This window comes from Arvicanthis niloticus, chromosome 4 (genome assembly GCF_011762505.2).
Source record: "Arvicanthis niloticus isolate mArvNil1 chromosome 4, mArvNil1.pat.X, whole genome shotgun sequence".
NCBI lineage: Eukaryota > Metazoa > Chordata > Mammalia > Rodentia > Muridae > Arvicanthis > Arvicanthis niloticus.
In genome coordinates this window covers 80,643,125-80,714,664 of record NC_047661.1, presented here as the reverse complement: position 1 = coordinate 80,714,664, position 71,540 = coordinate 80,643,125, and the positions used below count along the sequence as shown (strand labels likewise).

The 71,540-nt window shown below is 45.4% G+C and overlaps 1 protein-coding gene across 1 annotated transcript; it reads left to right on the top strand.

Annotated features, from left to right (window-relative positions):
- The first annotated feature begins 36,973 nt into the window (after positions 1 to 36,973).
- Atp1a1 (ATPase Na+/K+ transporting subunit alpha 1) lies at positions 36,974 to 66,117 on the top strand. The gene is made up of 23 exons (XM_034501132.1): positions 36,974 to 37,768; positions 47,232 to 47,342; positions 48,076 to 48,135; positions 49,857 to 50,060; positions 50,550 to 50,663; positions 50,976 to 51,110; positions 51,219 to 51,336; positions 51,739 to 52,007; positions 52,486 to 52,684; positions 53,340 to 53,449; positions 55,280 to 55,414; positions 55,727 to 55,919; positions 57,157 to 57,332; positions 58,337 to 58,473; positions 59,586 to 59,736; positions 60,250 to 60,418; positions 60,529 to 60,683; positions 61,212 to 61,335; positions 62,523 to 62,668; positions 62,790 to 62,920; positions 63,270 to 63,371; positions 65,343 to 65,434; positions 65,762 to 66,117. Exons 1-23 carry the CDS (start codon positions 37,757 to 37,759, stop codon positions 65,788 to 65,790), a joined length of 3,072 nt encoding a protein of 1,023 aa, XP_034357023.1. The 5' UTR covers positions 36,974 to 37,756; the 3' UTR covers positions 65,791 to 66,117.
- Positions 66,118 to 71,540: the final 5,423 nt, after the last annotated feature.

The following is a 71,540-nucleotide window of genomic DNA, read 5'->3' as shown; positions in this document are numbered from 1 at the left end:
GGGTCTGTGAGGCTCCTCTGAGCAGGAAGGTAAAGAAGAGGGCTCCAAGCTGAGGCACATACTGGAGAGAAGCCAGTAAAGGATCTATATGGGCACACCTACCATGGCACAACCAGATGCTCCTCCAGTGGCTAGCCGTGTTGCCTGCAGAGTCTCCATTGTCACCTTGGACAAGAAGTGTGTTGGCTCCAGGTATCACATGTTCAAGTTCCCATCACTTTCCTGGGCAGCCTGTGACCAGCTCTTGGAGTTGGTTGATAAAGGCCTGGCCTTCTTCACCTAGACTCTAGGCAACTCTAGAATAATGTTTCTGCTTCAGAGAGAGACCACACCATGACCAAGCTCCCTCCTCTCCAGTATCCGTTGAAGCATGTCTCACTGTTTCACAAGCTCTTCTCAGCACAAGCCTGCTTGCTAATCACCATCTCAGGCATCGGCTTCCCAGGTGGCATCAGGCTATCCTGCAAATAGATGAAAAATGCAAAAGGTCTGCCCCATTTCAGAACCTGCAGCTGATTCATAAGGACTGTAGAGTTCCAGGCCCCAACCAAGTGACAAGCAGATGAGGAAGGCTTCTGCAGGCATGATCAATACCCAAAGAGTACCCTGACCCCACCTTTTCCTGTCTGGTGGGAATAAATTGCACTTAACTAACTTACTAATAGGAGTTTTGAAGAGATTATCTTGCCACAGAATCAGCACAAGCAAAGAGGCTGAAACCAAAGAGAGCAAGGGGCTGGTCGGGGGAGTTTGGTGGGGATGGGGTGAGGGTGGGACTGGTGATGGGAGTTGGGTGGGGATGGGGTGCTGAACTTCTGCAGTGAGCAATGGGGAAGAGGATATGAAATGCATCCAGGAAGAGATGAAGAGTCTCCCTGGATATATGCTCAGTGGGCTTTGAACTCAGGCAGTGATTTTGGGTCTTCTCTGGGTGACAGTAGGAGCCTAATCTAAGAAACCTTCCTCAAAGCTGGGTACACATATTCGATGAGCAAGATGCCCTCACACCTGAGAAAACTCCATTTGCCTAGTCACATCCATCTAAAGGTTTCTCAGAAGGAGAAACATTTTAACCTAAGACAGCATGGCAGGAGCTTATGATAGGGTACATGCTTATTTTAAGGATTTGTACATCAAACATCTAAAAACAGCTTTGCCAGGCAAAGGCCATGTCCTGGTGGAGCTGGCTCCTGTTGGAAGCTCTCAGGAGAATCTGTCTCCTTGTCTTGCCCAGTCTCTAGGGATACCCCCCCACTTCTCCATCTTATGAACTCTCTTCCTCCATGTTCAAAACCAGCAATATAACATCCCCTTGACCCTCACGGTGTCGCATCCCTTTCTACCCACAGCCAAGGGTATTTTCGATAGTTTTAACTGTTTGAGGTGTGCTGGTGTGATAGCTCTGTGGTAAAGGCGCTTGCCACAGAAGCCGGACAACCCGAGTTCAGTGTCTGGATCCAGAGTGGAAGGAGAGAAATGGCCTCCACAAATTGTCCTCTGACCTCCACACAAGTGCTGGGGCCCACATGGGTGCCTACATGTGTACACACACACACACACACACACACACTCACTCACAGAGAGAAAGACAGACACACAGACACTGAGTAAATAAACAAAATGTGAGTTAAAAATCAGCACATAAACAACCCTAATTCCCTCTACAACCTTAATTCAAGATGATTCGTTAGGTAAAGGGTTAGCTTTGAAGGCCTGGTGACCTGAGTTAGATCCCCAGTGCCTCCATAAAGATGGAAGGAAGGGAGGGAGGGAGAGAGGGAGGGAGAGAGGGAAGAAGGAAGGAAGGAAGGAAGGAAGGAAGGAAGGAAGGAAGGAAGGAAGGAAGGAAGGGAAGAAGGAAGGAAGGCAGGCAGGCTACAAAGCAGTCCTCTGACCATCACAAGCGCCATCACATCACAATGAAAATAAAGTATTTTTTAAAGCCGTCAACATTTGTGAAGGATGCTTTGTATTAGTTTCATCCTTGAGTCTGTGCAGAACTATGATGTCTCAGCTCACTTGAGCTGCCGTGGGAATGCAAAGAAGATTCAGGTTCTGTAACTTATGATAAAGACCTTAAAGCTTGTATACACTATTCCAAGAAGGAAGGGTGGGGAGATGGACAGTCTCAACAGAGAGACAGAGATTATAAAGACGATCCAAATGTGAGTTTTGGAGCCAAAAATAGAACTGAAATCATACAACTCCCCAAGTAGACCAATAAAAAGTGCCCAGCGTAAATGAGATGAAAAGGTAGAGAAAAAAGATCCTTTTGGGTCAGAGAGATAATGCCAGCGTCTCTAGTGTCTGTCACTGGAGTCCCAGCAAAGGAAGGAAATGAATAATAAGAAATGACTGGGAAATAATAACCAAAAATGTCTCAGATTTGACAAGAGATATGAAGTCGCAAATTCTAGAAACATAATGACTTCAAACAATATAAACCCATAAAACCATCCAGATGCACCATGGTTAACTCAAAACTATTCTTATAAAAACTTGTTAAAACATCCAAAAAGATGGCTTTTTACTTAGGGAATAACAATCCAGATGAAGAGGGTTTCTTATCCATCATGAATATGCTGATGGAGGCAAGTTACATGTTCATCCCACAAATAATAATAACAACAACAACGGGCCCAGAATAGCACTGATGTGGCGTTAGGGTGTGAGAAGGTTGGTAGAAAAAGAAGTAAACCAACATTGGTAAAGGGCAATTACACATCAACTATCAACCCTTTTAATAGACACGCCTCTTTATCCTCAATTTCACATCTAGAAATCTATCCCCCAGAAGTGTCTGTAGGGGTCTCCTAAAATGTTTATTGTGGCATCATGTGCAATAACAAAAACACACTAACTAGTAACTAACTAGTTATCTAGGAGTACCTCATTATCTAGTTTATCTAGTAGTAAACTAGATAGATAAACACACTAAGTAGTAAGACGCTATAGACTGATGCAGATGAAGTCATTCTCAGATAGATCACAGAGCCCCACACTGGGATACAATGTACCTTTTAGAGCAATTACCCTGGAGCCAGGTCTGTTGGCATGGGAAGGAAGCTATGATGTATTGCGAAATAGCAAAATAAAATTTGCCAAAGAGTACATGCATAAATCAGGACTTGTAATTGTGCCTGTGTGGCTATAATTGCTGAGAAAAAGAACTGAAATAAAACCCGATGTGACATCAGCCGTTGCTGCTGGGAGGGGAACAGGAGAGTAAAATGAGAACATTCATTCTTTATTATATCCCTGTATGGATTTTATGAAGAGCCGTCTCCTGCAAGGCTTTAGTCTGGGAAATTCATCAGTCTTCCACTGTTTTCTGGAAACAGCTCTTATCCACTTCTCTTATAGAAATCCAATCATTTAGCTGTCATCTCTGGGTAAGGAAGCTATTGAGTGATGCGTAACTAATTACACCAAAATTTACCAGCTCAAAACATCCACCATTGTTGTCTCATGAATCCTTTAAGGATTGGGAACCCTTGAGTAGTTAGGTGCTGTGATCACAGGGTCTCTGCTGAGGTTTTGATAAATATATCATCTGGAGCTAGAGCCATCTGAAAGCTTGCCCAGGATTAGAAGGTCCGTGTCCAGAACCCCTGAGATAGCTTGTCAAAGTTTCTCATTGGTCTTAATTCCTCACCATGGAGGCGTGTCTACGGACTGCTTCTAGGCCAGCTCCCTTGTCCTGATATGACTGTTCAGAGTCAATCAACAACCAAGACAGAACCACAGTGACATTTGTATCTTCTTCAAAATGGGACACTGAGACTTCTTTCTGGAGTGTGTGCAGACTTGGGGCTTTATTCAGGGGTGTACATGTGGGTAGGTGCAAGTGTGCGTGTGTGCCAGAGTTGATACTGGTGGTGTTCCTCAATGGCACCCCACTTTAATTTTTCAGATTGAGTCTGGAGCTCATCAGTTCAGCTAGACAGGCCAGCTACCGAGCTCTAGGGTCTCCCTGTGTCTGTCTTGACAACAGTGGGCTTACAGACACATGCACTTGTGCCTGGCTTCTTACATGGGTGCTGGGGATCTGAACTCAGGTCCACATGCTTAGGTAGCAAAAACTTTACCCACTGACCCACTTCCCCAACCCCTCCTGTGACTTCTGTTACAGTCTCCGGGTCAAGAAACTGGTTGTTGTGTTTGGAGAGAATACAGAGAGACATGGGGCATTGTCCCCCGCCCACCCTTTGAAGACACCAAAGAGAAAACATTTCTCACTCTTTTTCTTTTTATTTAAGTTCACAGACCTAGGAACCTACAAAGTACAGATCTGTTCTCCTGTTGTGACAGGTTAAGGGATTTGGGGACTTCCAATCTCCCATAAGAGGAAAACGGTAGGAGCTAACTAGCAACACCAATTCATAGAGTCCACAATCTTTTATCGACAAGGAAACTTCAGTTTACCCAAAGTGTAATGGATCAGGAAAGCTGGGGAAACTTGAAGTGTAAACAACTGATGGAGAAGACCCAGGCACCTCAGCAACGGTCCCTTCAACCCAGAGCCTGTCATTCGCTTTTGCTCTGCAGTCCAGACATCTAGAAGTGGGAAGTATTTGCCAGTTACAGACCAATGGGAGAGTCAGTTTAGATTTTAATTACTCAGATAATATTAGAGGGAGATCAATAAAATCTGAGGATTTTCCTGACATACGTAAAGACCTGATTACAACAGATTTGCATCTCATACGCTGGAGTTTGACTGAATGGCTTTGTGCTAACTTGCTTCTGTCCAGACAAGCATTTCCCTTAGTCTTTCATAATGTGTTTAGAGAAATAATGGTGAGGGCCACTTCATCACAAGTTAAGCAATCCTTATTTGAAAAATGCTGTTTAAACTGTTGTCTTCAACGTGAAAGAAGTTGCACACCTTAGGGCTTTTTGAAATTGACCCTGCCTCGTGCAACATTTTTAATGAACTAATTGGAGAAAAAAAAATGTCCATTATATTTGCAAGGATTTTCTAGTTAGATGAGAGAGTTTAAACGTGGAGTCCATGCTTCTACAGGTTTCTGACAAGCTGAAACAAAAGATGGGCCCTCCTGAAAATGGTAAGTGACACAAAGTCCTGCTGAAGCCTAAAACAAGAGAGGTGCGTGGCAACATTGATGAGTTAATTAAGAACCTCTTATGGGATCCACAAATACACTGAGTCAGCCTTTTGTCAAGTCTGCCCACCAGGTAATGAAAAAATTATTCTGCATGGTGAAGAAGGCACAGAGATTGAGCTTGATGAACAACCGTGTGGATTCCCGCTGTGATCGAGAGATTGTTCCAGGCTCGTTTGTACATTTAGCTCCAAGATCATACTGTGCTCTGCTAATAACAATACTCTTCTTCACCAGTCTGGTAATTGTATCCAAAAAGAAAGGAAGAGAATGATCTTGTGTTCTCCTTTTTTTATGAACATATTCAAGCATAATAGAAAGATATATTTACCAGGAATTCTGCTGGAATCTGGATACACAGATGTCTGGGTCACAGAACCCAAGGGATAGAATTAGAATCTAGGGAAGATTGGGGAACTGATCATTCATACCCTCCCAAGACTCATATGTTGAAACCAAATCGCTACTGTGACATTATTAGGATGTGGGGCCTTTGGGAGGCAACTGGGTGATAAGCCTGCCTGACGTATGAGGTAGAGAGTGGGGCCTACCACACTGAATGCTGCCACCTGGATCTCAGAATCCTCCAGAGCTATGCCGATCAGTTGCTTACCAGTTACTCTAGAGAGGTGTTTTCTTACAGTGGCTTAAATAGATCAGCATGAGGATGTGAAAGGGGGTCTGTAGGGTATCTGCCTGCCAAGATTCTTCACCCTCCTTCTACTTATTCCAGAATGGATGCTGGTCCTTCTCTAAAAGATTCTACCTGTGTCATTAAGGTTCCCAATAAATGGACTTCACAAAAGATTACCTGATAGTCAGGTCCTAAGCACATGGACTCTTTACAGAGAGTTTCCTCTGCTGGTGCCAGAAGAAGCATGAGGTGCCAGAAGAAGCAATTTAACATTGCTTGCTTGAAGACAGAAGGAACCATGAGGTGAACAATATGGCTAGCTCTTGGAGCTGAGAGTACCAGGAACGCCAAACTAGCTGATTAGCCTGTAAGGAAACAGACACCTCAGCCCCATAGCCACAAGGAAATGAATCCTGCTAGTAACATACGGGCTCTAAGGGGACCCTGAGTCCCACGCAGAAACTGAAGCTTCAGCTTGATAAGATCTTGAGCAAGGCCTGAAGCCATGCTGTTGGCACTAATTAATCACCCTTGGTATACCCCTCTTGTAAAATGGTTTCTTATAGCCAAAGGAGTTTAAGTAACTTGTCCAAAGTCTCACTATTCACTGAAGAATCCAGATTCTACTAAACTCTCTGTTCACTACTCCCCATAGCGCCACAAAGTCTCAATTTCTTGCACTACCTTTTCTACCAAGCTGGAAAGTCCTTAGAAAAGGAGTTCATGAGTCTGAGCTCTTCTAGAACCCTCCCCTGTTCAACAACGTGTAGTGTTGCAAATAGCTGTTGATGTCTACAGAGTACTGACTGTGCATGCTGCATTATACTGCATTTAATCTTCGAAATAGCCCCAACAGGTAAGTACCGTTATTAGCCCCCATTTCCTAGAAGAAAACACCACAAAGACTGAAAGTCTAAAGGCTGTGTCTGTGGTCCCACAGCGAAGTGGCAGAGCTGAGTTGAGGACACAGGCAATCTGGAACCCGAGCCCACGCTCTTCCCACTCTGCCTCTGAGCCGCTTCTATATTCCTGGTACCAGATGCGGTCCTTTGCATACATTTTCTCAGATATTCACACCATTCCTATAAAAGATTTATGTCCTCAATTTTACATCCAAGAAACTGGAGTGTCAGAGGGATTAAATAAACTTGCCCATAATCCTGGTTTTGAATGGAAAGGTTGGGTTTCCACCAGATCTATGCTGTCCTGAAGTTGTCTTTCTGTGCCCTAACCAGCGTCTCTATTGTCCACCCAGGATCTGTCTGAGAACTGGAGTCTAGATCTTAGTTCTGGGCAAAGGGGAAAGGGGAGAGGGACAGAGGAAGATGATGTCTGCCAGGGGCTGCCGAAAACAAAATGCTCCTACATTTACAAAGACCCTGAAGCTGGTTGCCTAGCAACATCATTCTACCTCCCCAGTCTGCTTCATCCACCCTGACCCACCACCACACATCCACCTAGCTTGGTACGCAAGGCCCTTGAGAGCTTGCTCGCTTCGAGACTGCATTTATGTGTCTTTGCCCAATTCACTGGGAAAATGCTTACAGCTTACAACTTGTAGGAAGTTCAGGTAGCATAGCATCATGTGTCATTCATGACCCTGGGACAAGGCAAAATAGAGCTGTCCTCCCTGCATAGCTCCTCCTTCAGCCTTTACAAGATAGCTAATGCTTTGAGAAGGAAAAGTCTCATTTTGGACTTTTTGTCATGTCCCTGCAGGTTTAAAAAAAAAAAAAAAGAGTTTTGTGTTTCTCATGCACCAGGTACTTTAAATAGTCCTTTGAAATAAACACTTGATTGGGATGGAATTGGAGCCTGGAGCCGGCTGTCTGCTTTCTTTTTTCATTTTATCTTCCATGTTTGAAGTCAGAGCCTCTTAAATTTAAACTTGTCTTCAGTTCAACCAGCCTGAACAGCCTCAGGGCTCCTCTTGTCTCAGAGTCAAATGAGACAGGACAAGACAGACAATGCAAAGTTTTCTGAACTCTTTAAGCATGAACTAAAAGGCTATTCAGAGCCTCCTGCTTCACCAACAGTGAAAAGCTCCACTGAGACCCAGCTATGCTAGCACTTTCATGAGTCCTAGCCTCTTCTGCTTTCCTTGCCTCTTCTTTCATAAAAAACAAAGACAATATTAAAAGACTGTAACTTGTGACTGGACTGCTAAAGACCAAAGAGATGCATCCACTGTAGTAAACAATGTTCATTTTCCCCTTAATTCTAAAAGGGAGTAGAGTGTTCTCACGGGCTTCTGAGAGGACTGCAGGTTTGCGCCATGGAACCGCTGTGCCTATGATACCAGTAGATAAGTGCCCTTACTGAGAGGGAATCAGCACACAGCAAGTGCTCCTGAGACACGGATGCCCAGCTCCATCTGTGGAGCCGGGACAAGAAGATGCAAGTTGTGGCAGCTGCCTTTATAGGACCAAAAACCCACCTAGAGGGAAAAAGTAAGCTTGCTGGCTGCCATACTGTAGTGTGAAAAGTCAAGTGTGGCCTCTAGGGCAGTCACCAGAACCCTTCTCTTACTCTGCTGTATTCTCATTTAAATAGCCAATACATTTTCCCCTAAGTATGGTCTTTATTTTTAATGCTCTCCTTAAAAGTCATTAAATCTTCCAATTCACAAAATTTCAAAGACAAACTGAAGACATCTTTAACAAAAGCAACCAGAGAATTAGGCCACGAAAACAGACGTTCATCAAAGAACTGAACAGAATCTTGAAATCATAAATTACAGGGAAACATCTGGAGAGATGAGAGGTGACACTGGTATGTGTGAAGACGGATTGGATACAGAATTATAGCAAAGTCTAGATTGGGCTTTGGTGAACATCAGGAAGAGAGATGCAGAGACAATGTGTCCACTGCTGTGCTGACTACTTGAGATACTTCTGGAGAGGAAAGGGCTTCTTGGAAGTCAGAGCCTGACTTTCTATTTAGATTAAGTAAAAACACTTGTGGAATCGAGTGGATACAGTTGGATAAGCCTAGTGACAAACTGTCTTTATAGTTCAGGGCCCAGAGCAGAGGCCTGAACTAAAGCTACTGCCACATTATACTAGTTATTTTTATTGTTGCTGTGGTCATATACCCAACAGGAAGTAACTTAAGAACTGACTTGCCTTGTGCTGGGACCTCTGGCCGCTGTGTTGAGGTCGGTGACAAGGAGGTCATCAACAGTATCCCAGGGCTATGCTGATGGCAATGGAGGTTAAAAGTAAAGTCTGGAACATCCAGAGACCTGCCTCCACAGGGGGCAGGGTGGACCACAGACACACAAAGGGCCTCCCTCCACACAGGAGGGGGAGGACACCCGCCACCACTCGACTATAGACACCTAGAGGCCTGCTTACCTCCATTCCATGCAGCATGGACAGAAGAGGTCATCCAGAGGCCTCCCAGCCGCATGGCCCACCTTCAGGGAAAGCCACTACAATGTGCAGTCTGGTGGACAGATGGGAGAGAGAAGTGGAACAGCTTGAGCATTGTGAAGGGAATGGAACTGGAGACAGGAGGGAGTAGAGGAATAGCCTGTTGTGAGTAGTCAGCCCTGCCACCTGAGGCCATGATAAAGACTTGTACCGTGCCGCCACTGAGGGTCATAGTTGGGTCTATGAGCATGCAGCAGCAGAGGAATGTGTTGATATCTGTGGCTCATATTACCACTAGAGACAGTAGGGACATACCTGATCTTGGCAGCCACTTGGGACCACATGGATGTCCAAGGGCTGTGCAGAACTGGCCCCACCTCCCACCAGAGAGGAGGGAGAGGCAGCCCATGCACCTCTCCTGGGCAGCAGAGTGGAACTGGCCCTGGTGGAAGGAGCATAGGTGAGGAAGCCTTGAGGGCAAGAGTGAGGCTGAGCTAGCCCTACCACCCTACCATTCGTCTGCCATGGTGGCATGGTTCCAGGGGTGATGCCCTCCCCACCCCCTCGCACCTCACTGTCTACAGTAGTTGAGAAAGTTGGCCCCTGGGTCATGAGAGAAGGTGAACTTCCACGCTTGTCACTGTTTGTAGTAGGAGGGAGAGCAGGTTCTGCTCCACAGTGGAGCAGGCCCTGGTGGTGAAGACAGGTGAGCTTGCCCAGAGGGCTTGAGAGCAGAAGAGCTAGCCCACCCTTTGCCAGCTGTAGCTCTTGGGCCCCATACTTCAGCTGGGCAGCACATTGGAGCTGGCTCTAGAGGCATAGGTGTGAGTGAGTCAGCTCCAAAGGCATGAGAGCAGGAGAGCTGACCCTGCCTTTTATCTACTGTGGCTCTGGGTAGCCTAGCCACAGCAGTGCAGGAGAGCTTGCCCTGGTGATGCAGATAAGAGAACTCATGGGCTGACCAGCTCAGCTATCACCCATGCCCATATCCAGGATTTTGAGTTGGCTCATCTCAAAATCTGTATCATCTATTCCTGGAGCATGTATAAAGGCCGGTCCTGCTGATCCAAAGCTGCAGGATCTCCATGACACCAGGTAACAAGGTAACTGGAAGGAGTCCGAGTGAGGACTCCATGTTGATGGTGTCACAGAAGCCGGAGACCTCAAATCAGACCAAAGAAAATTTGCAAATGAAGATGTGTGGACAGAGGGATACATGGTGGGACACACCTGCAATCACAAAGAGATGTTTTCTATGCTTTGGGGTGTGTGTGTGTGTGTGTGTGTGTTATTTGGGGGGGATTGCAAGGGCGGAAGGTGGATGTGAGGAGACAAGGAGATGAGTGGGACTGGGATGTATGATGTGAAATTCATAAAGAATCAACAAAAAGGTTTTTTTTTTTTTTAAGTAATTATGAAAGGGCAGGTTTCGCCTGGGCAGTGGTGGCACACGCCTTTAATCCCAGTACTTGGGAGGCAGAGGCAGGCGAATTTCTGAGTTCGAGGCCAGCCTGGTCTACAGAGTGAGTTCCAGGACAGCCAGGACTACACAGAGAAACCCTGTCTCAAAAAACAAACAAGCAAACAAACAAACGGGCAGGTTTATTTGGGTTTACAGTTTGATGGCAGCAGGAGTTTGAGGCAGCAGAGGCAGCACAGCTGGGCACACTCCTTTCACAGATAGCTACCAATCTTACATATGAGTAGATTTTAGGTATTTCATCACAGTAATAAAAGAAGTGATAACAGACCACTGGCACTGATTTGAAAGCAAGACAAGCACATGCGCATGAAATCTGTAGACCAATGTCCTCATTAAACACAATGCTTTATTTCCCACTAAAGGACTAGTAATTGTACTTACCAGCATACACACACTGACCAAATGAGATTGTTTATGGAATACAAGGATGTTTCAACCTATAAAAATCAATATACATACCACATTAATAGATGGGGAAAAGAGATATCTAGTGATTTCAAGGAAGAAAAATATAAACAAAATGAATCTAATGATTAAAACATTCAACAAACTAGGATTTGGAGGAGACTATGTCAATGTAAGAGAAACCTTATATAGAAAGAGAACTCAGAGCAAGCCCCACATTCAGGAATCAAAGGCTGGACTTTTTCCTTCAGGAACAAGATCAAAAGGTTCATTGTTTGCCATTTCTTTTGAATATAGTTCATGAAATCCAAGAAATGAAATGAAAGGCATCCAAATTTAGAAGGAATAAATAGAAGTATCTCCTTTCACAGAGTATATAATCTATGGGGAAAACCATAAAGACTCAACCATGATCATCCCTAACCAATGAATTCAACTAACTAGCAGGACACAAAGTCAACATACAAACAAAACAAAAACAGTTGTATGTCTGTACTGATAGTGAAATTACATGGCCTGCCACAACAGCTCAGTGGGTAAAAGTGCTTGCTGCAAAGCCTGAGCTCAATACCTGGGACCCACATTTTAGAAGGAGACAACCAGTTTTCCTACGATGTGGTCAACCTCCACATGTGTGTCATTGAACATACCTGAAACCCACAGAGGCCAGAAGAGAGTATTGGATCCCCTGAAGCTTAAGTTACAAATGGCTTTGAGCCTTCATGTGGGTGCTGGGAACTGAACTTGGGTCTTCGGAAAGAACAGTAAGTGCTCTTAACCACTGAGCCATCTCAGTAGCCTGGTCCAATGATTTTTGACAAGGGTACCTATAGGAGTTAAAGTGAGAATGGCCCCCATAGGATAATATATTTGAATGCTCAGTTCCTAGTTGGTAGAACAGTTTGGGAAGGATAAGGAGGTGTGGCCTTATTGGGGGAAGTGGGTTTTGAGGTTTCAAAATACTCCCCTCATTCTCAGTTAGCTGGACCTCTGCCTCATGCTTGTGGGTAAGAAGTAGGCTTTCAACTACTCCTCCAGCGTCATGTCTGCCTGAGGAACATGACCCAATGTTTCTCAGCTTGATGGCCATAGACTCACCCTCTGGAACCATGAGCCCCCAGTGTAATTTTTTCTTTCATAAGTTGCCTTGATCATCATGTCTTATCACAGCAACAGGAAAGTGCCTAAGACTGAACCAAACCATTCGATGGGAAAAGACCTTTTTTTCCCCCCAACAACTGGTATCAGGAAAACTGGATTTCCACAGATGAAAGAATAAAAGTGAACTCTTGCCTGATACTACATAAAAAAATTTTTTTGCTCTAAATGAATCAAAGACCTAACTGTAGAACTTAAAACCTCATAAGAGGCCAGCAAGATAGCTCCATGGATAAGGAACCTGCTGCCAAGCCTGATGACCTGAGTGTGGTCCTTAAGATTCATATAGTGAGAGGAGTTCACTCTCACAAGTTGTCCTCTGATCCAATGATGTACACATGTGTGCATGTGCACACACACACAAGATAGATAAATGATGGACAGACAAACAGACAGACAGACAGACAGACAGATGTAACAAAAAATTAAACCATAATACATCTATAAGAAATAATGAGTCTGGGGCTGAAGAGTTGGCTCAGTGCTTAAGAGCATTGGCTCCAGATTAGCAGGATCTTCCAGAGGATCCTGGTTCGATTCCCAGCACCCACATGGCAGTTCACAACTGTCCGTAACTCCAGTTCCAGAGGATCCGACACTCTCACACATACATATGGACATACATGGTAGGCAAAACACTGATGCATGTGAAATGAAAATAAATAAATAAAACTGAAAAAAAGAAAAAATGAGTCAAAAGCTTCACAGCAATGAGTGGAGCAGTGATTTTTTTTTTTAATGTAATCTAGTAGAAAGATGAAACTTCTTAAGCTGGAAACATGAGTCAGCCATTGAGAGCAATGGCTGCTCTTGTACAAGATCTGAGTTTCATTCCCATCACCCACGTGGTGACTCACACTCCCCTCTAACTCCCACCCTAAGGGATCTGAAGCCCTTTTCTGGCTCCCTTGGGCACTGCACACACACACAAACATGCAGGCAAAATACTCATACACATAAAATAAAAACAAATAAATATTGTTAAAGAGACTTCTTGAACACTTTTGGTTTTTAGACAGGGTTTTACTATGTAGCCCTGGATAGCTTGGAACTCAAGGTGTAGATCAGTCTGGCCTTGAACTCACAGAGATCTGCCTACCTCTGCCTCCCAAATGCTGAGATTAAAGGTGTACACCACCACACCCAGAAAACCCCATTCAATTTTTAAAACTGCACATCAAAAGACAATATTAATAAAGGATTAACATTTAAAGGACTTCTAAAATCCAACAATACTAAAATACCCAATTAAGGAATAGACAAAGAGCTAGGCATGGTTGTACATGCCTCTAATCCCAGGATTCTGGAAGCTGAGGCAGGAAGCTCCCAAATGCATTGCCAAGGTGGCCTACAGGTGGCAAAGTGTTCCAGACTAGCCTTGGGCTACACGGGGAAGCTTTGTCTCCACACAAAGAAAATGAGGGAAAGATGCTCATGGCCCTGTGCCCCTCAGGCTTTACTGATATTGTGTATTTGTCTGCCAACTTTCCACAAGCTAGAGACAGCTAGGACAAGGAAATATCAATTAAAATGTCTCCACCTGATTGGCCACTGGGCAAGTTTGGAGGGCAGTTTTTTGACTAATGGTTGCTGTTCGTGGGCTTAGCCCACTGTGATTGGTACCACCCCTGAGCTAGTGGGCCCGAGTTGTATTGAAAAACAGGCTGAGAAAGACAATGGGAACAAGCCAGTAAACATTGTTCCCCATGGCCTCTGTGTCAGTCCCTCTTTCCAGCCTCTTGACTTGAGTTCCTCCCCTGGCTTTTCTTCATAATAAACTGTAAGCTGTGAGATGACATAAGCCCTCTTCTCCCCAAGTTGCTTTTAGTCATGGTGCCTATCACAGCAACCGAAGGCAAACTAGGACATTTCTCCAAAGAAGATGCACTGATGGCCAGCAAGCCCTTGAAAGGTGCTCAACAGCACTAACCAGTAAGTAAATAGAAGTCCATATGCCAATGAGATGCTATCTGATAACCGTTGCCACAGCTACTGAGAGAAAACAAAAAAGAGCCCAAAAACTGTTGGTGAGAATGCACAGGCTACAGAAATCTTGTGCACTGTTGGTAGGTGTGCAAAGTGATACGACGAGCTGGCAAACTGTGTGGCAGTTTCCCTTAAAAATCAAAAAAAGAAAAAATTGTCACACTGTCCAGGAAAACCCATCTTCTGACCTCCCCGAGCTTGAGCTCACTCCCACATCACAGACATGATAAATAAATGTAAAATAATAATGATGATGGAACCACAGATCTGAACACTGAAAATAGATTAACACAGTACGTTTCAGGTTACGTACATATGTTCACTACACTGAGGAAGACCAAGGGGAAAGAGTATCTTTTCCCTCCAGCAACAGTTTTCAGTTTCTTTTGTCTGATGTTTGCTGTATAATTTATACTACTTTTCTATTACTTCAGAAAACAAATTGCACCAACTGAATGGCTTAAATGGCAAATTTGTTATTACACATTATGGAAGTCAGAAGCCCAGAAGTCCAGGGGTGCTCTGGGAGGCTCTGGGAAGGATTGATTTTCTTCTCCTTTCCAACTTTCAAAGACTGGTGGCTTCACTGGCTTCTGGCCTCTTTCTCCATCTTATTCTGCCACAAAGTATCTTTCCTCTCTCCTTCGTTCCCACGTGTCTGTCTCCCCACCCCTTCCCTTTCAGTCTGTCTGCTTTGCTTTTGTTTCCATGTCTTCTTCTCTGTGTCCATCTCTCCTGCCCTCCTTTGGGGTCTTTTAATAATAATTACATTTGATCAACCTTGATAATCTAGGATTATCCTATATTTGAGGGATCCTTTGGCTAATCACATCATTTTAATAATTTTGGCATGTAAAGTAACATATCCCTAGGTTTGGGGGTTCTGATACCTTTTGGGGAGCCATTATCCAACCTACCAAAACACTTCAACTCTATTATAGTTCCTTGTACAATATACTGGTGAATCCTTGTGGTTATGTATTTTGTTAAAACATAGTGACACACACACACACACACACACACACAGAGACACACTTCTTTCCCAGTGACCGTAACCATTGTTTAAAAGTGTCAAGGTCTAGGCTTTGTCATTATCCTAGTCTTCCCACTCTGTATGCCTGTGGTGGTTTGAATAGTTATGGCCTCCATAGACTTATGTGTTTGAATGCTTGTGAATGGCACTATTAGGAGGTGTGGTCTTTTGGAGTAGGTGTGGCCTTGTTGGAGGAAGTGTGTCACTGTGGAGGTAGGCTTTGAGTTCTCATATATAATCAAACCATACCCAGTAGGACAGTCCTCCTCTTGCTGCCTGCACATCAAGCTGTAGAACTCTCAGCTGGTCTGGCTCCAGTACCATGTCTGCCTGTATGCATGTTATGCCTGTATGCATGGTGCTTCCCACCATGATGATAATAGACTAACCCTCTGAAACTATAAGCCAGCCCTAGTGAAATGTTTTCCTTTATAATTGTTGCCATAGTCCTGAGGTCTCTTTACAGCAGTAAAATCCATACTAAGACAATGCCTAAAGATGTCTCAGGGGTGTGGAGGGGTTCACTATGAATTAGTAATCTACTAAAGTACTTGATGAATGCTCTCTGTGCGTCAAGAACTCCACTGTTTGAGTAAAGGAGAACACAGAAGCACTGGGTGTTTGTAGAACCAGCCAGGATCTTACATAGGAACTACAGACCTGAGTAGTAGGTTCCAGAAGCCTCAGTCCTATAATACTGGTTCCGTTAACTTCAAGCCAACTCTGCTTTATAATGGGAAAACAAAGGACGGCTCAGTGAAACATTGTTTCTCTCCCTTGCTCTGTAGCACCGCCCTTGCCAGTCAATCTAAGGCATCTTCCCCTGTGGGGACTATAGTTTATTTCTGAATGATGGGATATTTTTGTTTGTTTATGTTTTCTTCATTGTTTGTTTTTATTTTCTTCTCCTGACTTTTTCTGATGAACATCACGATGTGTAATGTTGATTATCAACTTGACAAGATGCAGAATCACTAAATCTGGGTGGGAAGATCAGTGAGGGAGGGAGCTTCTAGATGGGATAATGGGGGCAGGAAGCCCTATCCTTGGTGTGGGTTGTGCCATCCAGTGGGCTGGGGTCCTGGAACTGAATATAAAGGACAAAGCAAACCGTCTTCTGGCTCTACTTCCCGACTGCAGATGCAGTGAGAACCAGCCTCACAGGTCCTGCCTCAAGTCTTCCCCACCGTGATGGACTGCACCCTGGAACTGTGAGTCCAGATAACACCCCACGCCCCCTTCCTTAAATTGCCTCTGTCAGGTACTTCCCTCTTCACAGCAATGACACAAATTTTACACCATAAAATTCATTGAATTCATCTATCTTAGCATATTGATGGAACCGTGAATATCAGTACAATCTAATTTAGGAGTACAACTGCTTAGTCATGTAGTAAGCCTGTGCTGGACTTTTTAAGCACTGCCAAATGCCACTCCATTTTATATGGGTAATCACAGCATTTCAAGAGCTCCATGCCCTTAGCATGTTTTTAAACAGAGTCTCTCCCTTGTCTTGGAACTGGTTAATCAGGCTAGTTGGCTAGCCAGCAAGCCCCAGGGATCTTCCTGTTTCCAGTATTCAGCATTGTGATTACAAGCCCATACTATCGTACGGATTCTAGGCATCAAATCCAAAACCTCATGCTTGTGTGGCAAGCACTTTTACCAAATGAGCTATCACCATCCTACCCAGCCCTTCATTATCCCAGTGCTTCTAGTTTGGGGAGGGGGTGGTATTTAATTATGCATTGGTTTGCAGCTCCCAGTGGTTGATGACAGTGAACATCTTGTGTTAATTGGCAAAATGCATCAATTTTATAACCATCCAAAGCAGGCTAGAGATGTAATTCAGGTGGTAGAGCACCCATGTAGCACAAAGCCTGCCCATAGAAACAGTTTGATTCTGCATCCATACCTATAATCCTCACACTTAGGAAGTGGAGAAAGCAGGGGTAAGAAATCCAAGGTTATCCTTAACTGAATAGGGAGTTTAAGGTGACACATGAAACCCTGACTTGAAACTAAAATAAAAAACAACCAACCCCAACACTAAGAAATAAAAAGATTTTGATATCCATTATTGTATGTAATCATCCAGATGACCTTTGACCAACTGGCTGCAGTAAGGGAGGTTGCCTGTGCACCCATTCTGCATCTCACTGATGCTGTCAGAACTTTTATCAGCCACATTGCACCATTGACTAAAACAAAACCATCACCCAACTCACTAGCCTGCAATCCTGTTCTCGTTGACCACTGTGAAGCTGGCCTCTCTCATTCTCAACTGGGGCATTGATTTTGTTGAAGCTAAGCGCTAGAGTTAATGTTTAGTTAATGAAATTCCTACTGAATTTCATGCCGTCTGTTTAGACCCAATATTATCAGCTATAAACTAATATGTCATCTCTTCTTGCTCAGATAATCTACTTCTGCATGTCAGAAATATCCAAGAGATGGATTTAAAAAAAAAATTATTTCTGTGTGCGCGCGCATGTGTGTGTGTGTGTGTGTGTGTGTGTGCTCACACACTCGCGTGTGCGTGAGTATGTGTGTAAATACCTTCAGAGACCAGAAGATGGCATCAGATCTCCTAGAGCTGGATTAACAGGCCGTTGGGAGCAGCCTAGGATGGGTTCTGGGAACCTAACTCGGGTCCTCTGGAGTAGCAGCAGGAGCCCTTAACCAATGAGTCATTTCTAGCCCCTAAAGTGTAGATTTTTCACTATTATATTTTTTGTCTTTTCTGAATCTAAGTGAAACTATTTTCCATAAGTTACACAAGCACTCAATTATGATACATGAAAATCTGTTTCTTTTTAAGTGTTTCAAAAATTAAAATAAATGTTGGAGGCCCAGACAACTTTGTAGCCTCATTTTTTTTTTCAACACAGGGCACAGTTTTAACAAATTGAAAATCGTTTCAGGTGATCACTACCATCAACTTGGCCTCAGAGTGGGAGCCACTTTTAATATAATTTTTTATTAATGTAGAGAGCAAGCATGTGGATAAGTGATCAAATGGAAGACATGCCTTTCTATCATCTAAAAATAGCTTGTATTTTGTCTTTGTCAGTTTCAGTCACATATACAATGCATCCTGATCATATCTACTCCCAACTTCTTCATCACATTTTGATCCAATTTCATTCTCAGTGGAAAATTCTTCTTGCAATTGTAGTAATTTATTGTTACTTTATGCATGAATGTCTTTTAAAATTTTTTTTAGATTTATTTGTGTGTATGGGCATTTTGCCTGTATGAGTGTATGTGTACCATTTATATGCAGTACCTGTGAAGGCCAGAAGGTGGCATCAGTCGTGTCCCACCCCCAGCAATGGGGTTACATCATTATATGGGTGCTGGGAACCAAATCCAGATCCTCTGCAAGAACAAGTGCTCTTAACCATTGGGCTCTCCAGCCTCGTGCGCATGAATTTCTTTACCCATAGTGCATTCATAAGCTATCTCTTTCTTGAAGTCCCTGAGGTTTTCGTAAACTTGGAGTCATTCTATTCTTTGACATTCCTCAGCATATGCTTCTTAGTTGGTGCAGACTTCCATTTTATTTCTGCCCTTTTTCTCAGCTAGCTTGGTTTGCTTTTCTGTTGCTGCAATAAACAATATTACCAAAAGCAACATGGTGAGGAAAGGGTTTGTTTGGCTTATGGGTTATAGTTCATCATCCAGGGAACCCAGGACAGGAGCTGGATACAGGACATCGAAGGTAGAAACTGAAGCAGAGGCCATGGGGGACGACTGCTTCTTACCACTTGATCCTGGGCTCACATTCAGCTACCTCTCCTACTGATCCCAAGCCCAGCTCCCTAGAGATGGTGCCATCTCTACATCAACTAGCCCTCCTACAACAATTAGCGATAAAAAATGTCCCCAAAGACATGCCACAGGCCACTCTGATGGAGACAGCTCCTCAACTGAGGCTCTCTATTCCTAAGAGTGTCAAGGGAACAACTGAACCTAGATATGGCACCTGCCATCTTCAGTCCCTAGGGTGCTCTCTGCTACAACTCCAAGTCTAGTGTATTTCAGTCTTCCGGCCCAGCTTGCCTGTGTTTGTTTAGGCAAATGTGCATTCATAAGGGACTGTGTGTATGTCTATGTTTTAAAATATGTAAATCAAATGGGGCTATAAGTCCTGTTTGATTTCTTATTCAAACATTGTTTATGAAAACTACCCATGTGCTACATGTAAATCTAGTTTATATTTCTGCATGCTGATTTCTATTCCATCACACGCCAGAAGTATTTATCTATATACTTCGGAATGCATGCTTGCCTTGCTTGAAATATCACTTTGTGAACATCTCTGTAAATATACTGTATCTGCAGTGCTCTAGGTGTCAGAGATATTTCCCACAAAGAGGAAATGTGCAGTTTCTGCTAGTGACCAGTTCCTCTGGGATATGTCTACAAGAAAGTGATTGCTGAATTATAGGCCCATGGACATGTAATTTCTGTAAAATCTGTTGTGCTGCTTCCCGTCTAGAAGAGCAGTGTTCAGTGTTTTTTCATCTTCTACTCTGCAACACTTACTCCTGGCTGGCTGCATAGACTCTGCCAGGCTCACGTGGTGATATGGCCTCCTCTCAATAGTGCCCTGTGGCATTGCCCTGTGATTGCTGGTCATGGTGAATTTCATCTCTTCATAGGATATGCAAATTGTCTATGCTTGTCTACTCTCCTGTGTGTGTGTGGGGTGTGTGTGTGTGTGTGTGTGTGTGTGTGTGTGTGTGCACGCTCGTATGTGAGCGCACCAGAAGTCAATCCTAGGTATCATTCTTTAGGTGCTGTACACCTTGTTTTTATTGAAACAAGGCCTTGCAGTGGCTAGAACTTGCCGATTCGGCTCGGCTGTCCAACCACCTGTATCTGTCTTCCCTGCACTGGGGTTACAATCCCTCACCGCCAGGGCCAGTGTCTCCACGCGTGCTCTGCAGATCAAACTCCTGGTCCTTGTGCCTACACAGAAAGCATTTCACTGAGCTCTCTCCTCAGCTCTTACCGTCCTTTTAAAATTTTTTCATTTTCCTATCTTATTGCCAATTGCCATTAATTCTCTGTGCATGCTGCTACAGATACTTTAAAGTTTTCATGCCTTGCAGCTATTTTTCAGAGTGTCACCAGCCATTTGTCACTGTCCACTTTGTCTAGGATATCCTTCACTGGACTCAAGTCTTCTGCTTTTGATTATAGTTGAAATTCAACCATTTGTTTTTTGAAAGATTTGAGGTTTTACTTAAAACTTTCTCTGCCATCCAAGGGCAGACAGATATCCCAATAGTATCTCCCATTGGCTTTAGAGTGTTCCTTTTGTATTTTGACATTAATCCATCTTGAGGCTGTTTGTTAATAGATCAAGATAGGACTTCGACTGTGTATTTTTCTCCATATAAGATTTTCTCCAAAGCATATTCCAAATAGCCTCTTGGTTACTGCTCTGTTGCTTTGAAGAAACACTGTGGACAAGGCAACTTATAAAGAGAGGCATTTATTTGGGGGCTTGCTTACAGTTTCAAAGAATTTGCCCATGATCACGGCAGAGAACTTGCAGCAGGCAGGCAGGCAGGCAGGCCTGGCGCTGGAGCAGTAGTTGAGTGCTTACATCCTGATCCCTAGGCAAGAGGCAGAAAAAGTGAGACTGGGGCCTGCTGTGGGCTTTTAAAGCCTCAAAACCCACCCCTAGTGTCACCCCTCCTCTACCAAGGCCATATTTCATGTCACAATCCTTCCTAAACAGCTTACCTACCAACTGGGAACCAGACATTCAAATACATGAGCCTATGAGAGCCATCCTCGTTCAAACCACCACACTGTCCATCTGCCATGCTTATCAATCTGTTTCTCATTGTTTTGTCAACCCTTCCACTGGGGAAACAGATGGATGACAAACCTAATCTCCATTCCACTGAAATCCAACTTGGAGAGTTAATAACTACATTTTTACTTACAGAGCATGGGTGAAGAATTATTTATAGGTATATTGATGACCCAAAGGTAGCCATACAACCACTCCCAATGTCAATGATGAGACTTCCCCACTGCTGCATATATGGAGTCGCCCCTTCCACTAGCCTGCCACAGACTATATACTCCCAAGACCATGAGACCATGTGCAAGTGGAACAGAGTTACATACGACTGGCTGGGAGGTCCAGGAAGGAAAAGCTGGAGTCTCAAGTGAAGGTGTAATGAGCTTCCCCATGTCCTCTCCACCTTTCCCTCCTGTGAGGGGACATTGGTGGTCAACAGGCCCAATCGTGTAGGGTTCCTGCTATTCATGATCACAGCTGCTCTGATGAAGAACAGCTGCTGTGTTGAGTTATGCCAGTGCCCTGCAGCCTGGGCAGCTACTTGCTTTTCATGTGATCTTGCTTTAGAGATTCTCCATTGGTCTATTGTTTGTTCTGCACCTGAACCTCACACTGTCCTTACAGCATCCTTCTCGAATGTCTCATTCATTAGTTGAGTGTTCCCATTCCTGTTTTTCTTTTTCAGAGCTGATTACTCAAAAGCCTTTATTACTTTCATAGAAAACTTAAAATGAGTTTAGCCCAATCCCATAAATTCCTGTCATGATTTTGATTTGAATTGTAATGAAATCTATAAACCAATCTAAGGACAAATGCCACCAGAGTAATACTGTATTTCCCCAATCACTTGTGTACATCTTTTTTTTTCTTTCCTTTAATTAATAATGGAGCTACAGTCCTGTGTTTTATTGGTATAGTGCTAAAAATTTGGCACTTGTTGCCATTATAAATAATTTTTATAGACAATAAAAGTATCGTGTGTGATTACACATACGTAACTTTATGAATGCCATACACTCTATTTGGATTTCTGTGTTCTCTTCAGAGTTGTATTAGAGGTGAGAGGAGTCAAGACATGAGGCATCCACCCTCTAGTCTGTAATCATATTTAACATATGCCACAAACACTTCCACTGTACATTTCATTTGTGACCAGTGGTCCCAACGAAACAAATCTTTACAAAGATGAATACCTGCACATTACATTTGACCTCAGTTTCCTCAAGATGTGAGTCAATGCTGTGTGTAAAAAAAAAGGTAGAGAGCCCCAGCCTGCAAGCCCATGTATTGGGGTCAGAAGACTTGCACGTGTTTCTCCCTCTACCTTTGACTTTGAGCCCCTAATCCACCTGAGCCTCTCCTTCTCTATCTCTAACGCAGAGTCATAAGCCATCACAAAACCCTAAGGAGATATGTCTTGCATAGAGCTTGGCAAGGAGAACCAGTAATGGCTATTTGAATCTGAAGGCAACAGATACCCAAATTAGCTACAATAAAGAGATGAATTGAAGACTCCCAACTTATCTCTAATGATTATAAATCATGACTAGCTTACTCTAGCCAGGGATCTCAAAGACAATTGATAATGCTGTATACAGATAACACTTGCATTCATGATTCATGACTAAAGAGCAAAGTTCTCATCTCTGTCTCTGAACTTTCTAGAACAGTCTAAGGAACTTTATTTTCTGGGACTCTGTTCTGGGTGAAGAAGGAAGCTGATGTGGGTGGTGAGATACTCTTCCTCTGCAAAGAGATAATTTCAGCAGAATCTCAAATAGTAAAATGAAGTTAGCTGTACTGAAATGTAAACCTTATGCATATTAAAAGATACATGACCCTCTTATCCAAGACAATGCATTCCAAGACCCCCCACTGGATGTTTGAAACCCAGACAGCATCAAATCCTATATACACTCTTTTCTCCTATAAACAAATATTAATGATGAAGAATAATGTATAAAGCAGACACAGTAAAAGATTACCAACAACTAATAACAAAATAGAACCATAAAGCAATATACTATAAGTTCTCTAAATTAATAAATTACTTATTTCTAGAATTTTCCTTTCAGTATTTTTCCAATGATGATGGACCATGCATAACTGAAATCTTAGAAAATAAAGAGATTACTGTGGCTGAAGCAAATAGGAATCACTCTCAATGCCAACTTTATCCTACTGTCTATAATGAAGATGCCAGGATGAAGGACCATTATAGAGTGCAGGTTTATAAGTAGTAGGAGAGCATATGGCTTGCTGTGGGAGTCTCTGAGAAGCCTTCCTGGGTCCCACAGCTGAAATGCAGAGGAAAGGCACAAAGATCAAGTCATGAGAGCCATGCTACTAAGAAATGGGCCAAGAAGATTCAAAGCACAGGCCTCAGGGACAGTGTCTAGTACTTCCTCAAAAGCTGCCCTCCCTGACCACCGGGCAGGCATACTCTCCTTGGCCCTGGGATCCTCTGCTTTATGGTCCTCACTGGGCTAAGAGCTATCATCATGTATTATCCTGCTCATTCATGTTTGTGTGTTGTTGATCATCTCTTCGGGGCTGGAAACTGTGTAAGAGCAGGAACCAACTGTGTCTTGTTCCTATACCTTCCTTGTTCCAGCATCATCATTCCAGATCAGTAGTAGAGCAGAGCAGACATTCAGTCCCATGTCATGTTAATTAACAAAGGGAGCCCGGATCTAGCGAAAATCGGGTAACAACTTGTGTTAGTCACTTTCCTCTTTGCTGTGACAAAATGCCCAGTGAACTTGACTGAAAAAAAAGAAGTGTTTCTTTAGGCGGGTTCAAGGGTGCAGTCTATCACAGAGAGGAAGGCAGCCAACCACAGAGCATCTACAGTCAGAAGCAAAGAGAAACAGACGCTGGCACTCAGCTTGGTTTCTCCTTTTGAATCAGCTCCAGCTCACTGAACTGGGCCTCAGTGAAGCCCCTCTGGAACTTTCCTTACAGATCTGCCCAGAGGTTTGTATTGTAGGTGATTCTAAAATCTACTAGACTGACAGCTAAGAGTTAAGTACCACACAGCAGTTTCTTGTTTCATCTCATCAAATAGTGACCTCTGTAATGGAATTAAAGTCACAGTTGGAGCCTGCTATCAAATGCTTTGGTGGGAGAAACAACCTCTAGGTTAAGGTCTATCTCACCCCATCTTCCTGGAACTTTATTCATCTGGCGTCCCTGCCCTGATTTAACACCCGGTGAATCCACAGGTTTCTGATCTATGTTTAGATAACTACCCCGAAGTATGGAGAGATGTAAGGCCCGTGGTGGTGACCTTGGATGAATGAGTCATACTGCAGGTTAAGAAGCTCTGTAAAAGTCTGTTTATTGCATGTGCGGGGAGGGCTGTGGGAGAGGGATTTATGTGAAGAAATATGCAAGTGTTTTGTTCTCATGACTGCTACCTCTCAGTTATTGTCATATAATAATTATTATTGACAGGCTCTTCAAGTTATCAAGTAGCCCAAGGTGACCTTGAACTCTATATCCTCCTGCTTCACCCTCTGGGGTGCTAGGATGGCAGACTTGTGCCATTAAATCAGGTTCTAGGTTTGGTTTGGTTTGTTCAGGGAGAATTAAGAAGCCAGGGAGTAGAAAGGTGGCAGACAACTAATAAAAAATTTTTGAAAAGAACTTTTAAGACAAACAACAACAACAACAAAAAAAAAAAACCAGTAACCCTAAAATCATCAGGCAAACCAGTAGGGGGTGTCAAAGATAAAAATTACCACTAAGAAGTCAATGGGAATGTAGTTACAGCAATTACTGTATGCTCTCTGTTTCCCTGTAAGCAAATGAACTGACCTTTAAAAAGAAAATTGCCTTGTTTTTGTTGTTGTTGTTGTTAAATCTTATTTTCTGTGCTTCTGACTTTGTTTCCAACTGTTATTTGCATTAAACAACAACAACAAAATAACAACCTTCAGCCAAGTTTGGTGGCCCACTCGAATAATCCCAGGATTCAGCGAACTGAGACAGATTTCCCACAAGTCCAAGGCTAGCCTAGTATGCAGAATGACTTCCAGCCCAGTGTGGGCTACCTGGAGAGATCTCTTCTTAACCCCCTCCCAAAGAAACAAAAACTCCAACGGTAATATATATATATATATATATATATATATATATATAATGAATATATATTTTACATATATTTAAAAGGTCTTGTATTATTTCTTCTCCTGCGTTAAAAAAAATTCATAGTATATCCCTTGTTACAAATATACAAATATATAAACTATGATGTTGTCAAAAAATTGAATAGTCTGGGTACACAAGTCTGTATATTTTAAGCCATATTTTATGATGACATTCAGAAATGTTCACTATTAAGGTCTTCTATTTTTAAAAGCCTAGGAAATTAAAGATAGAGAATGTTTTTCATTATATTTAAAGTGATTATGGGCTTCTGGGCATAATTACTGGTGAATTTTATGTCTTCTCATTTGTAACAGCTTCTCCACCATTTCTGAATTCTGGTCAGTAAATGTCACCCTTAAAGTTCAAAAATGTTAACAAGAATGCTGAGATAGTTTTATGGGAAAAATTTGTGTTTAACACATGTTTTGAGGTAGGTGGTGTGTGTGTGTGTGTGTGTGTGTGTGTGTGTGTGTGTGTGTGTGTGAATTTTGCCCTTCTGTTTTAAAGGGAAATACTGAGGCGTTGGGGCATTGTAAAAATGCTCTGCCTGTGATCACAGAGTTTCACAATGAGTTTCAAGAGCTGGAATCTGAAAGGGAAACTGCTCCTGCCCTGACAGTGCAGATCTCCCGCCCCACATTCCATGCACTGGCAGAGATGGGTGGACACTCAGCCTCTGGAAGGACTTCCTCTTTGCCCTGACTGTACCTCCAGGAAGGCAGAGACTGGGCTCGCTTGTGACACCCTCTAAGCTTTAGCCAGGAGAAGGGAAGAAGCCTGAGATGCTTGCCAGCGTTTAATGGTTTATCTGGCTAGGACACTTTCAGATACAATTGCTGCTGTATCTGCAGAAGCAGAATTCCCATGCTTCCAGACTACTAGATGTTACTCCAGTAACGCCACACTCCTGTCTCCTTGAGACTCCTCAAACAGGGTCTGTGCCTATTCTTTTTCAAAGACTCCTAGACAAACCCTAGATACCAAGACTGATTTACCGGGGACTTCTCGTGGACATACAATAACGACTCATCAGCTTTGGGAATTGGTACACTGTAGAGTTCATCCTTGGACCATGGATACAGAAAGCAATAGTTCACTGTTCATCAAATGGGGTGGAGGTGGGTCTGACTTTCTCCTTAGAGAATCAAAATTAACTTGTCCCTTTCTTTTCTCATCCAAATTGTTTTTATTTGTTGCAGTTTTTAAACATTAAATGTGGTGGCATCAGTTTCCTTCTGTTTTTTTCCTGTCATGTTTTTCCATGTGGTTCTTCTAACAGTTTATGTACCAGGGACACTTTTCCCTTTATTTGTTCTCAGTTCTTGATAAATAAAAATACAATCCTCTAACAAGAAAAAAAAAATGGTTACCTGGACCCACCATGGAAATCTGGCTTCAGCTGGTTCCAGATGGAACCTAGGCATCAGTATTTCTTATTCAATCTCCTTTGACAATTCTGATGCTCAGTTGAGTTTGAGAACTACTGATTTAAACTGTGAATCTTTGCCTCTGTGACATATTTAGTATCTGTGATTTATCTGATGCCAAGTCTTTGGTCAAGAATGCAGCATCCAATTATAACACAGATCCCACGGGGAAGATCAGTTTTAGGATTTTCCATGTGGCTTCCAGAAATGTATTGCGGCGAGAAGCAAGTATTGTTGGGTATTTTATATTTCCCCAATGTCTCAATGACCCCCAAAAGAAGTTCCTGAGAGAACCTTATTCTCTTAATGTTCACAGAGGCTGTGGGACAGCTCTCTGCCACAGTCACAGTATGAATCTCCTACAATAACCCAATCTTTTATTATTAGTGGGATGCTATGAGAAAAACAGCCTTTAACAAGAATACCCAAACCATGTTAAAACAAAACAGCTACACTGGTAGCAAAGCAGCTCTCATGTCTGGGGTCCTGGGACCCGTGGGTCCCTCCAGCTTCCTTGTTCCTTATCTAGTAGTTGGATCCAAACTCAGTATCTCCCCCCAGAACTCCTATATTCCAAAGTATAGGATTTGATGTTCTGGGTACCATTCATAGATCCCAGTGTGGGAAGATGGAGTCTTAGCTGATTCCAGACCAGAGAAGAGGCTATTCTGCATAAAGGGAGAAAGAGACAAGGCTAATGGAAGCCACGGCAGCAGGAACATGGAGACTTGATACTGTCCACTTGGCAAGAGAAAGGAACATAAAGAAACAGCAGTCTCTCCCAGGCTTACAATGTGGGTGACTAGATCAGCAGTTCTAAACCTGTGGGTTGTGACCCCTTTGGGGACACCATATCAGACAAACTTCATATCAGATATTTACATTACGATTGATAACAGTAGCCAAAATTACAGTTATGAAGTAGCAATGAATAATCTTATGGTCGGGGTCACCACACATGAGGAGCTTCGTTAGGAAGGTTGACTGGGCAAAACTCAGTCTGAGAAGGAAAGCTGAGGACTTCAATGCTTGAGGACAAGATACAATGGATGAAGTAATATTAAGACAGCTTTCTAAATTTAAGCAAGTGACCCTTTATTAGATTAAGAAGGGAGATCCAAGACTTCCAGAGCATCAGAGAGCAGCTGGCTGGGAGTCGGTACTGACCAGACCAGGCTCCTCAGCTAACTCCAACTTCTCCGTCCCGAGTTCCATATGTATGTTTCAAGCATATCCCCCATCACCTCTCACCCGAGCCACTGCCCACCATATTCTCCTCAGAGGCTCCTGTTGGCTCCCTCTGAAATGGAAGGGAGCAAAAGCATTCAGCAGGGTAAGGCACCTCCCTGAAGGTGTGAGGTGGGACCCAGGGTTAATATACTTGTAGAGAGAACTCTTCCTGAGTATGTAGACCAGGCTAGCCTCAAGCTCACCGAGATCCCCCTGCTTCTGCCTCCGGAGTTCTAGGAAGCATGCACCACCCTGGTCCTAATGGTTTGGGTCCCTGAACCTAGAAACTCTGCAAAGTTTTTTTTTTTTTTTAAACTTAGTTTTACTTTGACATCAAGTTGAAATGAGAAAGATGCTTTTTTGAATGCTATACAGTTGAAAACTATAGTATGCATTTATGTGTGCATTTAGATGTAGCTCCATATATGTGTAACAGGGTGAGAAAGATAGAGAGAAAGAAAGAAAGAAAGAAAGAAAGAAAGAAAGAAAGAAAGAAAGAAAGAGAGAGAGAGAGAGAGAGAGAGAGGGAGAGAGAGAGGGGAAGGAAGGAAGGAAGGAAGAGAAAAAGAAAGAAAGAAAGAAAGAAAGAAAGAAAGAAAGAAAGAAAGAAATTTCTCAGATTTTTTTTTTTTCTTTTAGACATAGAGTTTCTCTGTGTAGCCCTGGCCACCCTGGAACTCTCTACGTAGACCAGGCTAGCCTCCAACTCAGAGATCTGCCTGCCTCCTGTGCTGGGGTCAAAGGCATGAGCCACCACACCTGGCTCACCTTTTTGTTTTGTTTCCTCTTTGTTTTCTATTTCTGAGATTAGGGTCTGGCTCTTTAGCCCATGCTGGCCTTGAACTCACCCTGCAAACCACCACCACCCCAGTAGATACATCTCTCTAGAGAAATGAGGCTTTAAAGATGCACTATATGAATACCCAGGCCATCATGGAAAATTCCATTTTAAAGGATTTGGGTTTTTTTAAATTGCATGTTTTAGATAACTCTCTTTTTTTTCTTTTTGTTTTGTTTAGAAGCAAAACATTTCTGTCCTCAAAGCTGATTCTTTTCTAGTCGCCCTACAGAGGAGGAAGCAATATGGTGGCTGGAAAGGCGAAGAAGGGCTAGGAATCTTTGCAATTAAAAATCAGCTCTGTGAAGGCGGCAAGGAAACCCTTGTACCCCCTCAGCTTATCCCATCCAGTAGAAGGAGGCTGGGGTGGTTATTCCCACTGTAAGATTCTTATTCCATAAACTCCTTTGTAAAACTTCAAACTACCTGTGGGAAGCTCTTTATCCAGTGCAGAGGCCCTCTTCCAGCTAAAAACCAGATGTTGTCTGCACAAGCCACCTGGCTGCACCTATCTCTGCTGCAGGCACTGTGGGAACAGAAGAAACAAGACTTGCTCGTGGCCATCCAAGTTCTCAGCAGCTCTGCTCCTTGCTCTTGTTATCCTCACCAACCCTTCCTCATGACATCAGCAAGGTCACTCCATGTAAATACAAGACATTCTTGGTCCAGACAGCCTTCATTGGGAAGCCACACAGTTAGTGCTCTGATTCCTGTATTCTCTGAGTGTGGTTCTGAGATGGGAGGGGGAGTGTGGGCTGCAGCCCCCTCATGCTGTGCATGCTTCAGAAGCAAAACAGGGGTGGGCAGCTCCATAGGAAGCAGCAAGGTAGGGTAGTCTGACACTCTTCCAGGGCTGCCCTTCCTCCTCCACTATTTGAAAACAGCAAGCACTCAACCCTCTGACTCTTCAAGGAGAGCAAGGTGATTTAAGTCGCTTGTGTGTCTTTGACATGGATGTCCAAACAGGAAGTCAAAGGGAACTGGCAGTTCAGTTTTGGGTTTATAAAGGTAGCATGTGACTAGAAACCGACAAGGCCAACCATTTGTGCTGTAATTCTCAACTGTCTGCAGCCAGGGAAATCTCCTGTGCATGGAGGTAACATGATATAAGGCGGCTGTCACTGCTTAGAAATTAAGGTCTCTCCACTGCCCGTGGAATGTGAGCGAGCCTGTGTTTAGAAGTCAAGGCAGGGTTTGTGCTGATACTTCCATACCTGCCAAGAGCAGCTGATGTGAACCAGGTGGCCTGCTTCAAGCAGAATTCAATTACCCAGATGGCAACTGCTTCTTAATTCAAAACTTTAACAGCGGCTTTTTTTTTTTTTTCCATTATGAAAAATGAGAGGGTGAAGAGAATATATTGAGTTTGAGCACTTCTGGTTTATGAGATTAGAGCTATGGGAGGGAAGTGTGTCCCTGGTCTGTTCGGGCTCCCAGCAGCTCCAGCCCCAAGCAGGATGCCTGCCTGGCATGGTGTGTGGCTGCTGCTGGTTCCTGGAACAGAAGTGACCTGCCTGTAACATAGCTCCCTCTTGGGTCCGCTCTCAGGAGGAGAGAGCAGCTGTCCCCAGCTAATTAGCAATTTTATTAGCAGATGGCATCTTCATTTTGGGAAAAAGAAAAAAGGAAAGGAAAAAGGAAAGTAGGTTTTTAAATTGCATGTGGAGACAATTGGACAATCTTTTCCTCCCTGAGACTGTGCGACATCAGCCCCTACAGTGAGGACCCTGGGTTTTCAGGCTTCTTACTCTGAAGGTGTCTTGTCTGGACGGCAGCTGTGACATTTTGGTGGCCTTATTCCCCTGGCTCTTGACAGGTTCTGTAATAACCAGCTATTCAGACAGGCAGGGTGTGGGGTGACCCCATGCCACCTGACTTGGGGGAACCAGCAGGCTGTGTGTCAACAGCTAAGTTGCCTGTTAGATGAGAGCTGGAGATAGGGAGGGAGGGAGAAAGGGAGAGCAGAAGTGAATTCTACTCTCACTCCCTTCTCTTTTACATCAATGTCTGTGGATCTTCATCCTTCTCGGGGCCTTACATCTCCCAAGCTGAGTAGGTATTTGGAATCAAGATATCTTTACACCTTTAGAATTGTTACTGTTTTGATCACCACTACCACTGTGAGCGTCACCACCATCTGTACCACCATTATCTGCATCTGTCACCTCCATCAGCACCTCCATCACTTTCACTATCATCTCCATCACCACCACCACCACCATAGTTATCTCTACCATCATCTTCATCTCTCCCATCAGCATCTGGAGCAACACCCAAGTTGTCATCACTACCATCACTGTCTCCACCACCTCTACCTCTGCTGCCATGTCTGCAATCAAATATCAAATGTCAAGCTGGCAGGAACCTTTCAGGAAAGCAAAACACTAAGATTCATTACCACAAGGAACAAATATAACTTGAGCTCTTTGGGTGATTGAAGCTAAATTATTCATTAATTTGGACTCTTCTTTCTTTTTCTATCTCCTATAATGCCAATATTTATTGTAAGATTGGTTGCCAGGTGGCTTAAATTTTCTTTAGTCACTGCAATTGCATTAAGCACTGATTTCTGATAATGCCAACAACAACAGAAAGCCTCTAGTCTATTCGAGAGTTTCATTTAACAACACGTATCAGGTACCAGAGGGAGAAAAATGCCCCGTCTTCCCAGAAAATTAACCATCTTTGGGTTAGGGGGTTGTATGTTAACTGATTGTGAAATGTAAGCTTCAACTCCAGTCTGTTTCTCTTCCATCCTCAGCAATTTGGAAGGCACTGTTGGGAGGAAGTAGTGGATAATGGGGATGATGCTGGAAATGAAGAGATCTTGTATGTGCTTTAAAAATAAACTGAGTAGGCCATTGGGAAGGTATAGGGAGGAACAGATGTCTTGAGATTCAGAATTCGACAGGGCTAGAGGAGAGTTGATAAGCAGACTGGCTCTGGAAACCTAGCACCCTTTCTTTCCTGCCAAAGAAATCTTTGCAAAGCCACACCCCTTCTCAAAACCCTGCCACATCTCCCTGTGGCCTCCAGAATGGAGCTCAAGCCCCTGGATGACTTCTAAATCCTCAACAGGTTGTTTGATACCGCCTCCCCAAGTCACCCTGGCTCCTCTCCCTCCTTACCCAGGCTCCAAACATTATGAATTGATAACCCATCATTCACAGGCCAGGTTTATATCCTGAAGATTTTACCCATGTGCTGTGTTTGATTTGAGTTTCTTTGATCCTCCTGAATCTGTCTGAAGGTCCAGTCAGGGATGTTTCCTGTCTCTTGGCAGAGCCAGCTGCATCTTCCTCTGAGCTCTGGCAACTTGAGATCTGGCTCTTCTCACCCTGTTACTGTCTCCTCCAGTGTCTTTCTTTCATGCTTCATGCTCAGTTCTTGGAGGATGGAGAGAGAATTCCTTTTGGTCTTCACACATTAACACCAGGTATTGTGTCAGGCTCTGCAATAAGCCTGGAGATCCTGTCATAGTTATTCTGGGGATGTTTGATTTTTTTTGTTTTGTTTTTGCTTTGAGGGGGTTGTTGTTTTCTATAAAATGGCCCTTATCGCTATTAACTAATATAGGAGCACCAGAGTTATGGGTTGGGGAAGGCTCTTTATGAGAGAGGAAGTAAAAGAGCGAACACATCCTAGGGATTTCCTTGTAAGAGTTCACACATGGGGGTCATCCATCACTGAAATGGCAGCCTCCTGGCTAAACATAAGCTGTTAGGAATTGAGCTGGTTACTATTTTCATACCTGACCTACTTTTCTGTTGCTTCTATGACCATTACAAAGCTTCCAGACTTTTATAAACGAATCAAACGACACCAAGATGGCCTTGTATTCTCTCTTCTTAAGGTAGCTCTTTCCCAAAAAGAAAATTTGTGTGTTCTCTGACACCCAGCTCTGGCATCTTGGCACCTCTAGAAGAGTGTTGCTCTCAGTAGGACCAACCTCCATTCAACACTTTTGATTGTTTTTTTTATAGAAGATTTTCAGGCCAAAAGTGAATGCATCTGGGCCAGAGATGGCACTTGCTTCCTCATGGCTTTACCCTCCAGAAGTCAGTCACTCATGCTGCCTATCCTAGACCCAGGGCTTGCCCAAGCTCAGCCTGCCTGAAGCTGCACATCTGCAGGGCTGAAGGTGAGACTGTAGAACAGAGTATTTCCAAGTCCCAGACTCCTTCCTTGTTGCCATTTGTTTTTTCTTGACTGTTCCCCAACCAGTAAACAGTGAGTTTTCCACTGCAAGGATGATATACTGTTTCACAGTGTTGGGGGTTGAGATGAAAGGAGTAGAAGTCTTGGGTGGTGAGTGCTAGAATGTAGCTGGTTTTTTGCTACTTTGAGGTTTTTTTTTTCTTTTCCACCCTTCTCCATTTGTTTTCTGTCTTTCAATGCCCTAACACTAGATAGGAGAGAAAAAAGATGGAAAGGAGAGGAAATGACATTAGCATTAGACTACTCCCTGCTGATTAGAGGCATTAAAGTTCCTTAGGGACAAGTTTGATCTTCGAGATCATCAAGATACCTAGTATCTTCTTATTTCTTCTTCTTCTTTGTACGTGGCTATTTATTAAACTCCAGCCAACAGCAACCAACAACCAACCAATAACCCACCACCACTGGGGCCCTAGCATTTATATGCCCTCTAAAAAGTTCCCAAAATCCCAAACATCACACAGTCACAGAAACTATATGCCACTGGCAAAGTCACATCCCTGCACAAGGCAAACTGTAGTCAGCTATTCTAGACAATCTGAAGCAGTCCATATCGCACACCTGGGATTAAAATGAAAACATATTCTTATAACGTTTTGGTGTTTTTAAAGAAACCAAACTTCTCACTACACTAAAAAACAGAATCCTGATTTGTAAATTCAGGAACCAAAGTAGAACACAGAAGAAACAGCTAAACGACCTTTATTACTGCCTTATTTTTAAATGCTGCTCTTAATGAGGGTAAATTATTTAAGTAACAGCTTCATTAAAAGGATGGTTAGTAAAGGACCTAAAACTTAGACTCTGTTGTGGTTGACAATAATCTATGACAGTCACCCATTGTGCACTGAACTTTCAACATTCCCAGAGGTATAGTGTGAAGTCTTCTATAGCCATTAGCACATGAAGCTATACCAAAGAGCTTTCAAAAGATGCACCAAGCAGCTTTCAAACGGAATTAAGAGCTCAGTAGCAAATGGAATGTGGGGAGAAAGCTTACAGGAGCTGGAGTTATTTCTCTGCCAATTGGGATGCCAGCTATGTGCATGGACTGTGCTTTTAAAATAGGCAGTAATGGGGTGGTAAAATGGCTCAGTGGGTAAAAGTACTTGCTGCCAAACTTGACAACCGAAGTTCAATCCTTGGGATCCACAAAATGGGAAGAGAACCAACGTCTGCAAGTTGTTCTTGTGTATTCTGTAACATGCCCTGCACCCCCCCCCCAAAAAAAAGAGATGTGATTTTTAAAAATAAAAATCAAGCAAGCACCAATTTATCTGCTGTCCAACAGGAGGAAAGAGATGGATTTTCCTTGGAGGGGTAGAAATGAGCTAGGAAGAACTTTTCAAGTGATAAACTCAGTTTGAAGGAAGAAGAGGGGAGTCTGGGAACGGGTAAAACATAAAGAGGGATACTTATAAATGTTTACATGCTAACTCTAGGGCAAGCAAGGCCAAGGAAAATCTCATCATCCCAAATTCCTAGCTCATTGATGGCCCAAATATTTGCTTCCTATAGAAAATGCTAATTAGCTGCGGGCTCCAAGCCATCTCCTAAAGTCCTTAATTGCAACGTTGTGTTTATTCAACTCTGCAAGTGTTCACTCTAAGTGCTAATGTTCTTGGCTCAGAACCCTGACTTGCATCATATTTTTCAGACATCTGCTGACTCTCTGTTCACAGTGATTGGGTCAATCCTTCTTAGCTGGGATCAGAGCCTCCTCCTGGAGGCATCCACACCTGGCAGCCCTGAAGTCTGCAAATGCCGAGTCTGAGCCCATCCATTTAACCAAGCTCCAAGCTAGCAGCTTTCAAGCGTTGCTAGATTAAGAAGCAGGGAGGTCTAGTGTTCATTACTCCCTGAATCTAGTTTGGTCATCATAAAGAGAGGAGCATGTGCATCTTTGATTTCTAAGATTTCATTCAGAAATCTCTCCTGAGAACAGCGGGGGGGGGGGGGGGGGGGGGGGGGGAGGGGGGAAAATCCCTTTCAAGAAAAGACTTTCAGTCACCTTCCTTGGAAGGTGTACCTCTCACACCTGAGACTGCCATACTTCCGTCTTAACCATGCCTTGAATTTACTTGGTTTGGGTGTTTTGTTGTTGTTGTGTTGTTTTGTTTTTCTTTTGTTTTTTTTTTTTTTGTTGTTTTTTTGAGACAGGACTTCACTGTGTGGCCCTGGCTGTCCTAGAAATTGATCTGTAGACTCGAACTCACACAGATCTGACTGCCTCTACCTTTTTTATTTTTTTAAGCTTTGGGGATCCATAGGTGACTTTTTGTTTTGTTTTGTTTTGTTTTGTTGGTTTTTGGAGACAGGGTTTCTTTGTGTAGCCCTGGCTGTCCTGGAACTCACTCTGTAGACCAGGCTGGCCTCAAACTCAGAAATCTGCCTGCCTTTGCCTCCCAAGTGCTGGGACTAAAGGCGTGCGCCACCACCACTTTTACTTGGTTCTCTACCCACAGCCACAGCTCTGCATTTCAACAAAGCAAGGAGTCTTTCCATCCCCTTTTTCATGGAAAGTTGGTTCTGTATTCAGACACCAAAGTATGAAGTTCAAAGATAGTTTAAGTTTCCAAATTCAAAGCCACCTGCATACACACATGCACACAGACACACACACACACACACACACACACACACAGGGGATCGGGGCAGTTTCACTATTTCATTTGGAGCCAAGTAAGAACTCCAGGACAGGTTAAAAATTATTGTATGAAGTCAAGAGTAAAATACAGGGTTTAATTAGACGTCATACTTATTTTGCCCTCTCTTCACCCTTGAATACAACTAGAAACCCAGGGTCTCCTGAGAGGCTATCAGCACCCCACAGCTGCAAGGAAGCAGCTGTGGAGTTAAGACATCGTCTTGACCTATCAGGTTTATCGTGATGAGTGAGTGGATGAGTAAGGAGGACCAGAGTTCAGGCTTGTGCTTTGTATATTGTAGTTGTTGTGTTTTCCCATTTAGATCAGGACCTATGGGTAATAAATCTTAAAGTAAAGTCTTTAGCAAGCAAAGCCTCCCGCACAGTGACAGTGATCTGCCAGGCACAGAAATGGACTTTCTTAAGTTTAGCTAACACTCTATGGCCTTCAGTTGAACAGGGCTGGTACTGTTGCTCTGGATTTGGGGGGTCTTCCCCTAGAATCGTGATTTTAAATTTTGCTTATAGTTCCTCTTCTCTCTAAGCCCCAAACTGATTTAATCAAGTCTCTGGATGCATGGAAGAGATAAAGGCTGCCTTCTGCCATAAGCAACAGTTGGATGAGCAACAGTTGTTTCTAAGAAGTGCTGAGAATTGTTCTATGGAAGAACTGGTAACACCGTGGCTAGTTGTTTGGGTGTTTCTCCGTCCCTTACCCCCCCCCCCTTTTTTTTTTTTTTGCAAGCCCTGCATCCTACAAAGCATTGACGCTTGAAGTTGATTGGTCTAGATCTAAGAAGTTAATGTTTTCCTTGCTTCTTCTAGGTATTTCCAGAGATGGAAAATACCTAGTTTCTCCTCTGCATCCTAAGCTTTCCCAGAGTGCTTGCTTTCCTGACACTGGTAATAAATAATAATAATAATAATAATAATAATAATAATTACTTTGTTGTTTCTAATGTTAAGTTTCAGCCACCACAGTACCTGCTTAGCCACTGAAATGAGAAGCCCCACCCTGCAACTCTGCCAGACCAAGAGTGGGATGCGACTGGTTGGAAATGAGACTGATGAGCCCCTCAGGGTAATCACGGATGCTGTGAATAATGTGGGGCTCTGCTGTTGGGAGGTGCGGAGCTGAAGAGCGTTCTTCAAAACGCTTCAGCCACCTCTTTTACTAAAGATGGGTGTTCTTTTAGGTTTCAAGTTTCTCTACCATAAAAAGGAGAATCTCTCTGACGAGCAGGTTAACAACCGCCCCTCCTCTTCTGCAAGAAGATTCCATTCATACAGTGCTGTGAATGAATTTCTTACTGGCTTCTTTGTGTGTGTGTGTGTGTGTGTGTGTGTGTGTGTGTGTGTGTGTGTGATAGTCATTTGGGGTCATAAGGAAAGGGAAGTGCAAATGACGCGCGCACGCGCGCGAGTGTGTGTATATGTTCTGAATCATTTCTCTAGTGGTTGAGTGAGAAGTGGTAAGAGGACCCAGGGACGAAGAAATCAAAGGGAAGGCACTATCCGCAGATAGGTGCGGGCCTAGATTCTGCAGAGAGGACTCCCTCGGAGTCGCGCAGCTGCTGTCCAACCCGGGCCCCTGGAGACCCCCGACGCTCTAGAAAAGCTACGCTGAACAAGTGGGCTAGCCCAGACTGCGCCGCACCCACTGCGGACCTTCTGCACCCTACTCTGCAGGCTGCTCACTCAAGTCTCCGGTGTCCTGCAGGCGGGCGCGCTCCTCCGTAGCCCTCCAGAGACCCAGACACTCGCGTCCTGGGCCCCGGCGCCCTCCTGCCGGGAGCTCCGAGCAGGCAGCCAGTGGTGCGGTCGGAGCCCGGCGGGGAGGGGTTAGAGGCGGAGGCGGAGCCAGCTGGAGCCGGTGTCAGGTTGCTCCGGTAACGGTGACGTGAACGCGTGGGCGGAGCCACACGCAGGTTGCATATTTTAGGAAGTGAGGAGGAGGCACGGGCTCGAGCTGCGGCTGGGTCTGGGGCGCGGAGCCTCGGCGGGAGGAGGCGGACACGTGGCAGCGGCGGCAGCAGCAGCGGCGGCAGCAGCGGCGGCCTCGGTCCGGGGCGCCGGCCGTCCTCCCTCTTTCCTCCCGCGGCAGCCCTAGTTCCCGCCTCTTGGCTCCCCCGGCTCCGCTCTCCCGGCCGGGAGCTGCTCTCTCCTCTTTCTAGTCTCCAACCACAGGACCCGGCGAGGGGCCCGCAACGCCGCCACCATGGGGAAGGGGGTGAGTGTCTGGCGAGCCCGGGCCGCGGGCGGGGGCGCGGGCGCGGGAGGAAGCTTAGAGACCGGGCTCTGGGCAATGGAGGGGCGGGTGCTGAGCGCGGGCAGTGGTCTGGGAGGAGGAGCACCCGGGGCGGCATCCCTTAGCCGGGCGCCTGCCCTGCCTGAGCCCTCCGGTCGCCTTCACCGCGCGCCTTGCGCTTCCTTTCTCCCTCCTCCCACCGTGCCCAGGGGAAGGAGCGCTCCTCCCCTTCCCCCGGGGAGCTCCGCCAGGGCCCCCTCGCGGTGGCCGTTCTTGCCGCGGCCCGGCGCCGGCGAGGGCAGCCTCCGGGTCGAGACTCCCTTCTCCTGGAGGCGCTGGGGCTCGGCCAGCTCCCCGCAGAGGCGACCGCCCTCCCCCAAAGGAAAAAAAAACTGTCTTCCCCTTCGGCCGAACCAGCCCAGCGAAGCTGGTGCCAGAAAGGGTGTGACTTCACAGCCCAAAGATAGCCTTTAAGGTATACTTTTGAGAGCTTTAAAATGGGCCACTGTCCATAACAGGATGTGCCTTTGGTAACTGGTGTTGTCGTCTTAACGGTGGGGAGGGGTGTGTGGGTTTATGTCAGGGCACGATTCTTAAAAGGGGCCAGGCTGACCCTCCAGGGCCGCAGGGTACTGTCAATCTAACAAAGGACTGGAGACTGGGCAGTTGATGGTGTTAGAAAAGCCATGTGAGTTTCCTGCACTGCTGTCTCACCCAAGAGCGGTTCCCCGAAGAGAATGAGGAATTAGGGGCGCGAACAGCGCTGAGTTCCCACCTTGATTACTGCCATCCACCTTGGAAGAGTTAGTTCCTGACCTCAAAGCAGCAGATAAAAACTTACAAAAATAACCCTGAAAATATCAGTTCCTAGGTTGAAAAAGCACCAGTCATGAGAATACAGGTGGGAGAGTCCAGTCCACCCTCTTCAGGGCTGACCAAGCAGACAAGCTGTAGACACTCTGCAGGTCCTAAGGCACCTTAGTATATACTGAGATGGAGGCAGAGGGAAGCACATTCTTTGGAGACTTGAAGGAGATTATAAGATGTGGGCCAGGAAGAGAGAATAGTGACCCTGACAGTGCCCAGTGTGGGCTGGTCAGCTTATGCAGCATCCTAGCAAAGGACTGATTCCCTCCTGGCCTCCACTTCCCATGATGGAAACCGGATCTATGTGTCACACCATCCTACATGCCATCTAAGCCGTTCCTATAAACCATTTGTTCATTAAAGCCCCATCTTTTATCTCCCATCCCTTCAAAAAGTCTCTTTGTCATTTGGAGACCTTGAGCAGCTTTTAGGGAGTACAAAGACAGACAGAAGCCTAGGAAGGTGAAATGACTTGTTCAAGGTCAAACAGTTGTTTAGTGACAACAGGTGCTGAGCAACCTGTTGCTGTCAAGCTTACACATAACGTCTGCCTCTGAAGCAGCGTTTTGTGTGCAGAACTCTCAAAGTTTTCCTCCACAAGAAATTGGGGTGTTTGTAATAATAAATAATCCAGGAAGACGGTTAAGTCAGAGTTATGCCTTTAGGCCTTAGGACATATGCACTGAAGAGGTACAGTAACAGTTCAACTGAGAGTTTCATTAAGTTCAACCTAAGTGTTTTATGGACGACCCCCCCTCCCCAAACAGATGTCTAGAGTACTTAGTATTTGGAGTGCTCTGATAAATTGGATGTTAGGTTGCCTGTGTGCATTCATGTATGGGTGCAGGTCTTTCTCAATGACTTTCAATGGCAAACTGGCCAGAGGAATATTTCTTACTGAAATGTTGGGATTTTTCCACATGGGGATTAAAATGTGGGTGGAGCGATGACTAAAGCCCTGTTGATAATTGGTTAACCAAGAAGCTTAAGGACAGCTAATTTTTAAGGTCATTGTGATCTTCCCACCCCCACCCCTTTTCTCAAGTGCCATCTAGGGTCTAGGTGTGGGTGATATTTCCAGATGATTCTTCCTGGCTTTCATAACTGGGGTCCTGAGCATTTGGTAAGAAAAAATGAAGGCCCAGCTTGCTGAATCATTCCTGGATAAAATAGGATTTTTGTTCCTTCTTTCTTATTCAGTGTTTTTGCCAGTGACTGGCTTAACTCCTCATGAGGCTACCACCCACAACTGTCTAGCACACCAAAGGCAGGCATCATAGTTGTTTTGAAATGCAGGAGACTTGGTTTGTTTGTTTGTTTAAAGTTTATAAAAGGTGGGAGAAGGGAGGGTCTCTCTAGCCTTTCATTTCAGTTCTGGATTTGGTTTAATATTAACTTAGATGCTGAGAAAAGAAATCCTTGCTTATGGGTAGTGATTTAAAGACCAGGCAGGGAACGAGGCGCCGAGGCTTGGGTGGAGGTGACACAAGGCACACATGTCAGCAGGAATCCTGGTTGTAGGGTAACATTATCAGCTGCCCTTTTGGAGCTAAACTCAAAAGTGTGACTAAATATCCACTGGCTGCTATAAAGCTAGTACTTTAGACTCAAAACCCTGTGAGGCAGTCTTCCCAGGGGAAAGTGGCCCAGCCTGGACAGAAACAAGTAAGGCGCTTACAGGACACACTGGGGCTGATCCTGGAAGTCCGGGAAAACAGAAAGAAGCTGTGAGATTGTTTCCACCTTTTCTCTGCCAGTCATACTGCCTAAGAGTGAAACAGTTCCCTGCCTGGAAGGTTCCCCGCCTCCATTGTAATTTGTAGCGTTCTCTGCTGGCAAGTTTGTAACAATGGTGACTCACCTTGGGGTGGAAGAGTAAGAAATGGGGAGGTTGCTCTTTATAAACCCAAGATGATAAAAAACACCCCCCACCCTACCCAAAAAGGCTTTATAAAGATCTAGTAGGGCGTTTATCCAGTTGAGGGCTAAAACTTAAAATCACATTTAGGAATAAAGAGCAGGCCCAGTGTTGAAGCAGAGACTTGGCACTTGCCCTGATCCATCCCTGAACTCTTCAAAACCAACGCCTGAGGATTACTTAGCAACAAGTGCACAGAGAAGTGACTTTCTCTTCTCGACAGACTGTTCTTTTAGGAGTACCTTAATAGTGAGAGGGAACCATTGACTAAACAGCCCTGAAGGACTTTGTATGAAGAACTAAGTTAAATTTTTGCTTCATTTGAAGACAAGCAGGTTTTTTGAAAAAGCAAAACCTCAAAGCTCTGGTTTCTGGTCTGGCCAGATGTACAGTCCTCGCCCTGAGGATCAAGTAGAGTCATCTATGTGCTTTTTGGAGTGAGTGCCATATCAGTGTACTTGCTACTGCTGGGGCTTACTACGTCACTGGGCCTGGGAGACGGACAGACCTTCATAAGCTGCTGCTCTTCAGTCCCAGGCCCTTTCAAGGCTCTGGAATAATTTTCCTTTCCCCTCCCTGAGAAATATTAGCGATAGGGAAAAAATGAGAAATCCTGCTAACTGCTCCTCAAAGGGAAGTATTCATCGGCATGACTGGGCACTGTATTACTGCCCAACAAGCAAATCCAGTAGCATCTTAGACTTTCCATTACCATTCACGTTTAAAGTGAAGACTTTCACCATGATCAGTGGTCATTTTTAACTTCTTGAAAGTGTCATAGGGAGAGACGGCAGTTTCTCAGCTAGAACATTGGTGCCCAGGGCCTCCTGCCAGCCAGCAGGCCCGAAGAAGAAATCCGAGTGTCAGATCAGATGGGCTCACAGTAATCAGAGTGGCTGGGTTTGGATAACAAAGCACTGGGCAGACTGTTTTGCCAGCCCTGTCTAATTCTAGATTACTCTGAGAAGATGGCTAGTGGGTACTACCGTGAAGTAAAGGGAATGCTACAGTGCAACATCTTCCAACAATCCTTCGTTTACATGTATATTTGAGACGGGACTGATGAGCAGAGTTGGGTCTGAACGTTCTCACTTTGCCTTGAATTAAGAGTGTGAGAGGAAGTGTGTTCTTTGGCTGGAGTCAGAGTGAGTGTTCTTTGCATATGACTCACCTCATTAGCTGTGCTGAAATCTGGTGTCAGGAATCCCTAAGATGGTCTTAACATGTGTTTGTTGGATGCTTAAGGTAACAGGTTCTGTGAAGTAGAAAAGAGGACACGCGTGTACACACACACACACACACACACACACACACACACACACACCACACTTTCACCCTGATTTGGTTTCATATGGATCCTAAGCCAAAGAGATTTAAAAAAAAAAAAAAAAAAAAAAAACCAATAGACCTCATTTTCTAGTTGGTTTGTGACTTTACAATGAAATGTATCTGGGCATTGTCTCTTAGCAGAGTTTACTCAAACCCCATTTAGTAACAGCAGTCTCATTCTCTGCTGGTGATTTGAAAGGTTGATTGATGGTGGCTCAGGCTCTGTCTTTGGGGCCTTCATTATTTGGGGACTAGTAATCACTGTAACGGTTTGTGATCTGTGGGCCCTGGTGTTTATCTTTCCAGTCTGTTATCCTGATGTTACTCAGAGCCTTGGGGCGGTTAGGGTGCACATCCTGTCTGTTTGCATGCTCCCTGTCATGCTTCCATGGCACGAAGCTGTGTTTCTGCAGGCCTTCAGCACCCTTGCCCTCTTCAGCCCAGCAGTCCGCTTGCTACCTAGGCTCCATCAAACCCACCTAGTAAAGAGTGATCAGGACTTCCTCGACACTGACGCTCCCTCTGGGATACTGGCTCCAGTTTTTAAGCTATTCTCTCTCAAACCAGAGTGATGGGGCTAGAAAGGGGGAAGGGGGTTATGGGAGAGGGCAGGTGGAGGGTGTTAAGGCATGAGTAGAGCGTTTTCATTCAGGTCTCTTGCAGAGGTCAAATGTCCCATGGGGCTGGCACTTTTTAGTAAATAGAAGAAAAAATATACATTTTAATAGGAAGAAAATCTAAAATATAGTGATTCTTCACATACTTTGCAGTTTTTATTTTTTTCAAATGGTCATGGTGCATTCTGTGGCCGCAAGGGTGGACTGGCAGGGGTTGTTAAAGAATTCACCAGGGAGGCAGGCTAGATGATGCTACCATGGGATGAGGGAACCCAGTGGCTGGAGCTGCGGTTGATCTCCTCCCTGTGACGGATGGGTACAGCCCAATTTTAGATACTGGTTTCACAAAAGATCCAGTGCTCTGGCTTTGTAGGAGTACATTTCCCAGCATGCATGTCTTCAGGAATGAGAAGAGGGACCTAGGGTACGGTATGGGGTTGAGGTGCCCCTTGGTTACCTCCTCTGCAGAGAATTACTATTCCAAATGTGTCACTGTGGGCTGGAGAATAGCCAAAGGACCATGACTGTCTTATCCACTGTCATCTGTTTGCCAATTCTCACCTAGCACAGGCTTTGGTACAGCCCTTAGGTCCCCAGCTAGAAAAGATGAACCCACAAGAAGCCATTTAGGCTGAGAATCAGTTGGAAATGTAGCAAACTAGGCCAGATTGATACTTTGTTTAACATGTCTCTGAAACCTACCTCTATAGGAAGCAAGGAATGTCAGTGATGTGTGCCGTGACCGGGTTATCACAGTGACCTTTGCATAGCGCTGTACAGAGGACCTTTACAGACAGCTGAGTTTGAGGTTTTGATATGAGAACCAGGAAAATTGAGGGATACTCACCCACTTTATACTAACAGTTGGCCAAAACTAGGCAGAGCCTTCTGTAGCTGAATCAGGCTGTGTCTGACTTCCCTGCCAAATTGGAGTTTGCCAAATTGAGTTTGAAGGTGCCGTCTCCCCAGCCCTCTTGGCCAGCTGTGAATCAGCAACATTTGGAGCAGCTACTTTGCCATGTTTGTAGCCTCTCTTGCTAGTCAAAAGCTTTTGTTCTCAGTTCTGGAAACAATGTGGGGGTTGTTCTGTTTTGTTAGGTGTTCTGTTTTCAGATTCTGCCAGCCAAACTATCAGAGTGCCTTAGGTAAGTTAATGGTTATAACCAAGCAGGTGTCTAAGGCTGACTGTTGAACGACATGTAGCTGGCAAGTGGCAGTGCTAGGATAATGGCATGGGCCAGAATTCAAAGCACCATCCACTGACCTGGCTAATGTGAGTGGGGCTCTTAGGCTTCCAAGTGCCCTTTGGGCAAATCAGAGGGCATTTCAGAGTCTGGAAGGGGCCTCCTGAGTGCTCTGGCTGTAGAACCAGAGGTGTTTCTGTTGAGTGGAAGCCTTAGGAGGCACCCCTGGGTGCTAGTGAGTGGTCTAGAGGGCACAGGGCAGAGGCGGTGCCTGTGTAGCCTTGAGTGGCGATCTACTAGGGAGGAAGCTCCTTAGTTAAATCTTACTGTGGTGTGCGTGAGTGTGTTTGTATAAAAGTGTGTGAGAAATTGTTTGTGTGTGACAGTGTATCTGTGAGAAAGAGTATGTGTGTGACTGTGTGAGTGGTGTGTGAGCTGTGTAGGTGTGTGGCCCTCAGTGTTACTGTAATTATTGGTAAATTTGCAGCTGTCTTCTACCTTCCCCAAACACATTTCCTCCTGTAAGTGATGAATTAACTGAAGGAGAGGAAGGAACATTTTCCACTCTAAAAGGTCATGGGGATTTCTTGTTCCTTATTGTGAGGGCCAGCATGAAGTCTTGTTACATATCAATTTTGTCCTTTGTTCTTCCTGTTCACCGTTTTCTCTTTCCATCTCTAATGTATCTTCCTCATGTCCGAAGCACACAGTAGCTTTGGGAATCTCTGGGAAGGTGGAATCTGTAGGTCACATAGGTTGAAATAATGACACTCAGCCATGCCTCACTGTAACTTCCTAGTTCTTAAATTAGGATGGAAAAGATTAGTAACCTAGCTTACTAACCCCTTTAACCAACTGCCCTTTTGAGGATGGCACAGCCTGTTGAATGCCCCTTCCAGATTTTAGCTCAGAGGCTCTCAAAGGGAGTTGCTTGAGTTAGTCACTCTGGCTCTGTGGGGCAGAGTGAAGAAGCAATCTCAGTTTCTAACTGAGAAAGGAGAAGTTCAGAGCCTGGAGCCCAAACAAGTGGGCAGGTCAGTGGAGCCGCAGACCGCACCACTCCCTGCTGTGACCTTTGTTTTTAAAAGAAATAAGGAAAATGTTGTCCTACCCCACACCACAAACACATACTTTTTCAGCTTTGAAATTACAGTTCTTAGTGCCCATAGGAACCTAAGGATCTCTTGATCTGCACCAGGAAGAACTAACATTAAATTATTGTTTTACTTGTGGGCAAGAACTGACCAGATAAGCTGCCTAGTTCTTTTAGACAAACATTGCCTACTGAAAAAATTAAGATTTTGAAGAAGTGATTTTATATATTAATACTTTCCATGCCCCTTTTACAGATGTCCCCATTTAAAAGTGGCTTAAATAGCACGACTTTATACAGGGGTTTGGCTCTAAGGACATGTGGATTCCTCAACTTTACTCTCAATAGCTGTGAAGGTACAGGCCACACACTGCCTTTGTGGTGGCTGATAAAACTTTGGAAGGTGTCCAGGGAGGGCTGGCCTGTGCCAATATCTCTCTTCTCCCTTTTGCAGTGGAAAATGTGAGAAGTCTAAGAATAACCGAAGCGCGCAGACCGTGAGGCTGGGGGATTAAAACACTGCTCCTTATGGAAGCATATTTCCATGAAACTGAACTTGCTTAAAAATGTATCGAGTGTATTTAAAGTATCTGTTTAAGCTGGCGTGGTGGTACATGCCTTTGATCCCAGCACTCAGGAGGCAGAGGCCAGACTGATCTACAAAGGGAGTCCAGGACAATAAGGGCTTGTTACACAGAAAAATCCTATCTTGAAAAAAAAAATCAGTTTAATCTGGCCACATATGTAAAGGAGCCGTGAGTTGGCATCTATGTAATGGCTTTCCAGCATTGTACTTTTCCGTCAGATCTGTAGAGAAATCTGCTCGCCTCTGGTCAGAGCCCTCTAGTTTGCTCTTTCTTCAATGCATGTAGCAGTGTCTCATCCTAACTCCAGCACACAGCTCTACTCAGAGAGACTGACTCCAGAGCAGAGAGAGAGAATGTTAGGAATGTTGACTGTCCTCCAATCTGCCCAGCTCCACTCTGCAGATAAGATGAAGATTCAAGTGCCCTGCTCTCAAGGAAGAAGTCATTTGTCAAGTCACACGGTGTTGAATAGCGGCACAAATACCCACTAATCTGAGCAGGCTTTTTTTTTTTTCCTTCCAAAGTCAGGAGAATGCTGTATTTTATTTGCTACTTATTAACTATAAATGGCTGAAATACATGCTTTGCGGTTTTATTTTCATTTGGGACAACAAAACCCAATGTAGACGGGAGAGTTCCTGGGTATCGCTTGAATAGTTGTTAATGTACTGCTTAAAGTTAGGGGAGAGACCCACAAAATAATAGCAACAGCATCACCAAGTATTCATTGTAAGGCAAGGGCTAGCTAGCACCAGCCTCTCCCCGCCCCAGCCCCTCCCTGGGAGGTGGCCTGCAGGGGAGAGCCCTCACCAAGGACTGACTTTAGAGTACCAAGTCCTGGTTTCATGCACATCGCCTCAAGCACTCTAACAGGGTGAGGGAGTGGAATGATCTAAATTTAAACTATAGAATCAACATTTTCTCTAAAACTCCTTCCAGTTTTGAGAGGCGTAGGTGGATCCTGTGAATTATGTGATAACGCACACGCTTTTCCTGCATCCTGCTTGTGTCAAAACATTTCCAGGGCCTTTCATTTTGGGAGATTTTATTTTAGGTTACAGACTGGGGTGGAGACTCCCTTTCTTTCATTTTCCTTTCTTTTTTGTTTTTGTAGCTTATTTAAATTTTTTTAGGGATTTTTAGATGTTTTGTTTCTCGATGAAAAAATGAAATGTGGTCAGTATCTTTATGTGAACATTAATGGTACTTAAACTGTGCATAATGGCTCTGCAGCAAAAAAGAATCTAATCATAATGTCAGAGTCGTCATTAAATCTCAGAAGTACTGACTGAGTTGTCTGTCCTTATCATGTTGTAGAAAGAGAAATCCGTCCTTAGGAGTTGGTGACTTCTCTCAAACTATTTTAACTGGTGGCCAATAGGGCTCAGGACTTCAGCTTCTCCTCTGTCTGATTCTGGGTGCAAACTTAGGCCCTGGACTGGCGTCAACATTACTAATGGAAGCATAGGTTCATTCCTTCAGCGGACAAGGCAGAAGATGGCAAAGTAGGGATTTTAACATTATAGCCACTGTTCACCTCAAATGCAGGTTGCCCTAGCAAGGCTATTTGAACCTTGCTACAACTTCCCCATTGTTCTTAATACCCTAGGGTGGACACAAGATGCTTTTAGTGGTGGTGGCACTAATCCACCATCAATGGCTTTGTTGAGGTGCTGCACAGTGTAAGCTCCTAGGTTGTGTTGGGCTGAATATTAACACAGTAACTGTTCCCACTGTGACCCTGTAGCTTCCATCCCTCCACCACACACACACACTGCATACCTTGAGTTCCCAGGTACTGCACAGAGCTCACCCTCTCCCTTCTCCTTTCTCCCTTGTCCCATCTGTAGGTTGGACGAGACAAGTATGAGCCTGCAGCTGTATCAGAGCATGGCGACAAAAAGGGTAAAAAGGCTAAGAAGGAAAGGGACATGGATGAACTCAAAAAGGAAGTGTCTATGGTAAGTGCTGGGAGGAAAACTGGTTTTGTAGTTTTTCTTAAGAATTGGTTGCACTGTACCCCTGTGGGTGTGTGCTTCTGCTCCCGGCCTAGGCCAGAGAACTGACAGGGTTGATGCTGAAGAATCTTCATTCTGAAAGCTATTAAAGGGTTAAACGAGGTCTTTGTCTCCCCTCCATAAGCAATGGAAATGTTCTTGGTACCACAGTCTGCTTTTCTCTGAAGTATGCTGACACGCTAACAGCTAAGGAGGTTTTTGTGACTTAACCCATCTATAGCCAACCTGGACAGATGAGGTCCCCATGTAGACAAGTGGTTCTCAACCTGTGGGCTGCGATCCATTTGGGGGTCAAGCGGTCCTTTCACAGAGGTTACATATCAGATATTTACATTATGATTCATAGCAGCAAAATTAGTTGTGAAGTAGCAGTGAAAAAACTTTATAGCCAGGGGTCACCACAACATGAAGAACTGCATTAAAGGGTCGCAGCATTGGGAAGGCTGAGAGCTGCTGCCCTAGACATCCAAGAGGTGTTGGGTTTCTCTGACTCAGTTCAGCAGGTGATAATGGACCTGTGTCACCCAGCATTGACTCTCCTGTCGTGAGGTTGGTGCTTAGCCTAGGCAGTTGTGGGAAGAAAGTTTCAATAGGGATGAATAGTGCAGGTGGTTTTTTTCCCTTTTGATTTTAGGGTGTATAATTTTTTTTTTTTTTTTTTTCTGTTTTCCCTTAGGACGACCATAAACTCAGCCTGGATGAACTCCATCGTAAATATGGGACGGATTTGAGCCGAGTAGGTACTCATTTGAAGCCTGCCATAGCAAACCATAGTTTTCCCTGTGGTGTTTGTTCCATCTGACCTTGCTTGGATTGTACTGACAGCCGCCATTGGCTGTGTGACATGCACAGAATCTGTGCTTTTATGTAGCCATTTCTTCCCTGAAAACTTGTTGGAGTGGACGTTAGTTTCTGTTTTCTAGAGCACCTGGTTTTGAAGGTGGTTCCAAAGCCAGGCTCCTTCACTTTGTCTATGTTTGTAAAACTTGAGAGACATATAGCAGCTAGCTGGATTTTTAGCAATTAGCGTCTTTGTATTTTTCTTGGCCTGGTTCATGGTGGTATGTCAGAACTTCCGTTACCCTGTGGGATATTTACAACTTGTGTACAAATCTCAAAACACACCTTCTTCCTCCCCCCACCCCCCACCCCAAAAATGTGTTTTGTATCTTTAAGTTTTCTTTCTACTACCACTATGAAAAATAGTCTGAGAAAAGATGGTATTTGCTGTTACAGTCACAATCAGTACAATGACTTGGATGGATGTCACTGTTTCTGTGAACAATCTGAGGCCTTTGAAACAACTGCCTCTGTGCTCAGAGAGAGCCTTGCTCTACTCAGACCCTGTGCTCACTGTGGGCCAGGCCACCTTCTCTAAGCATTTCACTATTATTTATTGTTTTTATTAGATTCTTATGTTAGTGGGCTATCTGGGACTCCCAAGTCAGTCAGCTCAGACACTGTGGGCCCCTTACTTTGTAAACTGGGGTTCATAGCCTGTAAGAGATGGTCATTAAATTAAGCATGCTCCAGCCCAGTGCTTGGGGTGTAGATGGGACTCAGCTGCTAGGTCGTTGTTTTATTGCACTAACAATGGGTACCACAGCAGCCACGTGAAGCAGAAGGGGATACTGGATAATTCACTGATTTTTCTCTCATGCTATTTCTTCTTTTCTCACACTTAATAGTTACCACCAGTGTTAAAAAATAACAGATACCGAGCACCCTTTAGACAGAAATGTGTTCTGTCTCTTTTTAACCTGATGTTTTAGTAGTACAGAAGTAATCCTATTTGCCCCTAATGTGAGTCTTGTGTCTGCCTCTGAGACAGGTTTTCAGGCCCATTAGACCATGCAGACTGCTGTGCAGTGGCCTTTCCAGTGAGCACTGTTAAACTCACAGGTTTCCCAGGAGTTAGCTGAAGTATGCATGTGGGTTGAGCCCCTTGCTGCCGGCCAGTGTTTTCATTACCACTGTGAGAATGAAGGTCTGTACTCACAACTTGGCTGTTAGCTCAGTAAGACTTAGATTCCTGCAGAAAATTTTTCCTGCTCTCCTGTTTTTAGATTTTCCCCTCCCCCTCCCTTATAGAATCAATGTACAGACAAACTTCAAAGCTCCTAACTTGCAAACCAAACCAGTTAGTTAAAAATAGAGATTCTTTTTTTTTTTTTTTTTCCAGTATAAAACTTAGGGGAAAAACCAACCTGATTCAGATTTTCCACAGTTCCTTTTAAAAGGAGTTTTAAATGAGGGCTTAGGGTATTATGGGTTCCTAAGGGAATGGGGTTTGCTTGTCTTTTGGAATTCCCTGCTTATTTTGGGGGAGTTAGCCGGGCTTCACCTGGCTCTGCAGCCGAGAGCCTGTTTCTTCCGTGGATTTCTTGTTGTCAAAAGAGCGTGATGACTTAGAAATGCTGACGTGCTCTGTCTGATGTACGCCTCTCTACTCCTCAGGGCTTGACACCTGCAAGGGCCGCTGAGATCCTGGCCCGGGATGGCCCCAACGCCCTCACACCCCCTCCCACTACTCCCGAATGGGTCAAATTCTGTCGGCAGCTATTTGGAGGCTTCTCCATGTTACTGTGGATTGGAGCCATTCTTTGTTTCTTGGCTTATGGCATCCGAAGTGCTACAGAAGAGGAGCCACCAAACGACGATGTGAGTTGTGTAGTTACAGTAGAGCTGTCGCCTCCTAGACTGGACTGGTCTCCCCGGGTCACGTTTATCCCTTCCTTTTCCACTCTGGGTCATTCTACAGGGTATCTGTCTGAGGGTGACAGCAGCTCTGCTAGAGTCTTAGCCTGGCTGTGCCTCTCACTAGTTGATGGCACAGCTCAGCTCTGCACTTAGGAGTACTGGACTTGCCTAGAAAAGTTTGTTCTTTAGAAGTTCTTGGAAAGATATCATTGTTTTCACGAAGCAGGAGAAATAGACTCAACTAGGATATTTGAAAAGGCTCAGTAAGTTAATGGCCAGGGATCTGTCACTGATTCTGTGTCTGAGCCCCTGCCCACAGGCTCTAGAGAGATAAATGTGAAAACATGAGCTCCCTATTTCTGAAGCTGTGACCCCTCCAGATGTGTTTCTTACTCAGTCTGAGCTACCTGACTATTCCCTTTGGGGCCTAACTTGTCTGCTTCCTTCTAGCTGTACCTCGGGGTGGTGCTCTCTGCTGTAGTCATCATAACTGGCTGTTTCTCCTATTATCAAGAAGCAAAAAGCTCCAAGATCATGGAATCCTTCAAAAACATGGTCCCTCAGGTACCTGTGGCTTCATCCTTCCCTTTTGGGAGATTGACAGCTCTCATGACATAAATTAATGTGACATTAAGGCCGTCCAAGTATTCAGTGATGTTGTCTAAGCGGTCTCAGAGAGCAAGGGTGGTATCTAGTGGAAACAGCTCTAGGGTCACTGTTGAGCTGCACTGTTTTGTATTAACATGAGTGATATCTTTGCTGTAGACCCAGGTAACTTGGGATAAGCGCATTTGTGACTTGGTTTTCTTATTTTTGAACTCTACCCTTGCTTTGTTGAGCTCCCTCTAATGGTGTCAACCATCTTCCCTCCTGAAGCAAGCCCTCGTGATTCGAAATGGAGAGAAAATGAGCATCAACGCAGAGGATGTCGTCGTCGGGGATCTGGTGGAGGTGAAAGGTGGGGACCGAATCCCTGCTGATCTCAGAATCATATCTGCAAACGGCTGCAAGGTAGGTGACCCAGGCGGCCTCTGTTGGCTAGCTCAGCTCCGTAGACATGGGCACAGCAGCCCATGGTGAGACGGGGGAATCACCTGGTGCTATTTTCGCCACATACAGGTGGATAACTCCTCACTCACTGGTGAATCAGAACCCCAGACTCGGTCCCCAGATTTCACAAATGAGAACCCCTTGGAGACAAGGAACATTGCCTTCTTCTCAACCAACTGTGTGGAAGGTGGGCTATTTAAGGCACTCTTTGGCATGTCTTAGTATTATTGTGGGTGTTAACAGAAGGAGAGAAAGAGAGGGGTGGAGCACAGTTCCTCATTTCATTGGCTCCATTCTGATAGCTTTCCTCTGCACAGAGCAGAGAGACTTCACCTGCTGCCAGGAAAGCCCAGGAAGTTCAGCTTTCATCCACACAATGGTTTGTGCTGATAGCAATAGGTCAGTGTGGCTTCTGCTCTCCTGGCAGTGTGTACCAGTCCCTTCACCAGACTCTGCTTTAAAACAGACATCTACCCAGAAAACTGGTTCTGTTTAAATAAAGGACAGGAATCTACATGTGTGTGTTCTTTGAAACCAAGCACATTCTCTGGCCTCTGGCTGACACAGTTCTCATACCCTTTCTCTCAAGGAACTGCACGAGGCATTGTGGTGTACACTGGGGATCGCACTGTGATGGGTAGAATTGCCACGCTTGCTTCTGGGCTGGAAGGTGGCCAGACCCCCATTGCCGAGGAGATTGAGCACTTCATCCACCTCATCACGGGTGTGGCTGTGTTCCTGGGGGTGTCCTTCTTCATTCTCTCTCTGATCCTTGAGTACACCTGGCTTGAGGCTGTCATCTTCCTCATTGGTATCATCGTAGCCAACGTGCCAGAAGGTTTGCTGGCCACTGTCACGGTAAGATGCCTGGGGACAGCAGCAGTTGCCATCACTCAGATCAGCTTGTGTGGGTGCAGGGCTCAACTGTGAGCCTCTTACAGGGAGCTGCCAACTTCTATATTTATGTCAGTGCTGTCTTTGGTTGCACATCACATGGTGAACTTTGACAGAGAAAACCTTAGCACAGGTTTATCAGAAACCCCAAAGCACATCGTGTTTTTAAGTCACCATATAATCTAGCTCAGGACAATGGAGGAAAGTAGTAACTTGGAGGTCAGTATGGAGGATAGACTTGATAAATCCTGTTCTGTTTTCTATTACATTGTTTATTGGAGATGGGTGGAAGTTTCTACCATCTTCATGACATCATGACTTTGGGAGAAGGTTGGAGAAATTAAATTTTAAGCAGATTTCTTCTGTATGAAGATGTGGTGGAGTTTGTGTAGCACTCCAGCCTGGATGAGTGATGTCCCTCTCTCACCTGCCCTGTCTGCAGGTATGTCTGACGCTCACTGCCAAGCGCATGGCAAGGAAGAACTGCCTGGTGAAGAACTTGGAAGCTGTGGAGACCTTGGGGTCCACATCTACCATCTGCTCAGACAAGACTGGAACTCTGACTCAGAACCGGATGACAGTGGCCCACATGTGGTTTGACAATCAGATCCATGAAGCGGACACCACAGAGAATCAGAGTGGTAAGGCTGGAGCCCACCGAAGCTTGCCATTTATTATGTGCATATAATGGCACAGGCGTGCCATTGCATGCAGGTGGAGGTCAGAGGGCAGCTTGCAGGAGTCTGTTCCTTCTCTTCTGCCATGTAGGTTCCTGATCAGCATGCTAGCCTTCACTCTCTGAGCCATCCTGCCCGCCCGACTCACTTTTTTTTTAAGCCCATGACACTGATTTGGTTTTTGGTTTAATACTTATTGTTGGATGGAGAGAGAGGGAGAAGTAAAACCATTCATCTGCCCTGTGCACATGATTAAGAAGCACTAGAAGCTAATGTCTTTAACTAGGAAGTGAGATATATCAGTTCAGATTTTTATGGGACTTTAATAGAACTCATAATATGGCACAGTCTACAAAGTGAGCAAGTCTTGGGGCTACAGAGATGGTTCAGCAGTTAAGAGTGCTTGCTGATCTTATAGAGGACCTGGGTTTGATTCCTAGAACTCGTGTCAAGCTGCTCATAAGTGCCTGTAACTTCAGTCACTGGGGAATAGATGCCTTCTTGCCTTTCTAAGCATCTCATGAGAGTATGCACGCACACACAGAGAACACACACATATAAATTAATTTTTAAAAAGTCAGCACATCATGTTTCATGTCTTCTTGCTCCCATCTATCAGGTGTCTCCTTTGACAAGACATCAGCCACCTGGTTCGCTCTGTCCAGAATTGCTGGTCTCTGTAACAGGGCAGTGTTTCAGGCTAACCAGGAAAACCTGCCTATTCTTAAGGTATGCCCCTGAGAAGTGCTATGGCCTGTCTGGTTGTTTGGGGTGGGGTTGGGGAGAAGGGTGTGGTTAGAATATAAGAATGCCACCATGCTTTCCAAACAGCACCTTGCCTTTGTATGTAGAACAACGTCATTGCAGAATGCTTGAGATCTTTGGTGGGAACCTTTGCTCCTTAGAGCATAGGTTGTGTTGCCTAGAGCTTCAAAGTGCTTTCAGTGCCTGCAGTCCATACTCATTGGGGAAGACAAGAAAAGAAAGTAAAGATCAGACCTGAGAAAGTCTTTCTTGGTGAAAAGCCTCAGGAGACCAGGTTACCCCTGTCCCTCGGACAGCACCTAACCAAGGGGACAGTGACGCTGCTCTACTGATTCTAATTGTGTTTGCATGTTTAGATACACTAGATTCCAGTAAATCCCTTAAGCCATTTATGTTCTTAAAATAGCTTAGCTATTTCCCTTATCTTACTTGCTCTTAGCTTGCTTACTAATGATGCAAAAATAAGATGAAGGCACAGTCTCAGCCTCCTGGAATACTCAAGCAGTTTGGCATGGCTGGGATTTTACTGGGTTGCTCAAGTGCCACTGGCATCCCACAAGACTCATGAGTTACAGATGTCCAGGTGCTGTGTGAGGCTCCCGGACCCCATCTGTCCTCTGTGACGCTGCTTGCCTGTTGGAGTTCTCTGTATAAACTTGGTCGCCAAAATGAGCATGGCTCAGACATAACTGAGGTGGCTTGTGAGGCTGGGCTTTTTGAAGGCAGTTTGCTTGGCGTTGGGTTGGAGTTGGTTTAAGAATGATGATGCTTATCTTGAGAGTCACACTGAAGATGGCTGCTTTGTGTTTTGCCTTACCTCAGAGTGGGGCATTTTCTATCTTTGTTGAAAAAAGAAAAAGAAAGATTATCAAGATATTTGAAGTATTTGGGTAGCTGAGCTGTGAAAATAATAGCAAGCCCTCCCTGGCAAGGTTTCCGAAAGTAATTTTATTCCGCTCAATAGTTGGCTTTTCCTTTTTTCTTTCCCCTTTTCTAATGCTCTCCACCACCACACCACCCTTCTCACACAGGGCTGCTGTCCTTGTGAGAATTCATGTGCTCACCTGCGTGTCCAGGCTTGTATGTAGTGGTCTAAAATACTCACCTGGATAAAAACTGTTTACAGGAGAAATGCTTAGTAGGTCAAAACACATGTAAGTTGTGTAGCCATGTAAGTAAGTAGATCATAGAAAACATAGGTGTGTGTCCCCAAAGCGAGGACGGTGACTAAAATTCCAGCTGATTATGCTACTGCTGGAGCTGGAAACAGCCTCCAGCTCACACACTTCAAGTCCAGATGATTTCGCATAGCTGAATTAGGTTTAGAGCATGGAGCCCTTGGCTTTGCCTTTGACAGTTTGTACCTGGCTCTGAACCCCAAGCCATTTCACTTGAAAGGCCAGTGAGCGATACTAGAAATCTTTGCTTTTTTTGGTTTTGGTTCTCCCCCTCCCCCACCCCCCAGACTTATAACCAGCAGTGTTCAGTTGTGAATAGTGTTGCATGTGGGGCTTTTTAGCAACCCAGGGGAAGGGAAAGATACACTTCAGTAGGTAGGGAGGTGTGCTGGTGATGCCTCCAGGCACCCTTTCCCTGAAGCTGATGTGGATGGGGAAGGGGGTTAGCCTAGAGCCTGGGGTACTGTGAACAGCCTGGTCTGGGTCACTTCTCACCTGTTTTCTCTGCCACTGACAAGATTGGAATACATCCAGCTTTTTGTATTTCCCAGTGATGCCTTGTGAATCAGCCTTTCCAGGTCATTAACAGACGATGTCTCGATGTCTCTGTTCCCAGCGGGCAGTAGCAGGAGATGCCTCTGAGTCGGCGCTGTTAAAGTGCATTGAAGTTTGCTGCGGCTCCGTGATGGAGATGAGGGAGAAATACACCAAGATAGTGGAGATTCCCTTCAACTCCACCAACAAGTACCAGGTGTGCCGATCAGGGACACGCACACGGCATGGGGGGCACTGGGAGACATGAGCTAGAGGAAGAGGCATTCTTCACTCAGGTTCCACAAGGTCTGACTTTAAATCTGGGAGGCTCCTTTTATTTGCTATCAATTGGAGAAATGAAACCTCTCTCGGAATGTTGTATTCAACATGTATCATGAGATATTTAGAGGTTCCAAAAGGAGATCTTATTTGCTTTATAGTAAATACTAACTAGTTAGAAAGGCCTACTTTTTCTCCCTGAATCGCCACATGCAGCCACCTAATGTTTCCTTCTGAATAATCTCCACAGTTGTCCATTCACAAGAACCCGAATACATCTGAGCCTAAACACCTGCTAGTGATGAAGGGTGCCCCAGAAAGGATCCTGGACCGATGCAGCTCCATCCTCCTCCACGGCAAGGAGCAGCCACTGGACGAAGAGCTGAAGGACGCCTTTCAGAATGCCTACCTAGAACTGGGAGGCCTTGGAGAGCGTGTGCTAGGTATGCAGTGACTGCCATGGCTCCTGAGCACAGCTTTGCAGACAACCACAGCAATTTCTGTGTCTTCTGGATGTTCCTCTTAATTTGGGGGTGGGGGTGGGGAGCCACCCTGCTTCTTTTAGATGCCTTATTTAAAGCAGTAGGTGGTGGAGAAAATGGTTATTTTGGCAAACAGTCTTGATGGTTACTGACCTGGCCTGTGTTTACTGACCTGTGGCTTCATGATTCTCAGTTCTGTATGGCAAGAGGTAGGGATGCCAGTTTACTGTCTAACCTCATTGTTATAACCATGGTCTGTAAGCTTAACTAAAATCTGTTAGTTTTTGGTGTGCCTAAGTAATATCTGGGGTGACTGTTCTTGTCCCATGGGAAGTGACCACTCCACTCATAAAACCAGAAAGCCAGAATGCTGACTGTCATAGCCTGTTAGCTACTTAGGCTCAGAAATTTTTTTTGCCCTCTGTCCAGTTTATTTGGGCAAGTGGCACTAACAATATTTTGTATATTGGTAGATACAAGACCATTATTTGTCTATTCCTGGTGAGATAATTGAGAACCAATCACTTGGTCTAGTCCTCTGGGTCAGACACCTTTTCCTGCAAAACTAACCAATGGGTAGTGTTTCTCCCACGTCTGCCTAACCGAAAGACTACTGTCTTCCCGAAGGTCATTTTGCTTTTTTGCTTTTCCCAACCCTGAGTAAGAAGGATCTACTCTTCTTGAGCTTGCATGGTGTCTTCTGTCCCACTGAACAGACTGTTGTGACTGTCACACAGTGCAAAAGGCAAAGTCTGGGATGTCTTATGTCTTAGAATGATAGAACCATATGATACAGTTACAGCAGAATGCCTGTTCTGCATTCATCTTCAGAGAAGCTCCTGTGAATGCCCACACTGGTGCTCAGTAACAATGACTAGATAGGAAGACACGGCCTCAGTTTTCCAGAGAAGGTACCTAGACATAATTCATCACACTGAGCAGCCTAAGGGTATGGGTGCTAAAAGCTAGTGTTGTCAGTCCAGTGTTCCCTACATTGAGTATTTCTGTCCCTTGATAATTTTTTTTTTTTTGGTGGAATCTGTCCTCCGGCCATTTTTGTTCTTTCACTGACTCTCTATTACTCCTAAACTTTGACATTTAACATGCAGCCCAAGACAGGCATGATGGTTGAAGGGCTGCCCCTGGCCCTCACTGCTAGAGCACTGGAAACCTAACAGGTACTTACCCTCCTTTGTAGGTTTCTGCCACCTCCTTCTGCCTGACGAACAGTTTCCCGAAGGCTTTCAGTTTGACACTGATGAAGTCAATTTCCCCGTGGATAACCTCTGCTTCGTGGGTCTTATCTCCATGATTGACCCTCCTCGAGCTGCTGTCCCCGATGCTGTGGGCAAATGCCGCAGCGCTGGGATTAAGGTAGGGCTTTCGTGTCTCGCTAGCTCCATCTCAGAGATGTGGTCCTGGTCTGAACACTGCTCCGGGTCCAGTGTGTTCTTTCTTTCTCTCTCTCTCTCTCTCTCTCTCTCTCTCTCTCTCTCTCTCTCTCTCTCTCTCTCTCTCTCTCTCTCTCTCTCCATTTCTCATTTCCAAAGCATTGGGAGCAACCCTGAAGGATCAGATACTCTTAGAATGTTGGGTAAGGAGTATATGTGAAATTGGACGTAAAGAAGCACCTTCTTTAGATAAAAGGAAACAAATGAAGTAAAAAAAAAAAAAAAAAAAAAAAAAAAAAGATTGAGGTTTAAATTTAGAAATTCAGTGAATGGCACATGCCCCAGTTTTGGGGCCAACTTCTCAGTGATTCAGTCTCTGTCTTTTTCTGAGGGGCTCAGTACTGTGCTGCATTTACCCTGCTGCTTCTGAGACGCTTATGAGAATACTTACTTCACTGAGAAGCTTGATATTAATGTCTTTTCAGTACTTTGTCACTTTTAAAGGATATTTTTCTAAATATTAAAAAATTAGGAACATGGGCTGGGGACATAACTTAGTGGTTAAGAGACATGAATTTGGTTCCCAGCACCCACCTCATGCAGCTCACAACTGCCTGTGACTCAGGCTCCAGGGATCTGATGCCCCTGAGGACTCCTGCACTTGATCGCTGTCCCCCACCCCTTGACACAAACTCCACACATAATCAAAATAAAACCTATAGTTGTCCTTCAGAACTGGGTGAGTGTGAAAGTGCTAACCAGCAATATATACATTGTTATGTATAGTCCAACAAATATTAGGTTTTCTCTCTTTTCTTAATGGCTTTAGTAAAATTTGACTTTTATGTTTATAAAAAGAGACATGGCATATGCAATATGGATGTGGTCATGTGTCATAAAATCTTGGTGTTGAGCTGTGCTTTCTTTCAGTAAATACTGCTTACATTTTTGATGAGTTGATGTATATCATTCAATTTCCTGTTTCAGGTCATCATGGTCACAGGAGACCATCCAATCACAGCCAAAGCCATTGCCAAGGGAGTGGGCATTATCTCAGAAGGCAACGAGACTGTGGAAGACATTGCTGCTCGCCTCAACATTCCAGTGAACCAGGTGAACCCCAGGTACGGCAGGAAGCTTAAGTATAGTCCTGTCTCAGCTCTGGACCGATTTGCTTCTTGGCTTGCACCAAGGGAGTAGTGAATGCGCCTGACTACCAGAAAGTGACCTTGTTACTCATAGGGAGAAGTCCCACTAATCCACACGGTGCTTGCTGTTCTGAGTTCTTGTTGTAATGATGTAATAGGCGGGGAGGGAATCCCACTTGCTGAACTTGGAAGTGGAGGTTTAGGGATGTTCAGAGTGCTTGGAACTGGAGAAGTCATATGATAAATAGTTTGAACTAGCCACTGGACCATTAGTGCCTCGTCAGTTTCCACACTGCAGAAATAAATGAGAAAGGACAATTGTTCGGGTAACTCAGGCAATAAAGAAGGGAGAGGCCGTTAAAGTAGAAGAGGTAGCAGAAGGTGGGTGAAGTGCTTGGAGGGGAAGGTGCTTGCCTTGTGAGCCGCATGGCCTGAGTGATCCCTGGAGCACATCTGAAAGTAGGAGAGAAATGACTCCACTCAGTTGTCCTCTGACCTCCACATGTGTGGCTTGGCATGCATTCCTGCATACACACATCATTCACATGTATGCACACTGTGTACGCACATGCACACAGGATTAAAAAGCATAGTGGAAAGCTGGTCAGTGGTGGTGCATGCCTTTAATCCCAGCACCTGGGAGGCAGAGGCAGGCAGATTTCTGAGTTCGAGGTCAGCCTGGTCTACAGAGTGAGTTCCAGGACAGCCAGGGCTACACAGAGAAACCCTGTCTCCAAAACAAAACAAAACAAAAAGCATAGTGGAGACATCAGTTTTGTTTTTATTCTGGTGTGGACTAGGACTTCCTCGCTCTGATTTGGGTTTACAAAATGGTTTTCTTAGCTCTGCCATTTCTAAGAGTGTGCCTGTCTGTTCTTCCAGTCCGTCTGATAGAGTAGGGGACAGGGAGGTGGCAAGCTGGCCTCCCAGAAGTGGCCGTGGGCCTTGAATGAGGTGATCTGTGCGATAGTCTATAATACTGAACAGGACCAGTTCTTAAGTGATGGGGAAGTCGGGTCTTGGTTCTGTCTTGGAAGTGCTAGCAAATGCTCAGGTGACCTTTGTTACCTTCCTGGTCCCAATCCTAGAGATGCCAAGGCCTGTGTAGTGCACGGCAGTGATTTGAAGGACATGACTTCTGAGGAGCTGGATGACATCTTGCGGTACCACACAGAGATTGTCTTTGCCAGGACCTCTCCTCAGCAGAAGCTCATCATCGTGGAGGGCTGCCAGCGGCAGGTCAGTGAGCTGCAAGGGCCACGGGGCGTCAGGCTCTGGGGTCCAGTGAAAGCAGAGCCGAACTAGAGAGAACAGGCTCTTTGTGTAGTGGGGAGTTCCAGGCATAGAAAGAGGGATTTGGCCATACTGTAGCCCAGAGCTAACCCACAGTGGACTCTCATGAAACAACAGAATAGGTCCTCCTGTCTTCAATGGAAGTGGAGGTTGCCAGAAGATCCTTCCCTAACTTTTAACCATTGCAGTGCCTACAGGGACAGGGCTTACCACAGTGCCACTCACCAAGGTCATTCCTGGGTTAAATGGGGGAGAATATGCTTATTGTCATTTTTCCCTATTGTCATTTTGGGTGGGGTCCATGTGAGTACTCGGCCAAGATGGTCCCAAGACTCGATCCGTGCAGCCTCAGTGGGAGAGAAGGGCATCTATAACCTGCTGAGTGTGTGTTTCCCTTCATTTTATCCCTGCAAAGAAATGGGCTTTATTAACCCACCCACCTCCTCCTTCTCTGGACAGGGTGCCATCGTGGCCGTCACAGGGGATGGTGTCAATGACTCTCCAGCTTTGAAAAAGGCAGACATCGGGGTTGCCATGGGGATTGTTGGCTCAGATGTGTCCAAGCAGGCTGCTGACATGATTCTTCTGGACGACAACTTTGCCTCCATTGTGACTGGAGTAGAGGAAGGTGAGAGCACCTTTAAGAAGCTCATCCCAGTGAGCAGTTAGTGAGCTTGTCTTCAGTTTCGTCTGCCTGTCTATTCAAGCTGTACAATAAAAACAATCTTGCTTTTCCAGGCCGTCTGATATTTGATAACTTGAAGAAATCCATTGCTTACACCCTAACCAGTAACATTCCAGAAATCACCCCCTTCTTGATATTTATTATTGCAAACATTCCACTGCCCCTGGGCACCGTGACCATCCTCTGCATTGACTTGGGCACTGACATGGTACGTGAGTGTCATAACCTTGCAAGTAGTGGTAATGTGTCCCCATATGCTGCTACCAGGTCTTATTCCTGGGCCCAGAGTCTGGTATATGAAAAGAAATTCTTAGTGAATGCCCAGGTTTCTTTCAAACCTCAGCATCATTGTCTCTGAGTTAGCTGTCCTAGGGGCAGTTGTCCACATTCACTTACCAGAAAATATTTCTCACTTTGGATAATTTTACCTTAAAAAAACACTGGATTCCCTAGTAGTATTCCTATTCCATGTACCAAAAAGAAATACATTCAGAAAACAGAAGCCAAGGGGCTAGAGAGATGGCTCAGTGGTTAGGAGTGCCTGCCAGGTCTCCCATTCAACACACACACACACACACACACACACACACACACACACAGAGAGAGAGAGAGAGAGAGAGAGAGAGAGAGAGAGAGAGAGAGAGAGAGAGAGAGAAATCTTTTTTTAAAAGAGTGGGTGAGAGTTTTCTAGTAAACAGTTCCTAATACCCACTCCTGTTCCCTCTCACCTCCCTAGGTTCCTGCCATCTCCCTGGCCTATGAACAGGCTGAGAGCGACATCATGAAGAGGCAGCCCAGAAATCCCAAAACAGACAAACTTGTGAACGAGCGTCTGATCAGCATGGCCTATGGACAGATCGGTGAGCCTTTCCCTCTGTGAGGCAGGTGCTAGGAGGGCCTGGAGGGATATGCTCTGTCTGGATAAGCTGTGACAGGGTTCAGACCAGAGAATGGTGGATGAGCAAGCTCAGCTCAGCCATAGAGTAAGGTTCTGAGTTCAGTTCTGAGTGTGCAATAGAGGGAGATGGGGACCAGACTGGAGTCTCTGCCGTGGAAGAAGTCCTTCCTCAGCTGCCTGACTGGTGGCTTTCGTGAAAACTAGTTCTTTAAGCAGTGGTAGCAACCTTCCTCGCTGAGCTCTGCAGTATCAGTACCTGGGTCTGCACTTGTCAACTCAGGCGCTTTCCCTGGATTGGGGGATGGGGGGACAGGGTGGCAGGGCCCACATCCCTCTGTCTCATGGGATGCAGAGTTTGACATCATAAAACCCTATCAGTGTGAGGTTTGCTCAGTGAGTCCTCTCCAAATGATGGCTCTCCCCACCCCCATCTTCCACTGGCTTCTGCCCCAGCAGACTAACCAGTCAGCAGGAAATCTGGGAGATGGGAAACCCAAATGCCTTATTCATTAATGCCTGTCTCCTTCAAGAGAACCAGGTGAAAGCCACCATGAGTGACTGGATCTGGCCAGCAGTTAGGTCTGTGAACAGTTGCTAGAGAAGGCATGGGTTAGCATCCATCGTATAGGAACTGACCAGTGGTTATTAGTTGACCCCTGGCAGTAAGGCTCCAGATCTTTGAGGAAGACCTAGTTTTGAGAGAATGATGACTCTGTCCTGGGAAACTTCGGGTGTCCTGGCTAGATTGGATGGCAAGAGAAAAGGGCTGGCCATAAGGTATGGTATCTCCCTGGCAAAGTGGCAGTGTGTAGAGGTCTTGAAGTAGAAAAGAAATTATAATTTTTTAGATTAAATAGTAGGAAAACTGATAGAGGGAGATGAGTGTTTTAAAAGAAAACCTTTGTATCTTACTCTCAAGAGCAGAGTGGCCTTGAGCCCAGTGTGTCCCATACTCTCCCTCCCAACCCTCAACACATAAGTGGCTGCCACGTCTGCCTGTGTCTTCATCAGTTGCTGATTCAGGAAACGCACTCGTTTCTGTCCCCAACTCCAGAATTCTCTGGGGCTGCTGAGGTGATGATGTGGAGAGTGAATGTGGAGAAGGGGCCTTGGGTGAGGTCTAGCACTCAGAAGGGTTTTCCAACTTAGGTATGATCCAGGCCCTGGGAGGCTTCTTCACTTACTTTGTGATTCTGGCTGAGAACGGTTTCCTGCCGTTTCACCTCTTGGGCATCCGAGAGACCTGGGATGACCGCTGGATCAACGATGTGGAGGACAGCTATGGGCAGCAGTGGGTAAGTAACCGTTTACTGGGGGGTGGAAGCTAGTGCTCCTCCAACCCTGAGGGCTGGCAGCATTGCCACTAGCTGCGAGCTGGGAAAAAGCCGGGGCTGAGATGCTTGCTTCACCTTTCAGACCTACGAGCAGAGGAAGATTGTGGAGTTCACCTGCCATACGGCGTTCTTCGTCAGTATTGTGGTAGTGCAATGGGCTGACTTGGTCATCTGCAAGACCAGAAGGAATTCTGTCTTCCAGCAGGGAATGAAGTAAGTTGTGAAGGATCTGATCATTTTACACAAATTCAGAATAAATTCAGCGTACAATGACCTAGTTCCTGGAATCTCTACCAGCCTGCACCCTTGAAAGCGGCATCATGTCAGGATACCTGTGAATAGGACCCAACATAAAAGGTTTAAGTTTAAGGGTTGTTTAGGTTTAGGTTTGCTTGTTTGTTTCATGTTTGTTCCTAGTTCTCTCCACCACCTGCAGTTCTCAAGCCTGTACGTTGTAGATGTCAGAGTGTTACAATGCCCGCATGCTATCCACGCCCACAGAGAAGAATGCTCAGAAATCTGAATCTGCAACTTGTAAACTTTTGTCTCCCTTGAATTTTAGGAACAAGATCTTAATATTTGGCCTCTTTGAAGAGACAGCCCTTGCTGCTTTTCTATCCTACTGCCCTGGGATGGGTGCAGCCCTTAGGATGTATCCCCTCAAGTAAGTGGAGCCTCTTGCATTCCAAAAGGTGTGGACATAGTTTGTGTAGCTTTCCCCCTTGTGCTGTGTGTAAGCTGCCTGGCTTCCAGGCAGTGTGTGTACTAACTAGTTCCTCTGCACTAGAAGACAGGAAAGCCAGACCTGCCAGTAAACCAAACCGGAAGGCAAATCTAGACCTGCTAGGGTCAAGGATTTGGCTAATGGTGAGACTGCACGGGCTCTGCTTCCTTGAAATTGCTCAGCAACAGACTGTTGAGCCCTCAGGTCCTCTGCTGTAAAGTCCAGCTGTCCTTAGAGCCACTAGAGCTGTTCTGGGCCTTGGAGGCCCAGGCCAAGTCCTGTTTGCTTCTCCTAGTCACATATCACCTCTCCACCTTTCTGGAGACGCCAAAGGAGTTTGGAGAGGATTCATGGTTCCTTTGACCTCACAGTCAGCTGTGAGTGGAGCTGTGCAGTTTAGAAACTAAATCCCCAAGTTGTTCTGTGTTCAGAAGCAGCCGGGCCTTAAACATAGCAAATGACTTTGCGCTTTTTCTTAGGCCTCAGTTTTTATTCTCAGTGCTCACCATAAAGTCTGGCAGCCAGTGGAAACTTCCACATACATTTGCTGCTGTCCGGTAACAGGTTGAAGCTAAGCAGCTAAAACTTGATTAAACATGTTGAGCTGCAGAACAGGATGCTCTTCCAACATAAGGTCCTTTGAGAGCATCAGTCTCTTGAATTCCACCCGGCCCTGTCATTGCTCAGACTCATCTGGACCATCTCTCTTCCTGGCCTCTTACCAACACTTCCATGCACTGATCTCGTCTTAGAAATAAAACACTTCAGCCTCATCAAGTACAGAGTCTATGGTGCAAGGTGGGGCAGGCATCCAGGGTGTGTCTCACAGCCTGTCCAAGGCCATAGTAGGTCAGTTCACTGTTACCCTCTCTACCTATGTCTTTGGTAAGGATGTTCCCACCCAACCCATCAATCCTGATAGTCCCTTTGAGCTGAAGTCCTTGCAACATCTCTTTGTTGGCATTGCTGTTTCTGCTGTACCGATAATTTTTATGGCTTTTTTTTTTTTTTTTTTTTTTGATTACTGTCAGGTTGCATAGTACCCTTGCATAGAGTACAGGATGCAAGAAGCATCCAAGTTGGATTATATTGGCCTGAGCCTTGTTGAATGAGAGAGTGACAGAGGGGTCACAGGCTGCCACACAACCCCTGGGAAGTCCCAGTGAGGAAGAGCGGAGCCTCAAGACATTGCCATTTTCTGGGCACCTGACTCTTTTGTGACCTGACTTGGTCCTGGCAGCTTCTCCTCCATTTGGTCAGGGCTTCTGTTGCTGGCTGAGGCACTGAGGTCACCTTCCCACTGCTGTTCAGGGCACATAGGAAGGGCGGAGACTGCAGAGCTGGCAGGGCCATCCTTCCTCCTTTGTTGATCCAGGAGCCCGTAGTCAAGGAAGCCTGGTGCCTTCGGGAGGGAGGCCACCCGGAGCCTGTCTCTGCTGGGGACCATGAGTCAGCCTCTCCAGGCTCCCCCTCTGAAGACCTTTGTCATCTGTCAGGGTTTAGCTGGTCCTCCCCGATTCCATGGTCAGAGACCAAGTTCAGGGTCTGAATAAACTGGCTTTGACCCACACTGGCAGGGCTTAAGTACTTTAGGAAAAGAAGAAAGAAAATGTTCATGCACTCAGGTTGTCAACAGAAAATACAGCCTGAATCCTAGGAAAGCTCAAGGCAAATGGGCTTCCTGCATGAAATGTAGGCTGGCCTCTGTAGCTCTGGGCCTGACAATGCAGCTTCTGATAGTTTGGGGGAGTTTCTGTTTGCTTGTTTTTAATTCTGTGAATGAATCCGTAGTTAAGGGTGCCTGTAGTCAGCTACCTGATGGTTTCCTGGTCACTTTGGAGATGTACGCTTTTTCTATCTTCCTTTGAATTGTTTGGTTTGTGTCTGACTTAGTGCTTATTTAATTTCCAGACCTACTTGGTGGTTCTGTGCCTTCCCCTACTCCCTTCTCATCTTTGTGTATGACGAGGTGCGGAAGCTCATCATCAGGCGACGCCCTGGCGGTAAGTGGACCCACAGGCAGGTCTGGCCCTCCTCCCCTGTCAGGTTACAGATATGTCTTCCACAGACAGAACTGGACTAAGGTAGAAACACATCATGGTTTTTAAGACCTTAAAAAGTACAAAGCAAATGTAAAGAAAGAAAGCCTTGACATAAACCTAGTAATAACAGTATTCTTAGAACTAATTAGCTACAGCTGAGGTCTCGGGTACACACATGCATACATGCAAGAGTGTACACACACACACACAAGATTATCCTTAGGGGGTCACTGTCCTGGTTTTTCCCAAAAGAGGACTTACGACATAATGTCCCTTTCTCTCTCTCAGGCTGGGTGGAGAAGGAAACCTACTACTAGCCCACCGCCCTGCACGCCGTGGAACATTGTGCCACACACCGCACCCACCCCTACCCCCTCTTTGTGTACTTCAAGTCTTGGAGCTCGGAACTCTACCCTGGTAGGAAAGCACCAAAGCATGTGGGGATCCAGACGTCCTGGAATGAAGCATGTAGCTGTAATGGGGGGCGGGGGGAGGGCTGCCTGAAAAACACCGTGTACAGGAACGACAGCGGGGAAGGTTTATATGTGCCTTTTTGTTTTTGTAAAAAAGGAAAACCTGGAAAGACTGAAAGATTACGTTTTATATCTGGATTTTTACAAATAAAGATGGCTATTATAATGGAATTTGCTTAGAGTCCTTGTCGCTTCTTGTGGCAGAGGTGGTGTGTGATGAGCCGTGTGGTGTTTCCACTGGTGGATCCCCAGGTCATCAGCTCTGAAGCATCTCCTGGGCCTTGTTAGGAAAGGCAGCCCAGCCCTGACAAGGCTGTCAGCAGTGCATTTAATAAGCTCCCAGGTGACTGACACCCACATCTGAGAGCCAGGGGCCAAGAGGAAACTGTTCCTATTCTTCATGTCCATGAGCTTTCCTGACCCACTTTCCTGGACACTGCTCTGGTTACCGCAGTCATAGCCCCACCTGTTCCTTGGCTCTTGACTTCTTAGAGAAGAACACTTCACCTGGGTGAATTCCTGACCTCAGCCAAGGCCTATGTAAATCTCAGTCCCTCAGGCATTCCTGCTTGCTCTCCAAATCCAGCCCACTCCAAGTGCCTCAGAGCCAGTTTGTCTAAATGGGAAAGTCTGCATGGCTGTCAGGCGTGTGCCGTCCAGTACTCTGTACATAAATTCCTCCCTAAATTAGCACCACCACCAGCAGTTCCAGGAAGTGGTTACATGCCAGGAGGCCTTGAGGAAAGAATGAAAGGTTCCGTGTGCTTCCGGGTCATGTGGAGGAGCATGGACTGCATTCAGGAGGCAGTGCTAAGCAGGGCTGTTAACAATGGCTCCCGTTGCCACTCCCAGGGGAAGGTTAACAAGCTATGGTACGCCTCTGGTTCCAAATAGTGACCTTCATCACCAGATGATCTGGGATTTTCAGTCATGTTCCTGTGCTGCTCTGAAGTGTGCGTAGGGGAGCAAATGCCACCTGCCCCCTGTTGCTACCACCAGAACTTCAAGCCAGGGATGGGCATCTTCATCCATCTCCTGCCTTGGGCTCTTTACTGATCGATGCTTGCAAATGAGTCATCTTCTACAAGAAGTGTCTCTTAAAGCAACATAGAGACTGGGCTGTAAGAAGAGACCCTGGGATTAGAAGGGTCCCCACCAAGGCTGATGAGATACTCTAGGGTGTCCTCTAGGGGAGACTTCCCTGTGAGCTTAGACTGCCACAGGCCTGTTTGTCCCAATCTTAACACTTTGTATGTTCATTTTCTGTCACTCCAGGGTGTTGGCCAGTGAGAGTACACTGTGAAGAAGGTCAGGGGTATTTACAGGATTTGGCCCAGCCTGAAGCCTTAGGCCTTCCGTGGAAGGACAGCTTGCTGCCAGTCAGAGCCCCTCCACTGTTCTAATCTGGGAAGCACCCTAGAGGGAGAAGGGCTTCTGAGCCTCTACTGCTTGTCCACCAGGACATTTCTGTCCTCTTCTATTTAGTGATTATTCATCATTGGATAAGTTGTCAAATATTGGATGTAGAAAAAGCTAAGTAACCTGCGGTTCAGGGCAAGCTGTTGCCAAAACCAAGTCTCCTAGTGGCTGGGGCTTCCCACACTTGTGAAATGGCATTTTTCAACTCCTCCTCCCACTCAGGCTGCATGAGCCTATGAGGAATCTCTGGCACCTCGTAGTAACAGCTTCTAAGGATGACTTCATCGAGCAGCCAACTGTGCCCTACAGATGCGCATCTGAGCCTTCCCTGAACACCCTCTTGAGTGGTCCCCAAGGCTTTGGCCCATGTACCCCACGACTTCTTGTCCTTGCTCATTTCCTAGTCGGAACACTGCTTCCTCCATCTCCCCTCAAAAAAACCATGTGACTGAAATCACGTGGAACAGACTGTCCAGCCATGGGCTCTTTAGTCCTCCCTGGCCTCAGCAGCACACATGCCACCCACCGTACCACTGACAGCTCCTGTCCTGCAGCCATCTCGGCTCACTCGCCCTTTTCTCACAGCCTTGCTTCTTGGTCTTCATGGGAATAGCCTCCCGGCCTTCTCTCCCCTGGCTCTGTATTCATGCTGGGGTGATCTATACCTTTTATCTGATCCTCCCTCCCTATATCCACTAGGATTTTGGACATCTTCATGTATTTGGGAATTCGTTCACAGGAATCAATCAGACAGTTTACCTAAAAGGCAAACCTATTCAAGTAGCTGCAGAGTGAGCATAGTCTGGGCACTGATGCAGCCATCACCTGTTGCCCAAGCCAAAACCTTGGAGCGATAGAGACCTCTTCCCATGCTGAGGCAGTCACCAGGATGTGGGCACCAACAAGGTGGCCAAGGGCACAGGCTTTGTGTTTTCTAATAGCCCAGATTCAGGTATGGCTGTTTAGTAATTGAATAACTTCTCCTTGTTTATATATCTATATGTGTTATATATATTACATAATTATGTATACTATGTTATAATTACATATATTGCATAATTACATATATATAATTACAATATATAATATAGAAAAGTAAACAATGCCTATGCAGCTATAATTTTAAAATGTATACTCATTGGTGCCACTGCTTCCCAAGGTGAAGAGCTTAGCCTATCTGATCTGTGCCCAAGTTGCCACCAGCCTGTGATTTAGGGTCCCTTTATCTCAACACTGAAGTTTGAAAATGGGGAGTTTAAGCACAAGCGAGTATCTAGAACTAGATACAGAGTTAGAGTGGGGGACCATGTGAGAGTCATGAAGACAAGATCTAAGAGGTACAGAAGCATCAATAAGGGCACTGGACCCCAGACTGGCCTGGGCTCCAAAGCATTGTGGGTCATCTGGGTATCACAGGATCTCATAAGAATCCCTCTCTCCCCAGTGAGGATGGGATGGCCCATCAGATGGCTGACTTGTGCCTCCTACCCAATGCTAACTACAGTTCCCAGTGTGTTATGTTGTCACCTACCCCTGTGAACTCTGTACTCAGCTCAGTGCCTCACAAAGTACATGTCATACAATGGCTAGAACTCAAAGAGAAGGGCAAAGAGATCTTGCCCAGAGTGCCAAGTAGCTCAGAAGGGAAGACAAAGGGCAAATCGGGGGGGTGGGGGGGAGGGAATCGTATTTTCCCCCAAACCACTATGACTCCCCTGAGATGCAAACACAGCATATTGTGATGTTCACAGGGACAGGGCCTCCTGTTGGACACACATACACCACACACACACACACACACACACACACACACACACACACACACCTATGGGGAGGGGACAGTTTTCTAAGTGCTAGGTTCCCGTTCCTCTGTGCATCTGGAGGTGGGGTATCTCTGGGTAGGCATCAAGATATTGGCTCCTAGGTTTTCCATTTGGCAAGTCACTGGCTCTACAAGCCTCTCTACCTATATAAAGTGCCATGGCCGTATACACTCCTCACAAGGTTGCTGCAAAGATCAAATAAACTGCAGAGAGGGCTTGGCAAGTGCCTGGGCCTTCCTAAAAGTTAGATAAAAGTTTCCCCAACCCCGTTTCACTAAAGATAAAACTAGGGGGAAAGTTTAGTGTTCCTACCTAGTGGAACTCGGTACTTATGAGCCACATTTATCACAGGCCGGGCAATGTTCTAGGTAACGACCGTTTGCTAGTGGAACAACAGCCTGAAGTTCAGAGATGTGAGGTGACTTGCCCAGTGCCATGCCACTGACAAGTGACTAACGGTGACACATCCACCTCCCCAACCCATACCCAGGACACTTGGGCATGACACGTGGGATGCTAATGCTTTGTCTCTCCATACGAGATGTTTGGGAAGTTTTGACCGTGTGGTACAGAGCCAGGCCAAGGACCAGAGAAGGGCAGTGCTTTTATGAGGGACAAAGAACAGGAGAGGTTAGAGCTGGCATTAAAACCAGAGCACTGAAAGTTTCTTGGAAACTGAGCACAGCCTGTTGAACAGTTACTCAAATGAATTTGCCCCCAGGACCTGCCTGAATAATCAGGCTGCCACTTGTGTAAGCAGGAAGCATGAAAGCAGGCTGCTGTAATCTGGAGCAGCTCAGCCTGCCTCTCCCATTGGGCCCCAGGGCAGTCTGGGACAGGCCTTCCCAGGGAAGGTGACAGATCTGGTTCCTCCTACAGGTTGCAGAGGATGGTTCTGGGCTTCACCGCTCACTGGTCCCTAGCAGTCAAGAGTTTTAAACTTTTGCTCTGGTGTTGCTGCGGCTCCTGATGGTATTTTGGTTTGGTTTGGTTTGGTTTGGTTTGGTTTGGTTTGGTTTGGTTTGAGGTTGTTGTTGTTGTTGTTGTTGTTGTTTTAAACACTGTGGATTTCAAACCAGCTTTTCTGAAAGGCAGAGGTCCCTTCCTTTTCCCTCCTGCCTGTCCCTGCTGCCCTCCCCTCCCTTCCCTTCCCTGTCTACAGTCAGGGCTCTGACTCAGTGTAGTTAATCTGTGTGTAGGAAAGCAGAAATGTCTAAGGAGGCTGCTCAGTGTGTGAAGAATCCTTTTACAGTATGAATAATGGCTCCATTAAAAACCTACGACAAGGTTTAAAACTTTTCCTGGAGTGACAGGCAGGAAGGGCATGGGTGCCAACCGTTGCCCTGGAAACATACACTCTACTACTGTAAGAGTCTTCTCTGGTGTGTCTCCCCCACCAAAGCAGACAGCGAAAGCCTCAAAGCCAGCTCATTGCTCCGTGAGTGTGTGTGTGTGTGTGTGTGTGTGTGTGTGTGTGCGCGCGCGCGCGCGTGTGCATCCCCGGCCATCTGCTTTCATTCCATAGCACTGGCACCCACAGGGGAGGGAGCCAACATCACTGAGCAGCTGCTCCTGCCTGCAGCACTGCCTGCGGTGGTTTTCCATGTTGAATCCCATGGAACAGATCCAAGTAGACTCTTCACAGTGAGAAACTGAAGCCCGGAAAAGCTAGTGACTTGAGTGGATGGAAAGGATTGAGCGCTGCCTATAGAACATGGTTTTGACATAGGCTCCATGGGCCTGGATATAAAAACACCTCATATCGCCATTGATCGTTTTATCCCAACATGTTCACCCACACTCTAACATAGCACAAGTACTTGTAGGTTCCCCATCTGGAGATCCACCCGAGGTATGCTTGGTCCCAGACAGCGGTAATGATAACAACCAGATAGTTGCTTGGTAAGTTACATCCCTGTTCTTCTGTAGCAGCCAGCGGAATCACATTTCCCAACCTCTTAGAGGTTCAGTCAGGGGACTCTCTGAGGCAATGGGATGTGAGCTAGCCTAACACATGCATCACTCCCTGGCTTAACCACAAGCCCTTTTTGGTGGTTTGAATGAAAGCAATCCCCATAGGCTCATAGGGAGTGGCATTACTAGGAGGTGTGGCCTTGTTGATGTAGGTGTGGCTTTGTTGAAGGAAGTGTGTCACTGGGGGGGATGGGGAGGTGGGCAGGCTTTGAGGTTTCAAATGCTCAAGCCACGCCCAGTGACTGACTCTTCCTGATGCCTACCAATTTCAGAGATAGAACTTTCAGCTACCTCCCGGGCATGTCTGTCTGCCTGCCTGCCTGCCTGCCTGCCTGCCTTCATGCTTCTTACCATAATAATAGTGGACTAAAGCCAGCC

Coding starts and splice junctions, on each gene's coding strand:
- Atp1a1 (XM_034501132.1), top strand. Junction 52,685..53,339: donor CACCACAGAGAATCAGAGTG/GTAAGGCTGGAG, acceptor CCCATCTATCAG/GTGTCTCCTTTGACAAGACA. Junction 62,921..63,269: donor GTCTTCCAGCAGGGAATGAA/GTAAGTTGTGAA, acceptor CTTGAATTTTAG/GAACAAGATCTTAATATTTG.